Source organism: Meriones unguiculatus, chromosome 1, assembly GCF_030254825.1.
Source record: "Meriones unguiculatus strain TT.TT164.6M chromosome 1, Bangor_MerUng_6.1, whole genome shotgun sequence".
NCBI classification, from domain to species: Eukaryota; Metazoa; Chordata; class Mammalia; order Rodentia; family Muridae; genus Meriones; species Meriones unguiculatus.
Genome location: NC_083349.1, coordinates 146,928,162 through 146,999,360, shown reverse-complemented (window position 1 = coordinate 146,999,360; position 71,199 = coordinate 146,928,162). Strand labels below are relative to the sequence as shown.

The 71,199-nt window shown below is 37.7% G+C and overlaps 1 protein-coding gene, 1 long non-coding RNA gene and 1 pseudogene across 2 annotated transcripts in view; 1 reads left to right on the top strand and 2 right to left on the bottom strand.

Moving 5' to 3' along the window:
* LOC132648286 (uncharacterized) overlaps positions 1-2,391 on the bottom strand; it is a 6,620-nt gene extending 4,229 nt beyond the window's left edge. Inside the window, exons 1-2 of the long non-coding RNA XR_009586652.1 lie at positions 2,284-2,391; positions 911-1,017 (exon numbers count right to left, since the gene is read on the bottom strand). This is a non-coding gene — a long non-coding RNA (uncharacterized LOC132648286). The remainder of the gene's footprint in view (positions 1-910; positions 1,018-2,283) is intronic.
* An 8,865-nt stretch (positions 2,392-11,256) lies between these two features.
* Positions 11,257-23,653, bottom strand: Casp1 (caspase 1). Its single transcript, XM_021644592.2, has 10 exons — positions 23,515-23,653; positions 22,651-22,917; positions 22,303-22,365; positions 19,619-19,731; positions 18,789-18,962; positions 18,166-18,400; positions 17,566-17,706; positions 15,098-15,207; positions 14,543-14,645; positions 11,257-14,106 (listed from the first exon to the last, which is right to left on the bottom strand). Exons 1-9 carry the CDS (start codon positions 23,519-23,521, stop codon positions 14,547-14,549), a joined length of 1,209 nt encoding a protein of 402 aa, XP_021500267.1. The 5' UTR covers positions 23,522-23,653; the 3' UTR covers positions 11,257-14,106; positions 14,543-14,546.
* A 20,482-nt stretch (positions 23,654-44,135) lies between these two features.
* On the top strand, positions 44,136-45,044 carry LOC110552938 (small ribosomal subunit protein uS2-like; annotated as a pseudogene).
* Positions 45,045-71,199: the final 26,155 nt, after the last annotated feature.

Here is a 71,199-nt window from a genome sequence, read left to right as displayed (position 1 = left end):
TGAAAAGTACCTCTTCAACAGATGGAAATGAGTACAGTGACAGTCACTCACAGCCAGACATTATGCAGAGAATGAGGGGCCTTGGCATACTCAACCTTAACTGAGATGACTCCATCAAGTCCTTTCTGTCAGGGCGCAGGGGATGGTGTGGAAGTGGAGGATCCTAAGCGGGTGGAGAATGCCATGGAAACAAAGCCCTCTAAATCATCCTGATCAAAGCTCATTTGAACTAACAGCATGTACAGGGCCTGTGTGAGTCTGAACTCGGTTTGGTATGGCTTCCAGTTTAGTGTTTTTATGGGATTCCTAAGTGTGCTACTTTGTTTTATTTATTTCATCATCCCTTGGAATCCTGTTTCTTTTCTAATGAAAGATAGAAAAGTGGTGGTTCTGACTGGGAGGTGGGGAGGAACTGGGAAAAGTAGAGGGAGAGAAAGCCATAGTCAGAATATATTATTTAAGGAAAAAAAAAACTATTTTCAATTTAAAATAATAATTAACTTCCAAGTTCTCTATTCATAGAAAACCCAATTGCTGCAACAAAGCAAAATATTCTTGTTTTCTTACAAATACTACTATCCTTTATGATTTTGGATTTATAAACAGCTAACTTTTCTTCTGCTCCTATTAATAATCTTTTTCCTTTTCAAAATTAATTCATCCCATGAGAAAGCCCAGGATTTACCTAATAATTCATAACGTGCAAGTGTATAATCTGTATGTATCTGATCATTTTAGAATTCTGTGATATATTGACATCTTTTTTTCAAACTCTATTTTTTTTAACAGCTGAATGAAAAAAGCAGGTCCCATCTTATTTTTACATGTCTCATTATATTATTGACATGTGGGAAGTGAGTATAGTGAATCCTTTATAGAAAAAGAAATGAGCTGCAAAGAAAGCACTCACCTTCTGAAATATATCCAAGAGATGACAAGAACAGGAACATGTCTGGAAGCAGGTAATGAGTTTGGTGATGAAGTAAGAGCCCTGTGTGTCTTTGTGGGACAAGTGATCTGAGAAGACAGAAAGTGACATATTTTAGTTTATGCCATTTCTGTGCTTTAATGTATTTTTTGGTTTTACATTTTTAAAAGAAGAGCTTGACAATTAATTTACAGTGAAGAGAAGTATAGATAAACCTACTTTAACGCATTTTTCTTATTTTGCAGTAACTCATTTCTTACAGAAAGACAACATACGCTTGCCAAAGTTGAACTAAATGAAGTATATTGAAAGGGCAAGAGATTATGTTATGATGGCATTGGATTTATTGGGGCTTTTTATGCCAGAGAAACTCTATGACAACAAATGAGCTGTTAACTCTTAGGTTGTCCATAGACTATGTCAAGCTGGTTTTGTTGTTAGTTTATTCGTTTGCTTTCCTCCTTGCTTTTTTCCATATAATAAACAAAAATCAATATTTCAGTTACATAAGATGGACAAGTCATAGATTCTGCTGTGTTTACATGTATTACATGTACCTTACAAATAATAATACTGCACCATCCACTATACAATGTGCTCAGTAGGTAGATTATATGCAATATGTTTTTATCCAAAACATGCACAGTAAGAAAAGTGCACAAGAGGGTTATACTCTCGGAGGAGAGAGAACAGACGACACACTCTGTGCTGATGGCATCATACATATATTTTCAAATTTACTAAGTTTAGACCCTAAATCTGTGTAATTTAAGGTTATTAAATTTGCTTCCGCAAAATATTTTTAAAAGGAAACCTTGAAAATTTACAAATTGCAGTAAGTGGATGTAAGGCATCTTAAGGGAACCCATATAGAGAGAAGAACCTTAACATTGTGCCCCACCACCAGACCTGTAAACGCTAGAGCATGTCTTCTTCAAACGTCTGTAACAGGAGAGCCCATTCCCCCTGGACCCTGTCATAGAATTATTACATCTAGAATCTGACAAGATGTTTCCAACTTTCTTGAGGCTGAATAATTGAGAAAAAGCAGATAGTCCTTTGACCTATGACTTTTTCTGCTGTGAAGCCAAGGCTATCCTCTGTGCTGGGGTATCTCGGGGACTTTGTATATATTTCACTATACAATGCTTTAATTACAGCAAAAGGCAAGTCTTAAAGATTCCGTGTAGGAGCACATTTCCTCAAAACAAAAACAAAATTTATTTAAGATGTATTTCTGGACTCAAATTTTGTGTCAGCGTACTGTTATATAAAGATGCCTAGGGCCTGCAAAGCTACAGGGCAGAGAAAACACATACGTGAGGTAGTAGAGTAGAAGGCAATGAAATCCTTACCCACATGACTTTGTTGGACAGCGTCTGCCTCCACAATTCTAGGCAAATCTACGGCTCTTCATGACTGGGCTTTTGAAGACTCTCTGATCACACTTTCCCAGGGTTCCCTGTAGAGACAATGAGTTTTATAGTTCCTGGCACACTCAGTAAGACTTCCCCAAACTCCTTCCTCCGTGATTTTAAGAACTCATTCCCATTAGTTTCAAACATAGCCTATGTGAGCACACATACACACAGAGACACAGAGAGAACTGTTTTTCCTCTAGGATCATGGCAAATGGTCCAATTTATTATCAGATGATTGTGTCACAAAAATAATGGTGACAGTCATAAAACTGTAAGGATGTGTTTGCTCAAAACAGAGGACTTCAAGATCTGCATCATTTCAGAGTACCTGGCTATAGAAAAGTTATTTGTATTTTTAATATTTAGTTACTTATAGCCCCATGGTAATTCGAAGTCACTATCATTAAGGCCTATTTACAACCTACAAGTTGGATGTAATTTTATATGATAGTAATCCCAGCTCTCCTGAGACTGAGGCAGGAGATTGCTATGAGTTCTTGGCTAGCTGGAGACATACAACCATACTCAAAATAAATAAAATATCTAAAATATAAATGCATTAACCATATATTGTTTTTATTATTCATCATATGCAAATTGTGGTGTCAACATAGGGACCCATTAATAAATATGAGTATATAAGAATAATGTTATTAATATAGACAGGGTAGCATTATACAATAAAGGAAAAATCCAAATTTTATTATTTGAAAATAAAATGGGTTGAACTGGAGGTCATCATGTTAAGCAGATTAAGTTAGATTGGAAAAGACAATATTACATGATTGTAATTATATTCTTAATCTAGATTAAAAACTAAAAATACACAAAGGTAGAAGTCAAACTATTTTTAAAAATAGATGTAGACCAAGAAGAGGGGGCTGAACAAAGAGAGAATGGGTATGGTATAGAATGATGAAAACATATGTAAGAGTACAAAAATATCATAATGAGCCAGTTATTTTACATAATTTAGTGCTTGATGAAATAAAAAGATGTAATTAAGTATGGCCATACTCAATTTTTGAATTTTTGTATACTAGATTATTCAGTGATTACACCAGTAAATGTAGCATAGTACACCTTCATACATGCAGGTATCTGCCTTGGCCATTTCGCTCTCAATTCTGTTGACACTCTCCCCTTCTATATTCCTCAGTTCCCAGTCTCTTTTGGTCTCTTAAAAACAACCTTATGCTTTCAGATCATAATTTTGTACTTTTTACTCAGTTTTCACATATAAGAATCTTAGAAATAACATTTGACATTCTTGACTTACTCATTTTGATTAATGTGAGGGTTAACATTTACATTTTCCTCCAAATTTATCCAAACTCCTCAGGAATTTATTCTTTTTTATGATTTTTATAGTACCTAATTATGCATAAGCGCATTTTCTTTATTCAGTCATGTTTTGATGGTAACCTAGGGTGATTCTATTCCTTATCCACTATGTCCCTAATAAACATGGGTATGAGGTATTTTTTCAATGCTGATTTTGATATGAAGAGTAAATGTATAGTATCATATATATATGTGTGTATACATATATATATACAGATATATATGTATAAATATACATATGGTATAATATGTATTAATGTATATATGTGTATATAACATGAAGTATAATATTTTATGTATTATATAGATATAATTATAGTTATATCTTCTAAAGTTTGATGCAGTCACATTAGGTTGCTCAGGCAGCTGTTTAACTTCTGATATAGCTGATAGGCCTCCCAAGTAGCTAGGATTATATTTATGAATGATCATGAACATCAAATGAACATTTTGTGTATGTGTGTGTGTGTTTGTGTATGTGTAAGTGTGAGTGTGCACCTACCTCACAGTACATGCAGGTCACATTTGTGCAAAATTGCATGTGGATGCGTACATACATATATGTGGAGACGACCTTGACTATAATTTTTAAAATGTCATCCATTTTGATTATTGAGACAGTGACTCCCTCTCTCCTCAAACTGAACAAAATAGATTATGCTGATTGGCCACTGGGCTGCCAGGTCCACATCTCTGTGCCTCCCAGACTGGGATTGCAAACATGTTTTCTGTATAGGTTGGGCACAGTAGTATGTAGATATTTGTTATTCCCATTTGGTTTATAATGCACTCCAGCCCTGATTATTTTTATGGTTGTGATGGCCTAACCTTTAATGGCTGAGCTGTCTCTCCAGCCCCCTGCAGTTTTTTATGACCTTATTTCCATAAGGTCTGACTATTAGTGAGAGTAAGGTAATAAAGTCAACCACGATTATTATACTGAGAAATTTTCCCACTTTTAAATACAGCTTTCCAACAGATAATGTAAAAAACAATCTATAAGTATATTAACAATAAAACAACTTTGTTCTAATATTTGTGTATTTCTGTCAATTTACTCAGAGATTCTTAAAAAGTCCTTCATCACTTTTATTGGATAAAGCTTATAGGAATATCTCTCAACTAACCAGGCAAATTCTTGTAATGACACAATTGATGGAAATTCCCATTGGTGCCATGAATTTCTGGGACATTAACAGAGCCTGGGGTTGTTTCTCCCAGACACAAAGCCCACATGACATTTCTTTGCCAGCACCTTTGCAGCCTGCAGCCTGCAGCCTGCAGCCTGGGAACTCACAGTTCTACCAGGGAACTTATCACCTCTGCAGGCTTGAACAATGATGACCTTGGGATTGTCTCTTAGATTTGGACAGTGGCAACTGTTGAATATCTAATAGTTGGTATCATGTTGTAGCATATCGGGGGTTTTCACACTGTGCATTGCTCCACGGATGCCATGCAGTGTGCCATGAGACATAAGCACCAGGGATGCACTGTCTGATGTCTTGTGCACTGGGAGTTCAGCAAAGTCTTTCATCTCTGACTCCATGCCCTGGAACAGACCCACCTCTTCTTTAGGATGCGGGTTAAGGTAAATCTTACCTTCTAATTTCAGTAAAATCAACATTGGGAAAACACAAAACTTAGGTTTGCTTTTTTTTATTTTTTATTTAACTTTTATTAATTACACTTTATTCATTTTGTATCCCCCCATAAGCCCCCCCTCCTCCCCTCTCGGTCTCACCCTCCCCCCCCCCTTTCTGCATGCATGCCCCTCCCCAAGTCCACTGATAGGGGAGGTCCTCCTCTCCTTCTTTCTGATCTTAGTCTATCAGTTCTCATCAGAAGTGGCTGCGTTGTCATTGTCATTGTCAGGGTTCTAGTTTATCTCCATGAATAGTCCTTGGTTGGAGTATGAGTCTCTGGGAAGTTCCCTGTGTTCACATTCTCTTGTTCTGTTGCTCTCCTTGTGGAGTTCCTGTCCTCTCCAGCTCTTACTATTTCCCACTTCTTACATAAAATTCCATTCACTCTGCCCAACAGTTGCCCATCAGGCTCAGCATCTGCTTTGACAGTCTGCAGGGCAGAAGCTTTCAGAGGCCCTCTGTGGCAGGTTCCTAGGTTGTTTCCTGTTTTCTTCTTCTTCTGATGTCCATCCTCTTTGCCTTTCAGGGTGGGGATTGAACATTTTAGTTAAGGTCCTCTCTTTTGCTTAGTTTGTTTAGATGTACAGATTTTAGTGTGTTTATTCTATGTTATATGTTTATATGAGTGAGTATATACCGTGTGTGTCTTTTTGCTTCTGGGACAACTCACTCAGGATGATTCTTTCCAGGTCCCACCATTTACCTGCAAATTTCATGATTTCCTTATTTTTCATTGCTGAGTAATATTCCATTGTATAGATGTACCACAGTTTCTGTATCCATTCTTCAGTTGAGGGGCATCTGGGCTGTTTCCAGCTTCTGGCTATTGCAAATAAAGCTGCTACAAACATGGTTGAGCAAATGTCCTTTTTGTGCACTTGAGCCTCTTTTGGATATATGCCTAAGAGTGGTATGGCTGGATCTTGAGGAAGCGCTATTCCTAGTTGTCTGAGAAAGTGCCAGATTGATTTCCAGAGTAGTTGTACAAGTTTACATTCCCACCAGCAGTGGAGAAGGGCACAACCTCTCCAGCATGTGTTGTCACTTGAGTTTTTGATCTTGGCCATTCTGATGGGTGTAAGGTGAAATCTCAAGGTTGTTTTAATTTGCATTTCCTTAATGGCTAATGAGGTTGAGGATTTCTTTAAGTGCTTCTCTGCCTTTCGATATTCCTCTACAGAGAATTCTCTGCTTAGCTCTGTTCCCCATTTTTAAGTGGATTACTTGGCTTGCTGCTTTTCAGCTTCTTTAGTTCTTTATATATACTGGATATGAGTCCTCTGTCAGATAAAGGGTTGGTGAAGATTCTTTCCCAATCTGTAGGCAGTCGTTTTGTTTTGATGACGGTGTCCTTTGCTTTACAGAAGCTTTTCAGTTTCATGAGGTCCCATTTATTGATTGTTGCTCTTAGAGCCTGTGCTGTTGGTGTTCTGTTCAGGAAGTTTTCTCCTGTACCAATGAGTTCTAGGGTATTCCCCACTTTTTTTTTCAAGCCGATTTAATGTGTCTGGTTTTATGTTGAGGTCTCTGATCCACTTGGACTTCAGTTTTGTGCAGGGTGATAAGTATAGATCTATTTTCATTTTTCTACATGTAGACATCCAGTTGGACCAGCACCATTTGTTGAAGATGCTATCTTTTTTTTCCATTGTAGAGGTAAAGTTGGTTTTGCCTTCCTGTACCTGGGAACACCCTGTCAACTGCCTCAGTGATAATTCACACAGTCATGTCTCTTTTATTAGGTTTTCTTTTCCATGTCTGTGTTTTCCCTTATTTTATAGGTGTTGGCTTATTATTTTAGTGCCTTAATATTGTCCTTAAACACCCTGCCTTTGTGCTTAGAAAAAAAAAAAAACAAAACTGAACTTAGACCTTCATTGTCCTTATATTTTTCATCTCCTGTTTCTCTCAGACCATTTTCTTCTATCTTTATTCTGTACTCTACATGTAGCCTATGCAGATCTCTCTACTTGGAAGTCATTTTTCTTTTTTGCAGAGCCTCCCTGCTCTTAACACATGGGTTCTGGCTACTTTGTTATCTTCACTAAAGTTTTCAAAAGTGCCTCATCATGTATTGCACTCTACTCTCTAGATCTGTCCTTTCCTTTGCCACCTACCAGTTTGAGTTAACATGCATTTTTAGTCATGTAAATAAACTCTCTCTCTCTTTCTCTCTCTCTCTCTCTCTCTCTCTCTCTCTCTCTCTCTCACACACACACACACACACACACACACACCGACTTATATTGGCTCTTAGCAGCATAATGCTGTTATCACTGGGCAAGCTGTAGCTAGAAATCTCAGAAATCAAAATGCCCAGTGTTATAATTGTTGTGAATTTGGGCATTTCCAGAGAAATTGTAAGAGTAGAAGCTTCAGAGTTCAAAATAGTAGGCACATTGACAGAAATAATATGATATTCATAGAAAAGAACAAGCAGTTTCTTGTTGCAATTGAATGCAATAGCTTTCAGGGTTTTGTAGCCACCGTGGCAAGGGAAAGCATTGCTCTAGGGATTATAAGTCCAAAGGAGACATGCATTGGGAAATGAATGAAGGGGTCTGTCAGCTCAAGGACCCACAACAAACAATGACAGCCATCTTCTTTGGTCAGCCAGGAGCGACTAAGTGGGCAGGAAAATCAAAACTAAGTATTGATAATCTAATGGCTGCTGCTGAAGGTAGTTGAGCTTTGCATCTGGCCACAGATACACATATTAAACTATCACCAAATGTTGAATGTTACAACATAACCACTGGTGTTTATGGTCCTTTACCTTCAGGGAGAGTAGGAATAATCCTCAGAAGAAGTGGATTAACTTCTCAAGGATTTATTATGCATCCAGGTATCATAGATGTGGATTGAAAGGAAGAAATTAAAATCACATCATTTGTGAAAAAAGAGATGCAAATTAATACAGGGAATAGAATTACATCAATGGCAAGACCTCTCCAGTAAAAAGAACAGGAGCTTTTTGGAGTACTGGAAAATGTGTGTTCTGTTAAACAATAGCTAACAATCTGAGACTCAAATTAATGCTACAAATGATTGGTGTTGAAATAGAAGGTTTTGTGGATAAAAGAGCTGATATCAGTATACTTTCCCAAAAGTTTTGGAATTCAAGTTGCCCACTTCAGAAGATTTATACACAGTTTGTAGGAATTGGTAAATTATCACAAACAAAACAAAGTGGCCAATAGGTTAAATCTGTGGGACCAGAAGGGCAAACAAGGAAGTTGAGACCATATGTGGCTGACATACCCATTAATTTATGGGGAAGTGAACTTTTATACCAATAGAGTACTCAAAGTTATATTCTTGCAATCCCAGGGACAGAAAATTAGGAAATTGGGGATGATAGGTTAGATGCTTATGGAGAAGGTATTGATAAAGATGGTGAGAACAAGCACAAGCTGTGCCCATTGTACAAACACAGGACATCATAGGAATTGAGTTTCCAAATTTATAACAGAGGCCACTGCTGAATTACTAACAGTCTTGCCCCTGGAATGGATATCAAACATACCTGTGAGACAAGAGCAGTGGCCTATAGCAAAAGAAAAATTGTAGGCACTTGAACAACTGGTGGCTCAACATATAGGGGAATCTATCAGCCCATTGAATTCTCCTATGATTATTGTGAAAAAAAAATCAGGAAATTGGAGATTGATAACAGATTTAAGAGTAGTCCATAAAGTAATTCAACCAATGGGTCCTTTACAGGCTGGACTTCCTTTACCTTTTTTGTTACCCAGATCATGGCCTATAATAATAAATGACTTGAAAGACTGCTTTTCACAATATGCTTGATTGAGCAGGATAGGGAAAGGTTTGCATTCTTGGTACATAATCTAAACAACAAATATCCAATAAATAGATGCCATTGGAAGGAACTTCCACTGAGCCTATTACATAGTCCAACTTTATGTCAATATTTTATGCTTAACAATCACTATAAAGAATTCATAGGCAATTTCCTCAGTCTATCACATGTCATTACATGGATGATGTTTTGTTGGCTGATTCTATAGCACATACTTTAGAAAAAATGTTTAAGGAAAGACAAAGAATTCTGCTAAGTTGTGCGTGACAAATTGCTCCAGAAGAAATACAAAAAGGAGATTCACTTAGTTATTTGAGTAACAAAAGCAGTCAACAAAAAATTCAACCACAAATGGTACGTATCTGTATGGATCAATTACAAACACTTAATGATTAATTAATGGCAGATTTTTTAATTTTTATTTTTATTAATTACAATTTATTCACTTTGTATCCCCCCGTAGCTCCCTCCCTCCTCCCCTCCCAATCCTCTCCTCCTTCCCCCTTCTCCACCCATGCCCCTCCCCCAGTCCATTGATAGGGGAGGTCTTCCTCCCCTTCCTTCTGGTCCTAGTCTATCAGGTCTCCTCAGGAGTGGATGCATTGTCTTCCTCTGGGTCCTGGCAAGGCTGCTCCCCCCTCAGGGGGAAGTGATCAAAGAGCAGGCCAATCAGTTCATGTCAGAGACAGTTCCTGTTCCCATTACTATGGAACCCACTTGGACACTGAACTGTCATAGGCTACATCTGTGCAGGGGTTCTAGGTTATCTCCATGAATGGTCCTTGGTTAGAGTATCAATCTCAGAAAAAACCCCTGAACTGGAAAAGATCATCCTGAGTGAGGTATCCCAGAAGCAGAAGGACACACAGGGTATATACTCACTTGTAAGTGGATATTAGACATATAATGTAGGATAAACATACTAAAATCTGTACACCTAAAGAAACTAATCAAAAAGGAGGACTCTGGCTAAGATGCTCAGTCCCTGTTCAGAAAGGCAAAGAGGATGCACATCAGAAGAGGGGGAAAACAGGGAACAGGACATGAGCCTGCCACAGAGGGCCTCTGAAAGTTTCTACCCTGCAGGGTATCAAAGCAGATGCTGACTTATGGCCAACCTCTGGGCAGAATGCAGGGAATCTTATGAAAAAAGTGGGAAATAGTAAGACATGGAGAGGACAGGAGCTCCACAAGGAGAGCAACAGAACCAAAATATCTGGGCACAGGGGTCAGGGGAGATTTTTAACTGATTAAGATCTACAATTGGATTGAGTACCAATGAGTTAATAAATTGTTTCAAACATTACAAGGAAATTCAAACTTTAACAGTTCAAGATGTCTAACAGCTGAAGCAGAAAAAGTTAACTCTTGCAGAACAAAGACTGTAAGATTCATATGTGGATTGAATTAACCCTAAACTTGATTGTATTTTGGTCATTTTGCAATCAACTCAATCTCCACCTGGGCTCATGATGCAAAGAAAAGATAGTATTATGGAAAGTATTCCATTAGCATATAAATAAATTAAAAAATTGAAGACATGCAGGGAAAAGATTTCTGAATTGATTATAAAAGGTAGAATATGACTATACCAATTGTCAGAAATAGAATCAGCTGAAATTTTGGTACTTCTTACTAATCCTGAGATCAGGTCATTGTGGATCATCAGTGAAGTTTGACAAAGAGCCTGTGGTAATTACTGGGGAGAAATTAATAATGAATATCCTAAAAAGCAAACTATTTAGCATATTAAAAAATCTAAGTGGATTATTCTAAGTATTATAAAGAGAGCACCAATTCCAGTGGCACCAACTTTCTATACTGATGCAAATGAGGTGGGGATGGCAGGTTATAAATCAGAAAAAACAAGCAAGGTAATCAAAAATCCATATAACTCAGTTCAAAACACAAATATTATAACAACATTGTTTTATTGTTAAAATACTTGTGGATTGTTTTTACATTATCTGTTGGAAAATTGTATACAATCCTTATGGTATTATTAGATTTTCCTGAATCTCTTAATATAATTACTGATTCTTTATATTCAGAAAAAGTTGATTTCCATATAGAGACTGTTGAATTTGTTCCTGATAATTCAGAATTAATCTCTTTATTTATGTAATTATAACAGGCCATCAGAAGTAGAAAATATTCATTATATATCATTCATATTTGGTCTCATACAGGTTTGCCAGTTTCATTGGCACAAGGAAATAAGGAAATTGACCAGTTACTAACAGGGAAAAGCCTCCACATTTTATGAGAAATATGTTAATAGGAAAGGTTTAACAACAAAAAAAATCTATCACTTGATTACAAGCCAAAGAAATTAAAAAAAAAATCCTACATGTTCTCTATTCAACCAAATTCTGTTACCTGCTGGTAGTAGCCTTTGGTATACCAAACAAAATGAAATCTGACAGATGGACATTGTTCATTTTGCAGAATTTGCAAAACAAAGGAATATACACCATACCATTGACACATACTCAAGATTTCAATGGGCAACTGTTTCAAGTTCTGAAAAGGCTGATTGTGTAATTATACACTTCCTAAAAATAATGGCAATATGAGGATACCTTCACAAATTAAGACTGATAATGCTACCATATGTATGTAATATAATATAACATGAAACAATTCTCTGCATATTACAATATAAATCATATTATGAGTATTCCACACAATCCTGTAGGACAAGTAGTTGTACAAAGAGCCAATCATACCTTAAAAAAGATGCTTATTAAACAGAAAGGGAGAGAAAAAAAACCTAGGGTTTTTTAGAGTTAATACTCCGTTAACTCTAAATTTTCTTAATGTTGGTGAAAAATGAACAAAAGCAGCTTAGATACATTGGGTTATAGAAAAATAATTGAAAAACTAGGACAATTAATACCATAAGGATGTGGTAACATTAGAACGGATTATAATTCCTGATACACAATAGTTTCCAGTTGTACAGTAACTGGTTACCTGGTTTCTACATCACTGCTCTGTCCCTCTCTTCTTTCTCCCCTCTCCCCTATTTTTTTTTTTTTTTTAATTTTTGCCTGCCTCACAGCTATGGATATACTACATTCTAGAACTCAGTTCCCAATCCTTATTTAGGAAGTACACCCATACTCACCAGCCATGAGAGACACCCTCAGTTCTTTCCCACAGTGCAGAGAGCACCATACAGGAAAAGGGAAGTTGTTTGGCATTTCCTTAGTATAGGGAGGCGGGGACTTCCAATAAGGTTATGAAAAGGCTGCTCAAAAAGTCTCAACCCTTTGGGGAAGTCCCCTGTAACCCATAAAACTGCCTTCCTTTTCCTGAAATCTAGTCTTTTCTTAGAAAAAAAAATTAAACTTTCTAAACAACCAAACCAAACCACAACAGCAGCAAAAATAGAAATAAAATATGATTCTGCAGGCTTCATGTTCTAAAGGGTTTTCACTTTGCATTATCTCCATTCTTCAAGGCTATGGTAACAGCCAGTGCTGATTGCTCATTCTTTCTCCTCTCGCTTCTCAATATCTCTACCTATGCTTTCTAAAGCATCGATCATCTGTCAGTGAAATTTAACAGCCTCGTTTCTAGTGGAGAATTAACCAGTTGCCTTGTTTCCTATTTAAATGTGTTCAACACAGTGGTATATCCTTTCTATTTGCTGTAGTCTTTTATTAGACAGCTCAGACCAACTCTTTTGTCCTCCCTGAACGCATTTCATTAACTGTGCAAGACAAAATGGCTTTTCTGTTGAAAGTGTTGCTGAGTTGACTGGTCAGCACTACTGCTTGGTATTCTTTGAACAAGGAGTGTTCCTCGAGGCCATTTCAGGCCGCAGGAGAATGAATGCATATCAGAATACTATCAGAATATCACAATATCAGAAAAGCAGTATATCAGGGAAATATACTGCTAGAGACAGGGGAAAAAGACAAGGGCTGTGGTGCGTTCAACTTTGAGGCTTTAGGAAATGTCAGACTAAACAGAACGGATTAGAAACTTGAAAGCGGAAGTGTCCGTCTTTCAGCTCTTCCTGAGCTTAAACACTGCTGAGCGAACGGTTAAAGTGATGTCACTACTAACCATCTGTTCAGTATTATTTGTGTGTGATAATTGTTTCCTGCTTGTTTGGGGCATTGACTGTTTTATATTCTCAATCGGAATGTAGAATTTTAAGGTATTTGAACTAAGTCAATATTTTCTTTGACTCCATGAAACATAATAGCACATAGAAATCTCTGGGTTCTGGTCAAAGCTTCCATATTCATAAGTAAGTACTCCATTTTGAGATGACATTTATTATTTTGGCTATGACTGTCCCCGTTATATTTTCTACATCTCTTCTGCTGAGCTCTAAATTCTCAGAATTCAGGCACCTGTGGTGATTGCATCAATTTTATATGTCTATAGAAAAAGACAAGCAAATGCTATCATAAAAAAAATAATGGTTTCCAGCCAGTTCAGCATTTAAGAGTCAATTCTAAGAACTCTCCTGACACTCTGGCTACTGAGAGACAGATGTGTTTCCACAAAGACATCTATTAGGTTTCAGTGGACAATCCTCTCCTATGGTTACAGTGATGATTCTAGAAAAACTTAATGGGTCTCAAAGACAGAAGATATATCAGTATTTGAAAGGGAATTTTAAAGAAGAGAGTAATTATAAGGATAGAGGATTACCATAGAGAATGTGAGGTTATAGGAATTAGAATGTACTTTATACATGTGTAAAATTCTGAATGGATAAATTCAATAACAAAAGAACTTTCTATTGTGTTCTGAACATCAAATTAAATAAAGGGAAACTTCATGTCAACAACAGAAACAAATAAGAGGATAACCTTTCCCTTTTTTTTTTTTTTTTAGACATATTGAATCATTTAGAGACATATTAGCTTCTAATTGAGATGATTCCCAAAACAGGTACAGAAGGATGGGTCTCCTGGATTCCTACAAGAAAAGGAAATTACACAAACATAAGCATTTTGGTGAGACATGTGCAGATTACAAGTATCATGCTGTACTGCTGGCATATACCCTCAAAACAAAGAAGAACCCAAGGCATGGTTAAGTGTTGCCCTTCTGACAAGAAATGTAGACATATTGAACATCGGCCCCTCAAAATTTTGGCGCATAACAGCCAACCCTGAGAAAGGACCATCAAAATCTGAGAATGTTAAGAAGGAATAAAGTGCTTTGTGGAGAGCCGAATATACAGCATGCCTTCAGTGTTTCCATGTTTTCCCCATTTATTACATCAGACCTAAAAACTTGAACCAGGATCAGTTTTTTTTGTTTTGTTTTTTTCTCTTTAGTGGTATTCAACCTACCTCCCCTACTCTACTGTACACACACACACACACACACACAATGTGTACAAACATACTTATTTAATGTCCTGGGAAGAGGTAGAAACGTTTTGTCAAGGTCACTCTTTCACTGGTGGGCATCTGGACCATCGAATCCGGCTGCTCAAATGAGAATCGAACCTAGAAGAGGAAGGAAGGCTTATAGTCATAATTCCAGAGAGAAGAATCTTGACTTGAGGTAAAAAACAAAACAAGACAAAAACTGCATTGGCTCCCATGATAATAGACAAACAATAATTCGTAGCATTTGTAAGAACCTAAACTATGAGAATATTTCTCAGACTATTAAATTCTCTTGCTGGAGTTGATAAATATGGTGGACACAGTGTTATTAGATTCTACTCCTTATTCTACCAAGGGAAGGATATGGGTAAATATAAACGATTATCTCTGAAGGCTTAGGATCATAAAACATAAAACACTGGTACCAGGTAGGGATTGTTAAGTAACCAACAAATAAATAAATAGCCCTTTGAAAAGCACAACAAACATGTCCAGAGCTTTCCCATTAGAAGCAGCTTGAATAGCCAAAGACCAGGGAAGTAGAACTGATAACGCTTCTAGAGTCCTACCTTTCTGAATATGTCCTCCAAGTCACAAGACCAGGCATACTCTTTCATAAGTTTGATGAGTTTCTCAATGAAAACAGAGCCTCGGACAGGATGTCTCCAAGAGACATTATCTGTGAATAAAGTATAAGCCAAATCTTATGATAGGCTTTACCCTGAATACAGGCCACCCGAGCCTTTCCACACTAGCAGGACACATTATATAGTTTATACTGTATTCCACACACTGCCATTTTTCAGTGGGTATATACAAAATTCACTAAGTTCATTTCCCCTCTTACTCAAGATGTTTGCTGTATATAACGCAGAGTTTCAGATGGCACAGTCCCTGATTTCAAGGAAGTGAAAATCTAGCAGAGAGGCAGGCTGACTGGAAGAGGGGAAGTGATTAGGTTTAGGAGAATAAAAGTATAAGCGTGTGTATCCAGGATGCAATGTGATGCCTCTGATATAAGTCCATCGTACAGTTTTTCTTTTTCTATTTTAATTTTTTCACAATTTATTCATTATATATCATGATTGAAGTCACCTCCCTCAACTGCTTCCAGTCCCATATTCCCTCTCTTTCCCCTCCTATCCCCTTCCCCTGCCTGGTCCACTTAGAGGGGGAATTCTCCTCCTCTGCCATCTGTCGGTAGCTTATCAAGTCGAATCAGTACTGCTTGGATCCTCTTCCTGTGAGCCTAGGGAGTTCTGCAGAGAGTGATGCAACAGCCAAGAACCATGTACATTTTTTTTTCAAACAGAGTTTCTCTGTGTAGCCTTGGCTGTCCTTGAATCATTTTGCAGAACAGGCTGGCCTTGAACTCACAGTTATCTGCCTTCCTCTGCCTCCCTGAGTGCTGAGATTACAGGCATGCACAACCATGCCTGGCTTCCACTGTACATTTTTAAATGCATTATTCATAACTATACATTGAGAGTAATTATTTCTACTGACAGATATTCGAAGAATAGACAATCTAACAATAAAACACAAATATCTAAGATAGGTAAAGGAAATGAAGAGGAATAGACACAGGTATCTTTGAAAGTACTTTGCACAGTGAAGAGAGGAAAAGGCCAGATTCTTTTCAGAAAAGTCCTACTATGCTGTTGGGATTTACACAGGCTAACTACAGCTGGGATTGGTAGGAGAATAGTAGAGTCTGAACCATTTACAAAAAAATAGTGTAAAAGGAAAAAGAAAGAGAGACAGAATCCAACAGGGTGGATGGCAAGAATTCAAAGGCCTTCATAAGCCACTATAACCAGAGAGGACTGAGTGGTGTATGACAAGAGGAAATGATTTAAAAGAGCAGTTAAATCTAATAATGAAGCCAGCTGCATTCTTAAGCTGGAAACCTGTGCATATTTTGCTATGGTGTTTTAAAATTAAATACATTTATTCTTTGACAATTTCTTCCACATGTAGAACACATCTGATTATGTTTATGACCTGCCCTCTTTAACTCCTTCCCACCCACTCATCAAACAATTCCTCCCCATATATGATTCCTTCCTTTTGCAGGTCTTTTTGTATTTTTAGTGATTCACTGAGTGTAGTCAGGGATGTCTGAGTGATCATGAGTATGAAACTGTGCAATGGGATCTCATAGGCTTACTAATTAGTATACATCTGCAGATGATTATCCACCTGCCAGAATTTGTCTGTAATCAATAGTTCAGCAAAACCCTAAGGGCCCAGAATGTCTCAATAGCCATATGATGTTATCATTGAAAAAAAATGTGAGATATACACCAAGACATGGTGCACCAAGTATAGAAGTAGGCTCTAACTGGAGGATGTAACCATAGCCAATAATACAAATCTGTAAGCTATTTGATCAGAGGCAAGGCCTTAAGGATGTATTTGAGTAAAAGAATGTAGGCCTCACTGAGAAAAGGTTGAAGATTTAATAAATGGGGTTCCCTGCTAAATGATTGGGATCCTGAAATAAAGAATATGAGATATACATGAAAATGCTGTGATAAAATTCATTATTTTGTATGTTAACTTATTTAACAACAAATTCAACAAATTGAACCTTTCTAAAAAAAAAAAAAGAATGTAGGCCTCCAGACATGCAGAACATGAAAGACTCAAATGACTTTAAATTAAGCCTTAACATAGGAAGTAACTTAGTTTACTGATTAAAAACTTAATAATAAGAGTTACTTACTGTGAAATTTTTAGGAATTGTTCAGTATTTCACACATGTCATCTTATTCAACCCTTGTCACAATGACCATATTTTTGTGCATGTTGGTGAGAAATTTGAAGAAATCTCAGTAAGATGGAACAAATTAGATTAAATATAAGATGTAATAAATGGAAATGTCAGAATGTAATCTGAATATTGCTGGTTAGCATGCATAGAACTGAATATGAAATTTTAAATTGGTTTTAAAAGTATTATGTAAGGCCATAGATGGAGTCCATCTTTCTAACAGTAACTGCAACAAAGGTGATCTGTATAAAGACCTGTTACCTGGTGTTGAAGAGCAGAAAGCAATAAAATCCTTCTCTATATGGGCCTTCTTAATGCCGTCATCTTCAAAATTTGCATCCGTTGAGAGCTCCTTTTCAGATTTACCTGCTGAATCTTTTACGAACACCACTCCTTTTCTCTCTGGAAAAAAAATATTTTATATTGCTAGCAATTTCCAAGGGAATTATGGCATCCTTAAAACTCTTCTTAAACCCTATTTATAAACTTATTACTCTGTCTTTTATTCATATTTATGTATGTATGTGTGTGTGTCTATGATTGTGAATATATACATATGCGTATAATGTTTTTTATAAGCATGTTTTAAGATTTATTTTCTCCTTTAATCCATTAATGGACTCAATAACATCCAGAGATCAAAATGTATGTGTTGATTGTTGATAGTTATATTCTTTACTAGAAAATGAAACAAATATCTACCAACTTGAACTAGAACCCACATAATACCTAAGTAACTGAGTAATAAAATAGATGTTTAATATGTGGGGATCAATCTCCAAACACTGAAAAGTACCATCTATGTTGAAATGATAAAATCAGAATGTGATGTCCTGTTATTTTAAAACCATCAGCACTCACCTCCCCGGCAGGCCTGAATGATGATAACCTTAGGCTTGTCTTTCAAGCTTGGGCAGTTCAAAGTGTTCATCATTTCAAAGATTGTGCCAACTTTGAAAACATCTGCAGCTTCATCAGAGTGTGTTTTCCCACATACTCCCTCCAGTATTCCATGAGACATGAAAACAAGGAAAGCACTGTCAGAAGTCTTGTGTTCGGGCTGGGCAGCAAACTCTTTCACCTCTTCCTTCATCTCCTGTAAGATGCCAGACCAGTGGTATTACACTGTGCGATTTCACTAGGGACAGTAAACGGAGCCATTGAATAAATCCATGAAAATGAGTGCCATGGGAAAAGAAAATCTTTAACTTTCAATTTTATATAAAACAAGGATATAAAAATTATAGAAAGTTATTCTGAGATTACTGAGATGATGGAAACGTTTTCCAATTAGATTTGACATGAGATTTTGGCTAAAGCATTGTAGCACTTGACAAGCATGTACAGGCAGTGGCTACTCACCAAGGGACATCATCATTACAAACTAGCAAGACTTTTAAGTTTTCTGCTTCTGTCACATTGTCTAGCATTATCTAGTGGTATGAAAGACATGGACACTGCTTCTATATTTTGAGAAATCTTACCGCAGCTGTGAGGTTTTCTTTCACTCTCACAGTATATCCCAGATTCTGCAGCAGCAACTTCATTTCTCTGAGGTCAACATCGGCTCCATCCCGTCTAGGAAGATGTTCAAACACTGTGTTGCAGATAATGAGGGCAAGACGTGTACGAGTGGATTTATCCATTATTGTATAAATCTGTATGAAAAGCAGATTTAATAAACAGCCTTGTTTAATTCAATATCTATCTTATGTGTGCATGATAGTTCCTAATTCCCTTCTCTTAATCCTTTCAATAAACCAACTTTGTAAAAACTATATTAAGAATGGGGGAAAATTAAGTCTCAGTTTATGAGTGCTAGTGGATACTTAGAGCCTAGGAACTCTTTGAGCATCTAACCTTAATTTTGAAAGCGAAAATTGCAAAAATAAAGTGGGGTTGTAGCTAGGAACCCTAAGTTGTAAAATTGGTTCTCCAGGTTTCTTATTGACTGTAGACACAATATTGGATCTTTACCCGATTCAGTTCTCTAGTCTCTGAAATAGGTCATTTTTGAAGGTAACAGCTTTATTATACATGAAATATATAAAATAGTATTCAACTCACAGTAAGCATCTAGTGTTAGCCACTGATTTTGCTGTTGCTATTATTGTTTATTAATGAATTGGGTCATATTTGTAACTCTCCAAATAAGGCTGAAATTCTGAAAGGAAGGGATTTTTTATGTAAGGCAAAGTGGCTCAGTGATTGTTCGGGACATTACAATGAGCTTGTCTCTGAGTAAAACCACCACCCTCCAGGATGGCACCAGCATTCTCCAGCCCTGCTCCACCCTGTATTCTGAACACAGCACCTCTGAAGGATTTTCATTCCAAATCTTTTGGGCTGTTTCTAAGGGACAAATCTTGAGGCTCCCACTTGGTCCTGGGCATGCGCCATCTTCTTTGTTCTGCGTCTGCTTTGTTTCTGTAAGAGATGAAAAATGCCATGAGTGTATTCAACCCTGGTGGTCTCACTTCAAGTTTCTTAGAGCCTTGACCAAGTGTAAAGACATGTGAGGTCAACCCTGGGTTCATTGTGACACTGTAGAACAAGATACAGATCACTATTAATGGAACATATTTTAAGTCAGAGATCACTAGTGGTGTGGAAACCTAAGGAATCTACCTTAGGATTAGTATTTTGACAAATATTTTAGATAAAAACAAAGCAAGGAGTTTAAAATGTTTTGCATATTTTAGAATGAATTACATTACTTGAATGAAATTTCATGTGGCAAGGTGGTGTTGGAAAACAGTCCTTATTTAATTCCAGTGAAAAAATTAAAAATATGTTTACCTATTTTTTAAGCTTATGCTTTATAGTTTACATCAAGAACTTTTTAGAAATAATCCTCTGTCCTTTCCTTTAAGATTACTTTCTACTGTATGTGCACACTAACTAAAAAAGGAACAATATTAAATAAATGAACTAGAATGAAAGTGAGGTAGAATAATAAATGATCAAATTAATGTACAAATTTTATGCAGTCATATCATTCATTATTGATTGTACATATCTAGGAAGAAGTGTTTTTACAATGATTAGTTTATGTGAGTAGTTCATGGGGTTCTTATTGGATCCCAGGTTCAGTATAATCAAACAATGTGATGTACTTCTAAATAATTTGATATAAACTTGGTGTATTTCAAAATAGAAGTAATTTATTCAGGCACCTAGAGAATAGAAATTTAGCAACTAAGATGGGGAGATTTTTTTAAACTAATTTTAAAAGCATTTAGATGAATTGTTGTACATTTAGCAAGCTGGATGAAGTGACAAAAATGTGTTAGTTGTAGAAAAAATGCAAACTACTTAGAATGATATATTGGAAAACTATGAAGATATCATTAATTGGTCAAAGATGTCTTGCTTCTGTATTAATAAGACTAAAACAACAACAATTTAAACAAATATTTATTTACATTAGAGATTATTAAAGTAATGAAATAAAGTATTCAATTATATAGGAATGTCATTTCACATGAAATATCAAAGAAATGTAGATTAATCACCATTAGCAGATCCAGTAAAATAATTGAGTTTATTTTTTTTTTCTTTTCTTCTTTAAACAGTTGCCTTCCTGACATGGGGAGAAAGGATTATCTTCTACATTAAATTATTTCAGAACTGTAGTGGAAAACCTCTCTTGTACATTGCAACTCTGGATATTTCTTAAGAAACAAATGAACTTATTCAAAATTAACATTATCAACATAGGCTCTGCTGTGCGCTGACTGCCTCAGTTTCCATAAGGTAGAGGTACTATTTCAGTGCAGACCACTGAAAGATCTTTTTTTTTTTTTCTTTTCCATTTGGGACATAATATTTCCTGTGAGAGCTCTAATACATTGTGAAATGAAGGTTGATTTTACAATCTTAGAATATTTACTCACTGTCCATAAGATGCCCCGCTCTGTGCCACAAATTTGTCTTTTTACCACCATTCCAGGATATATTGTCTGAGTGGGCAGCTGTAGCCAGTAGAAGACACATATGTGTTTGATGTGTGACACCTCTAAGCCGAGCTTACAAAGTCTTCCACAAATAATCTTCTCAGATTCTATCCGGTGTCTCTCACAGGATGGCTGTAAGCACAGTTCTGTTAGTGCTGTCAGCCTTAGGTGTGAGAGGCAGTGTGGAAGATCTCTGGCCCAAACGAGATCCACTTCCTTACGAATGACTACTTTCTAACTGTCATGAAGAAGACACAACCTTCTATCATATAAAAATCTCTATGAATATTGACTTTCTTACTGTGTTCCATGTTATCTTAATAAGGGTTTGCTTTACCAATATTATGCCTAAAATGTTGGTAACATTTTTTTTATGCAAGTTCAGTTCAGTCATCAGTATAATTTGTGATGCTGATTATTCTTGACCATTCTATAGAACAATGTCTGGAGTACAATTAGGATATTATAAATATTTTTATAATGATAAGGAAAATTATAACTGGCAGAGCTAACTGTAGGAATTGGCAACTACTGTGGCCTAGGAGTAACAGGACTGTGATAGGAGAGTGTAACAAGGTGAGAGTGGAATTCATTAACACGTAGCCACAGACTGAAAGTAGGTGGGAGAGAAAAAGAAGTGCTAAGGATGCATTTTAAGTTTTATATGACACTGTTAACTAAGACAGAGAAGAGAAATATGATGAGGAATATTGGCAAGTTTGTCTTTGGGGGTGTTTGATATACATGTCCAATGAGATGGGAATATGTGTCCTAGGCACTTCAATGGTAAGGTTTGCCAACCTAATTAGGGAGTTAGGACTTGGGCACAGACTTAGAAAGTTTTACTTCAAATACGTGTGGTGAGACCATGATTACTGCTTTTGCTCAAGCATGGTATGTGGAGAATAAGAAGAGGAAAACCACAAAATCAACACTTGGGAGTTACTCACAGCCCCTTCAACTTGGGTTCACCCCATGAAATAATGGTAAAAAAAAATATATGAGGGTCCAATGGATATTCTTCCTTTGCAAGCATGTGTACCTGAGGAGAAAAGACTTCTTCCCTTGAAATCTTCTTTAGTAGCAACATTTTCAGCTGGTGGACCTGAAGAGAGGCAAAGGAAATTAATTAATCTATGGCAAGGTCATCCTTAGTTATACAGTGAGTTTGAAGCTGCTGTGAGCTATAGGAGAGAAGGCAGAAGGAAAAGGAATAAAAGAGCTAGGGAACTCACAATTAAGCCACTGACAAAAAAAAAAAAAAAAAAAAAATGGGACTCCAGAGTTGGAAGTGCAAGAGTTGTCTTCAAACCACATAAAAATATATTAATCAGACATTGGTTATAAAAATACATAGACTCTCATCTTAGTCTAAGATACAGGCTCTTACCTGATTCAAGCTCCATCTTTTTTGCCACAAAGCAGGCTTCTTTACAAATGTAAGTGATCAAGATTTGGCTTGCCTCAGGCCCTTTTTGAGTGACGGAGTCACACAGGTGTCTTGCCTTGTCCTTAACAGTGGCATTTTCAGCTTTTATTCTCTCCATCTCTTCCTCATTCAGCACTCTCTTCTCTAAAAGTTCATCCAGCAAACCATTTATTATCCCTCCATCCACTGAATTGATAAATTTTGTCCTCTTTGACCTCAGGGTGGCATCTGTTTAAGGCACCAAGATTTCTCACGTTAAGAAAGCAGTTGCACGCTCCTTTCGTGTTCTAAAGAGGGCAGAGCCTCTCTCAGACTGACTCAGTAAAATGTCCCTCTTAGATATATCACTCCTCCTTTCCTTTTTTTTATCTCTGCTCCACATTTTCCCTTCACCATTACAGAGAAACACATAGCCCCGGTGAGGCAGGGGCACTGACTTACCACCTTTCTGTTAGAACTCACGAGAATCAAACACCTTCGTCCCAGTTTCAAGTGTTCTCAAATCAGATTAATAAAATAAAGACATAACAACAAGCCATTTCCTTTTGCAGCCACCATCTCTGTCACTCATTCAGGTCCCTCTGTCAGACTAGGGCCACTTAATAGTTATGATTGCAAAAATGACCGTGACAGCAGGATACAAGTAAAGCACCATTTCCTTTCTGGTCACGGTCTTTGTTTTCTTCAAGAATCTTCTGCAGATTTTCCCACAGTCTTCCCTTTCTCCAGATTCAGATTACCTAAATGTCTGCAGGAGCTAATGAAAGCTTCTCTAAAACCCAGCCCCATTCCAAATTAGCCCTTTTAACAACAGAAAAGACTTACCAGCCATGGCGTTTCTCTCCTACCATGCAGACCTACTGAAACTGAAAGCACATAACTAGTTCCTTTCCACCAGGGTGTGTGTGCAGATTGAGAAATACCCAGTATTCATGTGTGCGCACGCTTCTCTCCCTAATTAGACTTACTCTTCTGGTGCTCAGGTTTGCCAAGGAGTCAACTGTGGAAATGATCTTTCCCCAACACTTGGAATAGCTCAGGGTAGGAGGGGAGTGCTTCTTAGAAGTGAGTCAGAACAAAGCAATGAATCAGGGCAAGGAGGTTAGAAGGGGAAGGTGTGTGTGTGGGATCCACAGGACATAGGAACAGGGGGTCAAGGAAAGCTGCCACAAATTTTTCTGTGGCAAAGCTGGGTATGAGACTAGGGGAGTAAATCTTGGAGAAGAGAGGAAGAAGAGAAGATCTGCAGTGAGGCCTGTGGTTTAGGAAGGATGTCTGCTGGAGTTAGGGGCTAGAATAAAGTGATGAGTGGAAAGGAAGTTAGAAGGGCCTGATCTGTGGGGTCCACAGGAAATGCAGGTTAGGAGGTAGGACAAAAAAAGAAAAGGCTGCAGTTGGTGTTCTGTTAGAGTTAGAGGTGGGACTGGGGGATTGGATTTGGAAGAGCAGAAGCAAAGGTGTGTATCTGTTGTCACACTACTTGTTTCTTTGGTAGGAGAAGCCTTTGGGTTAGCAAGAGTGTCTTCTAGGTTTAGGACAGAGGACAAAGGAGAGTGAGCAGGGTCTGTAAGATACCTCAAGCTGAGCTGCTGGTGTCGTCATAAAAACCACAGCTCTCACCTTAAAGGTAATAAGATACAGTTTGTTTTGGAGTTGTTTTGAGTATCTAGTACCTGGGTATACAGATTTAGGTTGCCCTAAATTTCAAGTTCCAACCTGGAAGCAGTTTCAGGCAGTTTTTCTAGTTCTATAGAACAAAAAATGTTTTCAGTCAAAGGAAGCTTAAAATGCATTGATGGGTGCAACAGATGCACTGGAATGGGGAAAGCTTTGCTATATTTTTAAAATGTTATCTGATGACAATCTTAGCTTTCTGGTAAACTCTCACATTCTCCTGTGTTAATAGCATCTGAGAGGTTTTTATTTGTTATCCACGGCATTGCTTCAGATACAGATGGGAGCAAGGAATGGCTCTCCAAGGAATGGTTCTGGAAGGCTAACAGTAGCCCCAAATAGTTAGCCTCTGAACCCACAAAATCCCAATCTTTCTAGAGTACAGCAATTACAATTGGTCCACCATTCTCTGCAGACACAAAAACTTCTTCCTGAAGTTTGTTGATCACTTCCAGACAAAGCCTCTTTTCTGGGATTCTTCTTCGTATTAGCTGACTTACTTCTTGGCTTCTTGCATTTTGTTTCCTGTAATGGACATATTCAAGAATTATAAAAATTATTTCTTTTGAAATCTTAAAAATAGAAAGAAATGATATTCAACCACTGTTTATGATTTGCCTATGATGAGCCCTATCTACAACCACACGACTGAACTGTCAAGTGAGACAGATGTGCTTCTCACTCACATTAGAAGCTGGTGGGGAAGAGGGAGATGTAGAAAGCACAACTCCACTGCAATATACAAGCTGGGCATCAGAATCAGGCGGTGATGGGAAGACTGGTATGTTTGGGTATACCTGAGGAAAGAAGTTAGGGTGTTGTCCTGGCTACTTTTACATGAACTTGACATAAGCTAGAATCGGTACAGAGGATAGAGCCTCAATTGAGAAAATGTATGCATAAGATCAGGCTGTGTAAATATTTCTTAATTAGTGATTAATGTGGGAGAGCTCAGCCCATGGTGGGTGAGGCGGTAATGGGTTGGCAGCACTGGGTTCTATAAGAAAGTAGGCTGAGCAAGCCATGAAAAGTAAGCCATTCCTCCATGGTCTCTTCATGAGCTCCTGCATCCAGCTTCCTGCCCTATTGGAGCTCTTGTCCTCACTTTCCTCAGTGTTAGACTGTTACCTGGAAATAAAAGCTAAAATAAATCTCTTTTCTCCCCAAGTTGTTTGGTCATGATTTTCATCACAGCAATAGAAACCTTAAGACAGGCAACAAGAGGGAAATAGACAGTCAGCATTAATTACATACCTTTATATGAAATAATGAATAGATAATACTGCCCTTTGTAGAATGGATAAAGCATAAGAGGAAGAGCTTTGGAGGAACATGGCAATTTTAGCTTTGGGCATACTCAGTTTAAAGTGATTTAAGATACTCAAGAGGCACCTAAGAGAATGTTTACAAAGCTACAAAAGTGGTCTACATTTGAAAATTTGCTGCAGGTTACAGATTAGAAGACTCAGCATAGGATTACAAGGAACAGTTCAGATAATGTTTCCGTCTTTTCACTTGTTGTTGTTGTTGCTATTGTTTGAGACAGAATCTCATTATGGAGCCCTGGATGGCCTGGAACTTACATACAGACCAAGCTGGTACCTAACTAACAGCTCTGCCTGTCTCTGCCTTCTGAGTGTTGGGATTAAAGTTGTGTGCTACCATAGCTGGCTCAGAGAATATTTCTGAGTATGTCTTAAAATGGAGCATCTTTATGAGTCAATAAATAATATCAAAAGATACAGCCTTCAAAGACTGTACTTGCTTAAAAAAACGCAATGTGCTGGAAAGGAAGGCATCTTTGCCTAGGAGTCTTCTGTATATAACCAACTTCTAAAATGGTAGGTGACACGGTGATGATGCCAATTAAAACAGCCACTGATCCATTTTTCAGATTTGCCCAGAGAATTCTTTCACACATACAACACTTGCCAGGAAAAAGTCATTTCCTAGATAGCTAGGCGTGACTGTCTGGAAGTAGTGACATTTAACAGCTGATGTCATGACATGAAATTCGTCTTTTAAAATAGGTATGCTGGGGGGCAAGAGGTGGTGGCAAAGAGCACGCGTTGCCCTTGCTGGGTTCAGTTCCCAGCGCCCACCTGGGAGCTCGCAAATGTCTACAACTTTATTTTCAGGTGGTTCAAAGCCATCTGCTGGCCTCTGCAGGTACAAACAGACACATATGCACATTCATGTGTGCAGGAAAAATATTCATATACAGAAAAATAAATTAAGCTTAAAATGGATACGTGTTCAATAGTTCAAAAACCAAATAGCAACTGGATAAATATTTCCAGCATTGAGTCAGTTAATTTGAAAGTCACTAGTCTGAGGGAGAAAATAGGAAATGAAATTGGAAAGAAGAAAAAGTAAGACAAAGATACAAACCAAAAAGTCTCTCCACCTTGAGGTAGCCTCCCGCACGTTTACTGTGGAAGCAGGGAATCAAGTAACCTTGGTTTCCCACAATCATAGGGGACAAGGTCTGCACCACACCCTCCATAAATGCTGAGATAACTCTGCTTTCAGTGCTCAGATTAAATACATTAGCCTTTTCCTCTGTTTTTAAGATTGCTGAATAAAAATGTCTCTCTTATTCCCAGACCACAGCCAATTATTAAAATCAATACAATTTTAAAAATTAGAAAGTAAAGATTTTGTATGAAGACCAGGTATTCTGGACAGTAATTCATATGCTACTAGTGTGGGGGAAGTTGGCTAGGATGCTGAATTTTTACACATAATAAAGGCTCTCTCACTAGCATGAAAAGAGTGAACAATAGGAAGAACCCAAGGTTTCAGTGTCTGTGAATGTGGCTTTGGAGAAGGGGCACCTGACCGCAGTGTGAGCTGTGGGGATAGGGTGAAGGCGAGCATTCTGGTGAGATTAGACAGATTTTGATGCAAGCAGTGCACTGGAGGCTTAAAATAGGGATGGATGTGTGAATAATCTCGTTAACCTGACGGGATTTGAAACCCCATAGGAGAGTTTTGTGTGTCTTTGAAAGTGTTTGCAAAACATTTTAGTTGAGAAAGGAAGATAGGCCCTTTCAGGGTGAAGGGGCAGACCTAACGTGCAGGGATCCCAAGAGAAGTATAAAGGGGTGACAATAGCTTGAGTGCCAGAATGCAAAGGATTCTGCTTTCTGACTGTGAATGCTCCCAGTTCCAGCCTCCCTTCATGGAGACTGTACCCTTCTTAACTCTGAGTGACAGTAGGCTTTTTGTTTCTTAAGTCATTCTTTTAAGTACTTGTCAGAGCATTGATAAAAGGAAATGTAGTAGGTACACTGGCAACAGAAAAACACCATTTTGGGGCATGTTTAAAAGTTGTTAAATGAAGCTATTCCATTTGAAAAAATAAAGTTCTGTAGCATGGTTCTAGGTACAAGTGGAAGCTCTGAAACATTTATTTTATTTTTTTAAGTTTTTAAAATTTTTATTTTTTTTAATTTTTTTATTAATTACCCTGTATTCACTTTGTATCCCCCTTGTGGTTCCCTCTCTCCTCCAGTCCCAATCCCTCCCTTCGTCTACCCTCTGCATGCATGCCCCTCCCCAAGTCCACTGATAGAGGAGGTCTTTTTCTTCCTTCTGATCCTAGTCAATTAGGTTTCATCAGGAGTGGCTGCATTGTCTTCTTCTGTGGCCTGATAATGCTGCTTCCCCTTCAGGGGGAGGTAATTAAAGAACAAGCCAATCAGTTCATGTCAGTGACAGTCCTTGTTCCTATTACAATGGAACCCACTTGGATACTGAACTGCCATGGGCTACATCTGTGCAGGGGTCTTAGGTTATCTCCATGCATAAGTCCTTGGTTGGAGTATCAGTCTCAGGAAAGACCCCTGTGCTCAGAATTTTTGGTTCTGTTGCTCTCCTTGTGGAGTTCCTGTCCTCTTCAGATCTTACTGTTTCCCACTTCTTTCCTAAGGTTCCCTGCCCTCTGCCCAAAGGTTGCCCATAAGTCTCAGCATCTGCACTGATTGATAGTCTGCAGGGCAGAGCCTTTCAGAGGTCCTCTCTGTCAGGCTCCTGACTTGTTCCCTCTTTTCTCCTTCTTCTGATGTCCATCCTCTTTGCCTTTCTGGATAGGAATTGAACATTTTAGCAAGAGTCCTCTCTCTTGGTTAGTTTCTTTAGGTGTACAGATTTTAGTAGGTTTATCCTATATTATATGTCTATATGAGTGAGTATATACCGTGTGCATCTTTCTGCTTCTAGGATAGCTCACTCAGGATGTTCTTTTCCAGATCCCACCACCATTTACCTGCAAATTTCATGATTTCCTTGTTTTTTTTTATTACTGAGTAATATTCCATTGTGTAGATATACCACAATTTCTATATTCATTCCTCCACTGAGGGGCATCTGGACTGCTTCCAGTTTCTGGTTATTACAAAAAAGGCTGCTATAAACATGGTTGAGCAAATGTCCTTATTGTGTATTTGAGCCTTTTTTGGGTATATGCCTAGGAGTGGTATAGCTAGATCTTGAGGAAGTGCTATTCCTAGTTGTCTGAGGAAGCGCCAGATTGCTTTCCAGAGTGGTTGTACAAGTTTACATTCTCACCAGCAGTGAAGGAGGGTTCTCCACAAGAGGTTGAACATCAACAAGCCAAGTAATCCAATTAAAAAATGGAGTATAGAGCTAAACAGAGAATTCTCAATAGAGGAATATCGAATGGCAGAGAAACATTTAAAGAAATGTTCAATGTCCTTAATCATAAGGGAAATGCAAATAAAAATGACACTGAGATTTCACCTTACACCCATCAGAAGATCAAAAACTCAAGTGACAACACATGCTGGAGAGGTTGTGGAGAAAGCTGAAACATTTATTAAAATAGTTTAATTAATAGTTTAATAGTTTGATTAAAAATAGTTGCAAATCCAGAAACATAGGCAATCGTTTTGAACAGTTCTCTCTTAAAGTCCTAGATTTGATGTTCAGTCCACTTGCACTTTGACTAAAGTTTCTGAGCTTCAGAGATAGAATCAGATTGGGTGGAAGAGGTCAGCTGCTCCCACTTTGTCCCTGTCCTTCAAGGCACTATCACAGCCATCAGCACTGAAGAGTGGCTGCTGCCCCGTGCACATGGGTGGATTCTCGAGCCCTTCATTTGCTTTAAAAGCTTTTTGGAACATGAGGCCAGTCCAAAGCCTTTCTAATCCTCATTGAGATTATTCGTAGCAAATAGGCTTTAGCTGTGTTGGTTGGATTAATTGTAAGTCTTGTAGTATTCATGATGTTAAAATAAAGTTTTCTGTCATTTCTGAAACTGGGGTTATAATGCAGATTTCCTAGATTTTCATTTACTCAGTCCCATGATTCTGTGTCTCTATGGATACTAGTAGCAATACATATATATTAACTATATTTTGAAGAAAAATTCACTACTTTTGATTGTTTTGCTATTGAACACTGGTTAGGCCTATATGAGGTCTTTTAGTTCTTTGAGGGACTACATGTGGAAAATGGTATTAACTCCATTTAACATATGAACAAATTAGGGTAGGGAAACTTCAAATGGCCACACACCCTATGATTGTTCTGCTTTGACTCTAGGCAGTAATTTTGATAGCAGATTGTCTTCAACCTTTGTCCTCCTAAAGGATTCGTGTCAGTAATAAAACTTGCAACATCCTGTTTGATATTTCTCAGACAAGTACAAATTCACAGTCAATGACAGGAACCACTTCTGTGGAAAAAATACTGGAAATATTCATATTGTATTTAGTTTCAAACTACAGTAATTTCACACTGTCACTTATACTGGGAATGCCCAATATAATAGTAAACACATTGGATTATATTTTAGCTTCATAAAGAGCTCAGCAGAAGTGTACTAACGGAGAACTCCAGTAATGTGCTTGTGTTCACTCCTGGCACCCATCCCTGTACTACATGGTATACTCTATGCCATAAAATGTTAGAAATTGACAGGAGTTAATGAATAAGAACCTCTCCTGAGCCTTTCAGAAGACAATACTTCAGGATACAGCACTCTATAGGCAAATAGAAGTAAGCCTAAGCAAAATGGTGCCCATTTTTCTCCTGGGAAGGATTCAGAGCCTCAGCAAGTCACCAAGTTGCACCAGTTCCGCCTGTCTTTATTATTCCCCGGAGTAAGCCACATCACCCACATCTTCCCAGTTGGAGTTAAAGGGCAGTATAAACACATTTGTAAGCACATGTTTTGAAGAAGGTTTTCTGTGAACAAGGTCTTCTTGAGTCTACTTTATTGCATTCCAAGTAAGGAAGGTTTGCTACCTTTACATAAATATTTAAGAAGTATTTTAGGCCCAGAACTGAAATATTATATCTGAGTGTCTTTGAGCACGTATTTGTGTGTGTGAGTGTGTGTGTGTGTGTGTGTGTGTGTACCTTACAAGAAAGCAATATTATTGAAAATTCAGAATGACGACTTTATTAATGAAGGTTTTTATGGCTGCAGCTCACACTGCCTAACAGTATCAAAGTGGATAGCTGGTATGTCTTAAGGATTGTAAGGGAACCCTGAACAAGAAGCAAAAAGACACTGGAAGACTAACAATCATTTGTCAGTCCCACACAACCTTTACTAATACTGACTCATCTTGGTTGGAGTGACAATGTGAAACATAAGAAATGATAAATGAAAGAATCAGAAGTTTTTAGAAACAGAGAACCAATGATGACATTAATCAGCGAGAGAATTTTTCTGTCTCAGAAAAACTCATAGTTCTGAAGCGGGTCTGGGGAGTGACTGTAGTCCATCAGAGATCGCATCTTCACTCTGTTGAAGAAGCAAAAGATTATAGGTCAGGATCAGTTAACACAGTCTGGAAGTGTGTTCTTAGAAGGGCAAATTCACAGCAGCTAGACCTCAGAAGGTGGCTATCGATTGACTGTATGTAAAGATATCACATACACACAAAGAGAAAGAGAGAGAGCCCACACCATTTGACAGAAAATAAAAATATGATTGTTTAAGTCACATTTAATTTTATCTACAACAAGGATTCCTACTATGCCTTTAGAGGATGTAAGGCCACAAAGGTTAAGGAAACAGCAGATGTAAGTCCTTTATGAACCTTATTGCTCACCTTTCCACCCCTCCATCTGACTCAATTCCTTTTATGAACACTTAAGAATACTTACTGATCATAAAATTTTCACTGAATAAATGGAATATGCAGATAAAATTAAGGAGGAGTGTTCCCCTTTCTCCAAATCCTCACCAGCATGAACTGCCACTTTTCTTATTGATATTAGCCATTCTAACAGGTGTAAAATAGTATCCTCAAGTAGTTTTGATTTGTATTTCCCTGATATGTAAGGATGTTGAGCATTTCCTTGAGTGTTTTTCAGACATTTGGCAGCCCTCTTGAGAATTTTCTTTTTAGATTTGTACTGTATTTTAATTAGATTATTTAGTTTGTTAATATCTAGTTTCTTAAGTTCTTCCTATATTTTGAATATTAGCCTTGTGTTTGATGTTGAGTTGATGACAATCTTTTCCCATTTACTAGGTTGTCATTTTGACCTACTGATGGTATCCTTTGCTTTACAGAAGCTTTTCAGTTTTATGAGGTCCCATTTGTTAATTTTGGTTCCTAATATCTATGCTATCAGTGTTCTTTTCAGGCAGCTGTCTCTCTGCCAATGTGTTAAAAGGTATTCCTCAGTTTCTTTTCTATTGGGTTCCATGGTAAAGATTGTATCAGAAGATAGAATCATCTCCTATGCTCATGGATTGGTAAGATTAACATAGTAAAAATCTCCATAAAATTTCCAATACAATTCCTGTAGACCTTGAAATTACAATATTCAACTTATATGAAAAAAAAAAAACCTCCAGGATAGTAAAGATAATCCTCTACAGGAAAAGAATTTCTGGAGGGATGGTTATCACCACCCCTGATTTCAAACAATACTACAAAGCAACCATAATAAAAACACCATGGACTTGCCATACTGTTTACCTAGATGTAAATGAACACACCCATGTACACCTGATTTTTAATAAAGAAGCCAAAAAAACACAACAGATAAAAGAAAGCATCTTCATCAAATGGTGCTGGTCTACCTGGATGTCAGCATGTGGAAGTCTGTAAATAGATCCAAATCTATCACCCTGCATAAAACTCAAGTTCTTCTGAATAAAAGGCCTCAACAGCAGCATTTTCAAATTTTATTTTCTCTATTTCCTCCTGGATCAGCAATTTCTTCTCCCAAAGTTTGTCCAGAAAACCATCAGTCATCATTAAGCTCACAGAAAGGATCAACTGCTTCCTCTTTGCCCTTAGAATGTTATCTGTTTAGAGCACAAAGATCTTTCAGCTCAGAAAAACAGCCTTTCACATCATGAAAAGGGCATGACATCTTTCAGACCGAATCAGCAAAATTTCCCCTTTTATACCCTTTACTTTTTTCTTTTTAAAAATTGTGTGTCTGCTTCACATTTCCCTGAAACATTACCCATATATGCACAAAGAGTAAGGGATGAAGGCTTAATTAGAACACATGAAGAGAAAAACATCTTTTTCTGTCCCATCTGTATGCAGATTAAAAAAATAAAAATAAATAAAAATAAAAATAAAAACTCTTCTTCTTTGAAGGCAACAGTCTCTGTCACTCATACTGTTACCTCTAATGACATTTAAGAATTAAATTATAAAATGCATCATGATGCCAGTAAAGAACGTTTCACTTATGGCCCTGTCTTTGCTTTCTTATGACTTCAAGAGTCTTCTCTGAACATTTCCTTCCTGCTGACTCCATTTTCCTAGTTTCTGCTCACCTTAAGGTCTACAGAATATAACAATAGCTCCCAGAATACTCAACCCTTTTCCAAACCAAATCAGTTCTAATCATTAAAACAGTTTCTTTAACAATAGGATAAACACACCAGCCATGGCTTTTCTCTCCTATCATCCAGTGCAACTGGAACCGCAAACAGGCTGTAGACTTCCTTGAACTGAGGTGTGAATGCAGACTGAAAACTAAGCATTGCTCTTAGTTATATATGCATTCATGCCACATTTAAACTCATTCTTCTCGTGTGATTTAACAAAGCTGTCAATAACAACTCTTCCTTAGCACTTCAAATATGAAAGTATTTGAGTAATTCCTGCTCAGGGTAGGAAAGGATTGGGTCTGATGGAAGAAGAAAGGAATGACAAGGAGATTCTTTTGTGTGACAATCAGAGGCAATGAATTAGTGTCCTGTTAAATTTTACTGTTAACAAAATGTAGAGCCACCTAGGAAAATCTTAGTGAAGAATATTCTAGATTAAATTAGATGGGTCAAGTCTGTAGGGGGATGTTCTTGATTTTTAATCAGTAAAGGAAGACCTAATTTAGTGTGGGTAGATAACTCCTGAGGCAGAGGTACCTGAATGGCCTAAGAGAGGAGAAAGCTAGTCATGGAGAACAAGCTATCATGTATGCATCCACTGCTCTCTGCTTTTTATTGTGATTATGAGGTGGTCATCTGTCTCAAGTTCCTGATGCTGTGACTCCCTTATCCTGGACAGTAACCTAGAACTGTGAGATGAATTGAGTCCTTTCTTTTCAATGTTACTTTTGTCACTGACACAGAAATGAAACTAAGACAATTCATAAAAAAATGAGGATAAATAATAATATGTGTTGAAGTTTAACACTCTAATAAAAGGACAAACCAGATGCCTGGAATACACTCCTCCACTGAGAGGGTCCTAAACAGAAGAATCAGCTTCTACTGTATTGGAGAGTCTAAGGCAGAGTGCCTGAGTGTGGCATTGACAAGTCCAAGATGTCACAGCACAATTTTCCACAAGAACCCTACAAAGAATGGAACCAAGTACATAGCATCGACTGACTTACCTCTATAGTTGAGCCAACTAGGGAAGAGTAAGTGGCAACCTCCATGTTCTTCTCAGTAGTACCATAGAAAGCAGAGGGATTTGTTGTTGGAGAATCTCGCAGCTTTCACAGGCTCTAAAATCACTTACAGAAATTTCTCAATGATCTGTACCATTATGCAAATGCTCACTGATGTACCTTGTGAAACACTCATGCTGTTACACAAGCTCCTGATTGTCAACACTGTCTTGGGACACCACCCCCCAAGGTCTCGTGAAGGGTCCCTGTGTTTTATTCCAACAACCTTGACAACCTTGTTCTGTTAAATATCAGTACGGACCTGCCCAAACTTGCCCAGTTATATAGTAAACTGCATAGAATCCTAATCTGTTCTTTTGCAGCCAACATTGCAGAGTGCCTACCTTGTACCTTGTTGTTAACACAGGAAGCAGGAGGGCAACACTTCAAAGCACCTGGCCCAGCAAGATTCTTGAGATGTAGCCAGACAGTGCTTCACACCCTTGCTATAACAAAAAAAAAAAAAAAAAAAAAAAAATTCAGGTGACATCACTCACCTACACTAATGAGTCATCAAAGCTACCCATCCAAATAGTTCTGCTTGCTTAGATTTTAGGAAGCACCTGGATTGTGTAGAGAGCAGCTTGAACTCTGCAGCCCCATGAGGATATTATCCCTATCCTTGGAAACTGCTGTGCTCCTCTTGAGTGCATTAATGCTAGCTGGGGTTTGTAAAGATCTCATTAAATGAACAGATGACCAACCCCTGCTATCAGACCTGACACAGAGAAAGTGCTAAGCTAAGATTATGTATGAAAAGGGATAGCATCTATTGAACACTGGGCACCCAGTAATTGTATTTATTATATTTATGTGATCCTTCAAGCATGTATAAGGTAGCAAAATATGAGATAATTATCTTAATAGGAGAAAGGCTATGTGTTTTCCCAGGATGTAACAATGGGTGCTTGTATACAATTCTAACTTTGGGGGAAGAGTCAATACCAGAGAAATTGGATTTATCATCATGGAGAAGAAAGAATATAACATGAGTCTCAAACACAATGAAGACTGTGGGGTGAATTACACTCAAGTGTGGAAGAAATAATCATTCAAGTTGCACACCTTTGGTTTCTTACTATTAGTGTCTAATCACACATGAAGACATTCACGCCTAGGTTTCTTCTTCTGAGATGTCTGTAGGAATCATCAAAGTGTTAAGATTTGCTTTGCTGGGCACATGTGGAGCCAGAAATACAGTAGAAGAGTACGTTTCTGTGCTTTGGCTATGAGTCTCAGCATCTGTATCAATACCCTGCTGTGTAGATTCTTTTAGAGGTAGTCTGTGGTAGGCTCCTCTCCTGTTTTTCTTTATTGTTGTTTGTTTGTGTGACCTCTGGGTTTTTGGGTGCCAATGTTGCCTCTGAGGTCCCTAGAACCCCATTCAGTAAAACAGAGGTCTTCTGCAAAAGTTGTCAACAGGAAAATGGAGCACAGGGGAAATGGTACAGTTTATGACTGTTGAGCATACATGAAGGAAGAGAGTTGGCTGGCATAGGGCATAGTGTGGGGTCTTACCTTACCTGGCCACTCTCTTTAAGCACCAATGACTTTGAAGGCTTCATCTGGAGAAACATTTAGTTTGTTTTTCTTCATTTCTTATCTTTAAATATGTATTGCATTTAAACAATAATTAACTCATTGTTGGAGGCACTGAGAGACATATGAGCTTTTTCTTCTTTTTTTCTTTCTTTCTTTCTTTCTTTCTTTCTTTCTTTCTTTCTTTCTTTCTTTCTTTCTTTCCTTCTTTAGTGTGTATACTGTTTTGTTTTTATTTTGCATACTTTTGTCAATGAGCTTTGAGAAAATCATATGAATTTTTAGACTGTTCTACTCCTTAAAGATCAATTTGAATAGGCGATTAAATCTTTTGCACGTATGTGTAAGAATGATCCATTTCTGCAATTTTAGCTCAGTATTTTAAAAATGACTCAGCAGAATACTTATTTAATATATTTTTAAGGAGAAAAAAACCCATGCATTGTTTCAGTTAACTGTCACTCTAAACATGGAAGTAATCACTTCGCAATGGACTTTTTTTCTATGTTTATGGGAGGAAAAGTAACTACCACTGCTAAAGATGAAGGTCTTAGAGCAGCCTATGTAAATATCTGTTGCTGTATTTTGTTCAGCACATCTGCAACTGTTACATAAGTCTACAAGATTAAGCATACTGAAGTAATGCTTAGGAGCCACTCCTAAAAATGGCAATTTTCTCTCTAAAGAGACCAGAAGATTTTGTTTTCAACCGAATCCTATTTCTTTTGATCTTGTTCTAATCTAAAAGCTTCTTTAATAAGGTTTCTGCATTTTCTCCTGTTCCATTGAATTCTCAAGGTATGTAGTTTTGCAGCAAGATGTATACTTACACCAGCTTCCGCACAAATGTAGTGATATGTCTACACTTGCATATTTACTTATTTGCTTATACGCTCTTTTATGTATAATGCTAGCATCTCACAAATGGATCCAAATTGTATAGGTCTGGGATGTTTTGCCTTTATAATTATTAGAATTTTAACTGCTTAAAAGTAAGCTTAACTGCCAAAAGAAAAATAGCAAGGTCCACAAAAACACACACTTAAATACCACATCAAGAGGCTGTCAAGACGGCTGGTGGTCCCTCCCCCTGAGGGTGGAGGAGCCTTACCAGGCCACAGTAGAGGACAATGCAGCCACTTTTGATGAGAACTGATAGACTAAGATCAGAAAGGAGAGGAGAGCCTCCCCTATCAGTGGACTTGGGGAGTGGCATGCATGCAGAAAGGGGAGGGAGGGTGAGATCGGCAGGGGAGGAGGGAGGGGCTTGTGGAGGGATACAAAATGAATAAAGTGTAATTAATAAAAAATAAAAAAAAAATAGGACCTTTAAAAAAAAAGATGGCTGGTGGTCAAGAACAAATCCAAAGTACATAATCACCCATAACTCTAACTTCAGAGGGTGTAACATCTTCTGGCCCATGACAGCAACTGCATTCATGTACACAAACCTATGTACACACCCAAATATACACATTATTTAAAAATATTTATTCGCATCAAACAAATGTGCACAAGCAAAGCCTAAAGACATGATGAAGTAATGAATTAAAAGGCAGTCATGTTTGTTGAATTTATTAAATAGTTTCATAAGTACATCATTCTTTATACCTAGTCTGAGTAGTTTAAGTTACTGTTGTGAATCAGATCAATTGATGTTCTTACTTCAGTATTGCGGGAATTTAATATTAACAGAAGCCAAACATACTATAATATACAATCAAAGTAATAAGAAAGTCCCTAGTTTTATCATTTTTTTACATAGAAGATTCAAATGGGGCCATCTCCATGATGTCAGTATTTCACAAAAGCCATGTGATTATATGGTAGCATGATCCCTTGAGTAGGACCTGCTTTGGTGAGGATCTATATTCCACCATCTCTGGCCATTTCTGTGTTAGGACAATACCCAGTTCTATTCTTCAGCTATGGACCCTGAACTTGGAGGTGTTTGTCATCTAGTCCCGCAATCACTGAAGAGTTTAAGTTAGCCTGGGTCACTTCAGTTTGAAATGAGGAGCCATCTTGACCAGGAGCTGAATTTAGGAATCAGGAAATATCACAGAATGTGCACTTGACAGAAAACAAAGTTAACTCTCCTAGCAAAAGCCTCCAGGAAATATCACGGAATAAATACCTGATACAAAATAGAGACAATCTCCCTGGTAATAATCAATGAGAATTGGTTGGGAAAATTCTCCCCAATGTTCCAGATGTAGTTTAGAAGAATGGCAATTGTGATTATGTAAAAGGTCACCTCACCCCTATGGCTTTTACCCAATCCTGTAATGCCAAGGCATGAACTCTCTGCTTGCTGTCATGGAAACCCCCTGCTTTTTCCTTTAAAAACCCTGCTCACCAGGGCTTGGGGTACCATTTCTCTACTGCTGTGTCAGTGAGACTTGGGTTCGATGATCGCTCTTGTAATAAAGCTCTATTGCTCTTACATTGAGTCGTCTGCTGGTGGTGTCTGAGGGACCCGTGATCCTGGCATAACACCATCTTCTTGGACTCAGAATCACCCTCCCTTCTGGAATTAGCAGCAATTTCTTTTGTGGGATGTAATTGGTGTGCTGACTGTGCTTTCTTTCATTTTGCTCTGTTGGGACCAACTGTATAAAGTTTGACCAGACTAAGAGATTGAACAACTGGGCTCTGTTACTTGCCCCACTTCTATTTTTCCAGTGTGAAAGACTTTGGTGCTCTATTAAATAACGTTAGTACTTTGAAAGTATATCCATCCGCATCCATATGTTTTTCTATCCATTTGTCTATCTATCTATCTATCTATCTATCTATCTATCTATCTATCTATCATCTATCTACCTATTTATCTATAAATATGTGTGTTTATCTATCATATATTTTTCTATCACCTATCTAGTTTTGTATGCATCTATCCATCATCTATATTTGTAAATCTCTAAATCTGTTTATCCTCTATTATAACTGTTTCTCTATTATATATATCCATCATCTAACTAGCTATAAATTTATATCTATCTCTCTATCATCATCTATCACCCTTTTATTTCTATTTATCTAATCTCTTTCTCTCTATCTATCATCTATCTATCTATCTATCTACCTACCTATCTATTGTCTGATAGGTTAGAGTAATCCATCTGACAAATTCAGATCCTGATTAAATTTTAGACAATCTATTTTCTCTGTCTATCCATGGTGAAGTTGCTGACTAACTAGGCTGAAGAAATCAGTAGTAAATCAGCAGCTAAGATACATGCCTGAGCTTTTTCACCTAATTTCTCTTCTCGTACTTGGTGGGAGCAAGCACAGTAGGTCAGAAGCATCGGTCAATTCTGCTGTTAGACTAATACAATTAATTTGGGAATTATTCTTGAGCTCCAAGTTTTTTTTGTACAACAGTTTGTGTTTTGGGCATTGACATCCAAATTTTCATTCAAAATAAAGCTGTAGAAGGTGGGTATTTTCTTCCTGTTTTGCTGCTGAGGTAACTTTCAGTGCTATCGACTGAGGAATAGATGAGTGAGGACAAAAAGTAAAACATGGGCATTAAATTATAGAGGTGTGTGAGTTAGAACAGAACATAATTTAAAAAGGCAGTACATGGGGCAGGTGAGGTGCAGAAGACCTGCATGGCCCTTTTTGCCTGCTGACCCTTTCTATCTGGTCAGCTTTCTCAGGACAATCTCCTTCAGCTGTCCTCTTAAGTAGGCAAAAGGAGAGTGGATACTTGTTATACCACTGTCTTTTTCTGTTCAAGCTTACACTACTTGTAAGAAAGACTTTAAAATGATAACCTAGATGCTTCTTCTTGAAAGAGTCATGCTAACCTGAAGAGAAAGATGAATTTTGCTGGAGAGCTGGAAGCAGAGTCATTGTTCAGGGACACCTGGTTTGGGCTATGTGTTCTCTTCCAGAAGTGAACTACATTCAAGAACCAGGAAGGGCCTGCTTCTGTGTGTTTTCATCGGAACTTATCTCCTTTGGCAATCTTTCAGAATGAATGATGCCTTGGCAGCATTCATGTATTTCATTTTCCTGTCTATCAATATTATTTTGTAGGAGTTGTAAGAAGAATCATGACTCATGCTAGACATTTTGTATAAAAAAAAATACCTCATTCATTTGAAGAATATAATAGTTTCTATTATTAATTTTATTCTGATATTAGTTACATTGAATGGAATTCTAGGATGAAGGTAATGTAGCTTAGGTTTTTTGATACACCTTGTGTCAGGAAAAACAAAGCCCAGAATTGTAGCAGTCTGTTGCTAAACCAGACTGATTTTTTGAGAAAGATATTTTATCAAACATATGCACATCTATCCTCTATCTTGTTTTTGTTGACATCCTAATCTGCAGAGGAAAATGACCTACTTGTAAACTGTATAAGTATTTCTGAAAATTACTTTATTAAGTATTCGCCACATTCAGTGATGAATATATTCATTCAGTGAGACTGTATTGGGAAGGAGCCCACACTCTCTGAGCATCCCATCATGGACTGGGCATATTCCACTGGTGTACTGGGGAACGTAATATATAAGACTGTGGGAAATTTCAGTTAGTCAGTTTCCATCCTTTTAAAAAAATATAGTTACTTTGGTGAGATGATACAGGGAGTAAAGAAAACTACAGCCAATATGACCTGAGCTTGATCCTTAGGACCCAGCAAAACACACACACACACACACACACACACACAGGCATGCACCTGGGCACAGAAAAAGAGAAAACTTAAAAAAGTGAAGCTGAGCATTGTTTAGCAGTCTCTATGACATGTTAAATAAATGACCATGAGAATTACATTAACAAGGTCGGTCCTTCCATACCTGATCATCCCATGCTCTTCCAGTAGGACACTGGCTGACTCCATTTGAAAGCTCTCATTCCATCACTGTCCAAGGGATGTAGTCCCACCAGATGAAGAAGCAAAGCTATTCTTGTGTATTTCTACAGTCGATGACAGTGTTTCTTCCTGTCAATGATTCTTTGTTATATCCCTCCTTGTTTCCACTTTTCTGCAACTCAACAAGAGTGGTGATTTCCACAGCAGTATGTTATCTCTCTCTCAAGGATTTCCTCAAATGCCAGGTTTTTTTAGAATTGAAGTCTAATCATTCAGCCACAGATCTTTAAACATTAAAAGAGAAAATAAGTTTCTATTTTCTCTTATCAGGGTGTTATGTGTTCTTACTCTTTTACTGTAGGCCTCATGTGGCAGAGAAAATTAACCAAATTCATGCCCACTTCCTAATTGCATTCAGGATTTGCTTCTCTCTTCCCAGGCCCAAACCATATCTGCACATTTGCCTTAAGTAAGTTTTTTAGAATCATTTTCCCCAATACAGATGCCCTGGGCAGAAGGAGGTTGTGCTAAAGGATCCAGTGAGAGTATAGGCAAGGCTAACACTACAAGGACATCAAGAGCCAAGAGCCCATGACTTTCAGCTTATAAGTTAATACGGCACTTGAAAGAAAACTGGATTCAAAATTTTCTAAAGAGATGACACAAGTTTTAATATGTATGCACACAAAAAGGCAGGTCTGAGAAAAGATAATTTCCCAGTATATTGTAATAAATCCATGAGTTATGCTTATCTCAGGAGGGCAGAATTAGAGAGAAAAAAAAAAACTTAAGTGACAAATCTGAAAGCCGTTTCATTTGTGGCATGAATGACATTTAGAATTAAAGAGAAGGATAAGTGTGAGAAATCAGATTTTAGATTTGAAACTTAGTTTTTTCTAGCTGTGCTAAAATCTTATTCAAAGATAAAGACTTGACTATTCATGGAGATAACCTAGAACCCTGACAATGCAGCCACTTCTGATGAGAACTGATAGACTAAGATCAGAAAGAAGGAGAGGAGGACCTCCCCTATCAGTGGACTTGGGGAGGGGCATGCATGCAGAAAGGGGGGGGGAGGGTGGGACCGGGAGGGGAGGAGGGAGGGGCTTATGGGGGGATACAAAATGAATAAAGTGTAATTAATAAAAGTTAAAAAAAAGATAAAGACTTGTTGTACAGCTTTCAGTGGCTCAGCTTCCTTTGAGACACACAAAATGTTTTAACTAATAAGAAGAGAAGAAGTTATGGGGTGGATGTAGGTGCATCATTTATCTGAAACAAAATTATCAATCTTTTCTTGCATAAAATTGTTAATGTGATTGATTGTGAACTGGGTTAATGCAGCTCTTCCGACCTCTATATGAGAACTCTTTATTCATTTCAGCAAAACATAAGTTGAAATGCTAAGTTTTTCTCAAGAAAATGAATGAGACATAATACACCTTTGGCTGTATTGGGGCGAATGTGAGGTACATAGTGATTTGAACAGGATGTACCTTTAAAAACCAATTGAGAGTGCAGCTCTCAAGGCTCTTTGGCTTGCTGATTCAGTAGCACATCTGGAAAAATGATTCTGTTCCTTTTGCTTCTTGAAGATAGATGTAGAGGTCAGGAAATTAAATTCTTGGTGACAAACACCTCATCATGCTTTTTTTCTACTTGGATGTAGTGACTTGACTCTTAATGTTTTTCTCTCACTGAATTCCTTGATACAAGCAAGGTATTTTAAACTTTTACTGTGGGTTTAACCACACTGAAAATAAATCAGGTAATATAGAGGGGTTCAAGATAGGAAACAAGAATTTTAGGGGAAGGAAACAAGTGTTATTATATTATTATGACATACAGGTTTTTCTATGAATTATGATCATTATAGTAAATCTCTAATATGTGTTTCAAGTAGAGAAAAGATACATTTGAGTTGTTCTTTAATTTTTATTTTTTTATTACTAGTTACATTTTATTACTAGTTATTAACTCTGTATCCCAGCTGTATCCCCCTCCCTCATTCCCTCCCTATCCCTCCCTCCTTCCCTCATCTCCTCCCTGCCCCTTTCCAAGTCCACTGATTGGGGAGGACCTCCTCCCCTTTCATCTGACCCTGTTTTATCAGGTTTCTTCAGGACTGGCTGCAAAGTCCACCTCTGTGGCCTAGCAGAACTGCTCCTCCCTTGGGGGGTGGGGAGTCAAAGAGTCTGCCATTGAGTTCCTGTCAGAAATAGTCCCTGTTCCCTTTACTATGGGAAACCAATTAGTTACTGAGCTACCACGGGCTACATCTGAGCAGAGGTTCTAGGTTATATTGAGTTTTAACAACACAAGTCATCATAGCAGATTTAGAAATAATGGAAAACTTATTTTAAGTATTTTTAGATTTTTTTTATTTTATGTTTTTGACATTTTAGCACTAACTGCATTTAGGCTTTAATTCTAAAGTTAGAAGTTTTTAAAGCTTGGGTATAGAATAATTTCTGTGAAAATCATATAGAAACTGCTCTATGGTTGAAAAAGTGAAAGCAATTAGAAAAAGAGTACACAAAAGGAATAATTAGACGTGCTGTGAATAGATTGCTACAGAATTAAAACAAATATAAATAGGATAGAATCTTTCCAGTGGCTCTTTATGGTCTAGAGAGGTCTTTATCTGAGTTTTCTTATGTTAAATCAGTGACAAAGATTTGGATACTGTCATCTAAAGATTTCAGTCATTTGGGGGTTGTGTAAAAAATAGGGCATTCATTAAAAGTCATTTTAGTTGCTGTAAGACATGTTGATTTAATTTGAATGGAAATTAGTGACCTAGATTTTTCTTTTCTTGTTTATGTACCTTTTGACCTATAATTGTAATTTTATGACGATATAAATGTGAATTTATAATTTTAGTAACGGAAAAAATGATAAATGAAACACAAAATAGGTTTCAGCTAATTTAATAAACATACTTTTGAACCAACAAAAAAGAAAGGAAACAAGAAAATTAATATTCCTATAATCAACACCACATGGGCTATAAAAGACTCTATTGTATGCATTTCTATTGTACCTCCAAAAGAAAGGCACAGCATTCGTTTCCATGATGTAGAAATAACAGCAAAATAATATTTCCCACTCAGGTAGTTTGTAGATTTATAATGTGATCTTGAGCAAAAGGCAAGACTGCAGTAGATTAGAGAGACAATGTGCAGTCTACAGAACCGGGAAATAACTGAATTAATATCAAGCATCCTGCTACTCAAACAAATCAATAGACACTGAAAAATTTAATCTGAGGAAGAAGGAAAAGTTGTACCAGAAACCTAGAGCTGATTAGGGCAGAGGGTAATCAATAAAAAAAAAAGAGGAATGTTGTAGCTTTGACACTGTTAAGCGGAGAGGAGAAATTTAAAGCAGCATTCAAATATCTCTCCACTGTGTGTCTACACCCTCTCTTCTCTTAGTCCTATTGTTGTTATATAAGAATTTATATATGGCCTTTCTTCGCTGCCCAGGGATGGGTCCATATGGTGTCGTTTTTGATTCCTGTTGTAACTTAAAGGGAAATTTACACAATGTCCTGCAGATGAAGGAGGAGGATGTCCTCAAATTCCTTCCTCGAGGAACCCACTTAGGTGGCACCAACCTTGACTTTCACAGGGAGCAATAACATCTACAAAAGGAAGAGTGATGGAATCTACATCATAAATCTGAAGAGGACCTGGGAGAAGCTGTTGCTTGCAGCTCGGGCTATTGTTGCCATTGAGAACCCTGCTGATGTCAGTATCATCTCCTCCAGAAACACTGGTCAGTGAGCTCTGCTGAAGTTTGCCATTGCCACTGGAGCCACTCCAATTGCTGGCCGCTTCAAACTTGACACCTCCACTAACCAGATCTAAGCAGCCTTAAGGGAATACGGCTTCTAGTGGTGACTGGTCCCAGGGCTGACCATTAGCACCTCACAGAGGCCTCTTATGTCAACCTGCCCACCATCCCTCTGTGCAACACAGATTCTCCTCTGCGTTGTGTGGACATTGCCATCCATGCAACAACAAGGGAGCTCACTCAGTGGGTTTGATGTGGTGGATGCTGGCCCGGAGAGTACTCTGCATGCATGGCGCTATCCCGTGAGCACCCATGGAAGGTTATGCCTGATCTTTACTTCTGCAGAGACCCAGAGGAGATTGAGATTGCTGCTGAGAAGGCCATGACCAAGGAGGAATTCCAGGGCGAATGGACTGCGCCAGCTCCTGAGTTGACTGCTGCTCAGCAAGAAGTGGCAGACTGGTCTGAGGATGTGCAGGTGCCCTCTGTGTCCATCCCGTACTTCCCTACTGAAGACTGGCGTGCCCAGCCAACCAATGAAGACTGGCCAGCAGCTCCCACAACTCAGGCCACCAAGTAGGGTGGAGCTACCACTGAGTAGCCCTGGGCTCCTCTGAAGACACTAGAGCAAAGGAAAAAAAAAAAAAGTGGAGGGAAAATAAAGTTCCTAAAAGCTGAAAATAAAAAGAATTTATATATGATAGAAAAGGCAAAATGGCTTATTATTTTCTTAAGGCATACCACAAAATACCTCTCTAAGCATGTCATATAGTGCATTGTAATTTCCAATATATGTAGTTGAAATTAAATCATGAAGAAAAGTATCAAAAAACCTTCTAAAGCAAAGTTGATACTGCTTCTGTGTTTTAAAACTATAAACAGGTTTGAAACAGACTCCTTGCTCTTCTTTTAAGGACCAAGTTTAACTAAATAGAACATTTTCAAAATAATAATTAATATTTAGACAATATCTTGGAAGAGGGAATGGAAAGACTCTAAAAGCCAATAGGCCAATATGTCTTCTGCAATATAGCATCTTTTATATATAACAGGGAAGCTGCACCCACAAAATCTAAATAATATCTACACAATGACAAAACAAATCAATATGCCCAAGCATATGAAGGAGATCTCACAATCCCTCACCCTTGGATTAATAGCATGGCAAATCAATGGCTTATGAGAGAATGGTAATCACCCTTCTCCATTAAAAAGCACTCTGTTAGGTTATTTAATCCCAAGCATTCAGCTCTAAACTCATTGTCTTCATTAGGGTTTCTATTGTGGTGACACAACATCATAACCAGAAGCAAGATGGGGAGGAAAGCGTTGATTCAGCTCATACACCCACTTGCTGTTCATCACTAAAGTAAGTCAAGACAGGAACTCAAACAGCACAGAAAAAAGGAGGCAGGAGCTGATACATGGAGAGCTGTTGTTTAATGGCTTGCTTACCATGTCTTCTTCAGCTTGCTTTCTCCTAGAACTTAGGACCACCAGCCCAGGGATGGCACCGCCGTCAATTGGGTGGACCCTCCCCATCAATAACTAATTAAGAAAATGTCTTATAACCAGATTATATGGAGCCGCTTTCTCAATGAAGGTTCCTTCCTTTCAGATATCTCTAGTTTCTGTGTCAAGATTGACACACACATACATATAAGAGCAACACTAAGTTGACTTGGCAGAAGATATTTGTGGGGGGGGGGTTGGTGGAAAGTGTGTAAGAGTGAGTGTGTGCATATTTGTGTGTCTATGTATGTATGTGAATAGTAATTAAAGAAAAGGTGTGAGTTTAGATGGAGTGAGACATAGGAGAAGTTGGAGGGGAGAGAAGGTAGGATGAAATTATATAAATATAGTACTTGTGTGTAAAGTCCTGAAAATAATAAAATTGTAAAACATTATTAAAGCTAAAATGAAAAGAGAAAAATCAGGCAGTCCTGGCTGGGGAAGTATCACTCTGTTCCTTTAAAAAGCCAGCTCAGTACAGGAGCGGGAGTCAAGGAGTGTGGAAAGAGAGTCAATGAAAAGCTTAAAAACATATATTTTATTATATACTTTTAAATCACTAATTTATTCCTAAATACTTCTATTTTTCTCTCATAACTCTCAAAATGTTTCGCAGAACAGGTCTCCCTCTCATCACCAACTATAATAAAAGGTAATATAATAAAAGACATCATCCTAGGGTGTTCTTCATAATTTTATCATTTCAGGAGCACTGGGCTCACATTCAGGTCCAAATTAAGCTGCACCTCATCTTCCATCAGCCTTTTACTATCATTTTCAAATATATAAAATAATTTATGTAAGTGCTGTGGGGAATATATCTAAGCACGTAATTGAATGCCCTTCACATACATCTGGACCAAGTAGATATAAAAATCATTTTATTCTTTTCTTCCTCTGTAGTTGAATAAAAACTTTGATAATAAGAAGACTTTAGCCTCAAGTCTTGATCTACCAAAGCGTGGTAAAGAGAATATCTATGGCCAATAGGAACACTTTTTCTTTTCTGATTTCTATTTACTGAGCTTGAAGCTGCTAAAATTCTAATCCTTAAATAAGGAAATAGTCACCTTGTATCTTCCTTTTTTTTTTTTAAGAGACCTGCAATCCTCCTTTGTCTGTAATCAGAAAAGTCCAAATTAATACTTTGCTTTTAGACGGCCTATAGATTTATTATAATCAGCATATTCAGTATAGTCTAAAGCAAGTGGGAAGAGAGATGAGGAAGACCTTTGAGGACAGACGTGGGATACACAGAGGTTCTGCTCCTTCTCCTGTTTCCCAACTTATCTGTCCATCTTGTCCTGTGGAGCAAAGAAAATACACAGCACAGGTCATAGAATGTTTTTTTGTTTGTTTGTTTTGTTTTGTTTTTGTTTGTTTGTTTGTTTTTTGGATTTCAGTGCTGAGCAGAAGCTCACTACTGGTACCTGACTGGCAGGCATGCAATCTTGATTATGTGATGCAGTTTGGAAATGAAGCCCTTTGAAAAGCTCATACTTACCTGTGAAAGGCTTGATTCTCAATGCATTGAGCCAAGGAAAGGCTTTGGAGGAGAGAGCTCTGACCAAATCAGTGAATTAATCCATTGATAAATTCATAATCTGGTGGTATTGATTCCATGCTACAGAAGTAGATAACTGGCTGCATCCCTCAGAGAGAATACTTTGTCTGAAACTCCACTAATCATTGTCCTTTTCTGTTTCTTCATTGTCATGAAATAAAAATATATTCCCTGCCTTATCTTTGTCATGTTCTCACTGGCCTCAGGAATAAAATCATAGAGTCAACTGAGCCTTGAGCTAAGCATATCAAATCATTAAACAAAACAAACATGCCTTCCAACATTCTTTTGTAGGATCAGGGATATATGTGTAGAAAAATATACAGCATGGTCATGTAGAAAATTCCATCCATTTTAATGCTGAGAGAAAGTTTGCCACATATTATTATTATTCATGTATGATTATTTAATACATGTCTGTTGTTAGTCTTAAACAACACAAAGAAACAGTTAACACATAGTTTTCTAAGAAGGAGAAAGTCTTCCATACTAGCCTTTCCACATGATTAAAATTCACTCATCCTTTGTGCTTCTTGCAATTCTTTTTTCAAGTTAAAGTATTTTAAATTCTATGCGTATGTACCCTATTTTCACCATTTCTACCATACTCTTGCCCTAGTCCAACTCCTCTTAGGTACTCTTCTCAAATTCATGCCCTCTTTTTTAAGATTGTTATGTGTGTATGCATACATATATATGAGTATAACTTGCTGAATCCATGTAGTGTTGTGTATCTGTGTATTTATTTAGGGGTGTCATTAGGTACTGAATAGCCTAACTGCCTCATCCTTTAAATGATGGATTCTTTCTCTCTCCACAGTCATTAATTGCCTGTAGTTCTTCATTGAGGAATGGGGCCTTGGGAGAATTTTTTCCCATCCATGTTGGCATGTTAACTGGTCTTGTCATTGGTCAGGTCTTGTTGAGGCAGCTATATTCTTGAGATTTCATTGGTACAGCTTTCTTATAGAGAGAGATCACACTATCTCATAGCATGTGTTCCAAACCACACTTTTGGTTTTCAGTCTTTACCTCTTACCTCTCTGGTCTTTTCTGACAAACAACTGCAGATCACAAAGGTGGATGAAGTCAGTAGCTTTTCCTTGTGAGAACAAGAGTCTTAGCTGTGAAGAGTCTTTAGCATCACTTCGTGCTTTTACCATCCTCACTCCATTTAAATGGAGGAAAACACACAAAAACAAATAAGCAGCATTTTTGTTAGGGATTGCTCACATTCATTTCAGGCAAATGAGTCACCTTAGGAGATTGATCAAATGACCATCTATTCTCATTGTGATGATTCATCCTAAATCAGACATAAGGTTTCAGACCACAGGGAAAATGAAATAAACTAAGCTTGGTTCAGAGAAGATATCTCCGCAAATCTGAATGATTTAAAACATTCTTCACAGCAATTTGAATACACTTAGGGGAAAATGTGGAAAAATAATTTTCTCTTCTCCATAAAAATAAAGTTCTGTTCAAAGATTTAAAGATAAATGGTATATTTAAACTCAATTTTCAGTTTTTCAGATGATTTTTTGACCTGGAAATTGCAACGATTATCAGAAATACACATATTACATATGGAAATGAGTTTTCATTCTTTGTTCTTAGTGATATGAAAGGTGCTATAAAAGAGAAAAAAACATAGGTCAGGGCTCAACAGTTGTAATGAGCCTCATGGTGAATTTAATTTCTTTTAATTTTTCTTTTCCTGTTTTATATTAATTACAGTTTATTCACTTTGTATCCCAGCTGTAGTCCCTTCCCTCATTCCCTCCCAATTCCACCATCCCTCCCTCATCTCCTCCCATTGATAGGGGAGGACCTCCTCCCCTTCTATCTGACCCTAGCCTATAAGATCTCATCAGGACTGGCTGCATTGTCTTCTGTGGGCTGGTAAGGCTGTTCCCCCATCAAGGGGAGATGATCAAAGAGCCAGACACTGAGTTCATGTCAGATACAGTCTCTGTTCCCATTACTAGGGAACTCACTTGGGCACTGAGTTGCCATAGGCTACATCTGTGCAGGGGTTCTAGGTTCTCCCCATGAATGGTCCTTGGTTGGAGTATCAGTTTCAGAAAAGACCCTATGTCAAGATTTTTTGGTTTTGTTGCTCTTCTTGTGGGGCTCCAGTCTCTACCAGGTCTTTCTATCTCCCCCTTATTTCATAAGATTCCCTGCACTCTGCCCAAATATTGGTGATGAGCCTCAGCATTTGCTTTGATACACTGCTGGGCAGAGTCTTTCAGAGGCCCTCTATGGTAGGCTCCAGTCCTATTTCCTGTTTTTTCCCTCTTCTAATTTCCATCCTGTTTGCCTTTCTAAGTGAGGACTGATCATTTTACCCTTCTTGCTTAGTTTATTTAGGTGTACAGATTTTAGTATGTTTATCCTGTGTCATATGTCTAATATCCACTTATAAGTGAGTATATGAATCAGAAGGAGAAATATTTTAATTATTATTTATCTTCTCCATTTTTATCATATAAGGATAGAGAAAGAATCATACATGAGGTCGGAAGAGGTGAGGCTTCCTCTCAGAGGAATAATAATAATGTGATGCCAGACAACATGTTATTTATTTAAATCCCTTCTTTCCTGTTACATCATCACTTGCAGGTTTATATAAGAATAGGAGATTAAACATTTTCAGAAGTGATCAGGCTGCTACGCCTTCATCCTTTCGTAAGTATGGATGATAATTCATCCTGAGATTTCATTTATTTTTATTTGAAAATTGCTTCCATCGTTCCAGGATGTTTAATTATTTTTATTTCTCTTCTGCAAATGGATATTGAGTACATTCAGTTTAATTCAGTTCTATATTTTTATTACTAAAATTTAAGGAAGGTTTTTTATAAGTGTGTATATTGGTGTACTTGTCCTTGCATGGATGGAGGTCCAGGGCTGATGTATTTCCTCTGTTGCTCTCCACTGTACTATTTTATTTTTTTAGCTAAACGTTTTAAAGTGCACCAGGAGATCATGATTTGAGCTGTGGTGGCTGGTCAAGGAGCCTGATACTTTCTCCTCTCTCCATGTCACCATCACAGGGTTTATAGCTAGGGTGTGTGTTCTGTGCTGAGCTTGCACACAGATGCTGAGGATCTGAAGTATGTTCCTCATGCATGACTAGTAAGCACGTCACTCACAGAGCTGGCTCCCTAAGTCTGGATAATAACAGGTATTTATCAGGTATGGATTCATCAAATGCTTTCTAAGTTTCTGTGCTGTTTTTTTTTTTTTCATCTTGACATTGATTTTTTTTTAGATTTAGTGAAATGATTTTATCAAACATTTTCTATAATAATAATAATTTCAGTATTGCACAGAAAATGTGCTCTCCACATTCAAGGTTTCTAGAACTTTCTTAAGTGTGTGTTACAGTTTGCATAGTTCTACATGTTAGCATAATCAGGAAGAGTGGTACAAGAGCTTATCTGGAAGAAAGAAAATTAAAAATAGTGGACAGTACTTAAATTACATCTGGTTACTGTGACCCTCTACTATTTTAACAGTTGAGTGTACTGTTCATGATTTTTCAGTTTTCTAAATGTCTTGAGCTTGAATTTTTACGGAAAGGTTTGTAGAATGTGTTGCCACATAGCAGGAACACTCCTTTGTGAGTTATATTCTTCACAATGTTTTGATGAGGAAATATGAAATGTTAACATAGATTTCTTTTTAAATTTTGCCTCATTTAAAAACCACACAGGAAAAAAAAGATGTGTATGCCAGAACTCATATTTTGTTATCACTGAAACTGGCAGAACACAACCAAGTCACATTGGCAATAACAGGCTAACACAGATGCATGTTCTGTGGAGAGCATCAGCCTGTTCACACTTTTGCGTGACCCAAAAGCCGTGGTCCTTTTCTCATGTGTGAGTGAGAAAATTCTTTGAAGTGACCTTTGCCCAGTCCACTTATATTCAAAGAACATAGTTAGAGATTTTTTTCATCTTTCTCCATTCAATTATGCTGAGCCTTGTTTCATAAAGGATTTAGTTAGCCAAATTTTGGTGCTAAATTAATGGTAGGCACTTGAATCTCAGGTTGGTCTTCTTCAATAGCTGGAGCTTTGGAATGGTATCTGGGCCTGTTCCTGTGCCTCTCACACATCAGGAGGTGCAAGGTGGGAGCTGAGTGCCCTGGTACTGGGAAGGTATTCATGGGAGGCTGAGAGGGTGAGCCAGAGGAAACCCACCAATTCCAACATACATTGACATTCTAGTTAACTCATCTTTTCTAGTAAATTACAGAATATTCTCTTATACTTATAGAAAATTTCTTGCCAAATATTTTTGACATAAGACATCATATGCAGTTCTTTGTGTACACATAGGCTTTCAAAAGCACACACACACATACACACACACTTACATGTACACACAGCATCCTTATTGAGTGGTTTGAGCCACACACAAGGCAAATTTTCTATCAAATTGAAAATATTTTATGGCAGTTTATATTTTGTAGGTTTTAAGATGCATCTAGGGGTCTTTTCTGAGACTGATACTCCAACCAAGGACCATTGATGGAGATAATCTAGAACCCTGCTCAGATGTAGCCCATGGCAGTTCAGTGTCCAAGTGGGTTCCATAGTAATGGGAACAGGGACTGTCTCTGACATGAACTGATTGGCCTGCTCTTTGACCACTTTCCCCTGAGGGCAGATCAGCCTTACCAGGCCACAGAGGAAGACAATGCAGCCACCCCTGATGAGACCTGATAGACTAGGATCAGATGGAAAGAGGAAGACCTCCTCTTTCAGTGGACTTGGGGAGGAGCATGGGTAGAGAAGGGGAGAGAGGGTGGGATTGGAAGGGAAGGAGGGAGGGAGCTACAGGAGGATACAAAGTAAATAAAGTGTAATTAATAAAAATTAAAATTAAAATATAAATAAATAAATAAATGAAAAATATTAATGTGGACTATTGGTATCAAATCTTTCTCTGGAAATATAAAATGTCTAAATGAAAGTGGGTATCTGCCACATTCATGGGTTCCATGCATAAATAAAATAAAGCTGCCATTTTTCCCATGAGAGTCACATTAATTAAAAAAAAATCTTAATAAAAAAAGTTTAGCCGAAAAAAAAGATGCATCTAAAGTCCCGTGCATGCGTTGACCGATTTTTATAACTGCTACACTTGAGTTCAAATTATGTTTTATTTTTGTTTCCAGATTTTTGGTATTTCATTTTTACTTTTCTTCTTGTTTCAATCAGGTTTATAATTGCCTGTTGAAGCATTTTTATGATGAGTGCTCTGAAATCCTTGCCCAGTAATTCTGACATCTGTGTCATCTCAATGCTGAAATCTGTTGATTGTTTTTTGTCATTCAAAGGGAATTTCTATTTCTGGTCCATGGGGCTAGGCTTAATTTTCTATTGAAATATAAACATAGTTGAGCTAGGACACTAGGACACTGTTGACCTTGATATGTTCGTGAGTTTCAGCAGGTTTTTTTGTTTGTTTGTTTGTTTTGTTTTTGTTTTTCTGGTGCCACCGAGTGTAAAAGTAACAGAGCCGTGTTTTTGCCAGTGGAAACGGAAGTGAACCTACCCCTGTGGGTCTGTCATGGCAAAGGTTGCAAGGATATGACATTATTGCTGATTTGTAAGAGTATGTTGAGTTCTCACTGGGTTTTACTGATTCCCAAGTAACTGTCACTGTCTCAATGGCTCATAATAATGCTACACTAAAAGAGTGGACTCTAACATTTATAGGTGGCCAAATCCATTTTCTAAAATGTCATGCCATTCAGAGTAGTAGATTTTCCTCATCACAAGCAAGTCAAGCAGGATAAAATTTCCCACATTGTCTCTAATGACACCATTTAAAAAAAAATGTACTTAGTTGGTTTGAAAGACATGGCATTTGTTTTGCCTTTCTCAGTACTACCCCAGTGCTGGCATGGGGAAGCTCTGTCCATCACAGTGTGGCATAGATGTGCTTTTGGACCCTTGCTGGAATGATAGTGTTGCTTTCTACAGAGTCTGAGAGGGAGAAACAGTCTATTTCTCAAACTTCGCTGCATTGTTTGGGTACATCTTTTCTGCTCTTGGATAGAAAACTTTCCTTGGGAGATTTTGCACATGGGCTTCCCAGTGTTTTCAGACATCCAGCCCCTTCTATACTTAGCTTAATATGCACAGACTGAATAAAAGCAATGTCATTCATTATTTATTGATGATTACAGTCATTGAGAAAAGTAAAGTTGATGCCCTGAATAACTTTAATGCTAAAAGAAAGATCTTGCCAAAGCTTATTATGTAAGCTGGCATTCCATTATAAGACTAAAAATTCTTTATCTCTTCTCCATCATTATCAGAACAGCTCTGCACTGGAAGAAAGAAGACAGACACCCGGTTGGTTTAACATTTGTTAAAGGGATTCCTTTCTAGGAAGATAAAATGTCGCAACTGCTATTTTAATGAACCATTGTCTGTGTAGATTGAATGAGTAACCCAACCTGCCAAACTGAACCATCTGGACCAATTCACATTGTTATATTAAGTAACCGTTTGAGAACTATTTATAAAAACTTGATATGTGACTAATTTTTTTCTCCCTCAGTCTTTATTGGGTAATATTTTCTTGGCAGTGACCCATTTACATTAAAGAGCAATTTACTTTAAATCCTAAACTGACATATAGAGTACTAAACTTTATTTTTCCCCCTAAGACCTGATAACACACAGTCATTTGCCAATGTCATGAAAAATATGGTTTTCAGGTCCATGAACAGCTTGGGCTGAAATCTTGTGCTCACTATATAATATGAAACGATTTCATAAGAAATCCCTAAGCCAGGCCACCTTCAGAAAGGAGCCACAGTCCAGTAGTAATTAGAACACATTATTTTATTTGAAGTATCATTGACTATCTTCTAATTCTTCTATAAAGTTAAATATTCAAGGTACCGTGTAGAGCTCCCCAGTAATTATTGTGCTTTGTAAGGTTGGAGAAATGTTAAGTGAAATTAAAAGGAAAGGTCATAGGTTAATGATGGACACTCAAGTCATAGAGCATTGAAGAGAACATGCTGGTGTCACTATGACCCTGAGATGAATGAAAATTATTTCATTCTTTGCTATTATAACTGCTAATTCTTGTTTTTAGATAAGAAGAATAAAGCAGGTGGATGGTCAAATACTTATAAACTGGTTGAGGTTTGAAATGAGCCTCATAGTTCTATAAATAAAATTTTGGTTCAACATAGAGTCATGAAATTAAATGAAGAGGGTGGGTATATTTTCCAGTAGCCTGAGCTTTATATTGATAGAAGCTGGGGAATATAGTTTTATGAAAGCTATCTTCTTATTGTATCATTTGTCAAGCATATGTTAGCTCTTATTAGTACATGTTTTGTAATTTTATATTTGTCTATTAATTATAACTTAAGGAATGTAACATGTAAATTTAGCTCTGTGAATAGAATATTATTTTACAATATATTCTTATTATCTGTGTGAAATTTTCTCTTTACTGATCTAGGTATTTATAGCACTCTTTAAAACTCTTGGCCATATGCGCTCAGTAGACTCCTGTCATACGTTCAATGCACATCCCATCTGTCTTTCTAAATGAGGATTGATCATCTTACCCCATGTCCGCTCAATTGATTATCTTTTTTAGGTGTATAGATTTCATTGACTCTAACTAGCAGTGTTTTCAAAGCAAAGACTCATGACCAAACCTTTGGCAGAGTACATGGAATCATAAGAAAGAAGGGGAGTTAGTCTGATGGGGAAAGGATAGGAGCTCCACAAGGACCAAATATATCTGGGCACAGGGTCTTTTCTGAGACTGACATTCAACCAAGGACCATGTATGGATATAACCTAGAACCTCCACTCAGATGTAGCCTGTGGTAGCTCAGTAACCAATTGGTTTCCCAAAGTGAAGGGAACAGGGACTATTTCTAACGGGAACTCAATGACTGGCTCTTTGGTCTCCCCACCCCTGAAGGGAGTAGCAGTTCTGTTAGGCTACAGAGGAGGGCTTTGCAGCCAGTCCTGAAGATACCTGATAAAACAGGATCAGATGAATGGGGAGGAGGTCCCCCCTATCAGTGGACTTGGAAAGGGGCACGGTGGAGATGAGGGAGGGAGGGAGGGACGGGGAGGGAATGAGGGATCGGGACATGGCTGGGATACAGAGTTAATAAAATGTAACTGATAAAAAAAAAAAAAAAAACTCTTGGCCATAATTTATTTTCCCATGTTGCATAGACATAAAAATGCACGTGGCATTTACATTTAATTTTTTATTTGATATGGCTCTACCATTTCACCCATTTGTTGCTTACTTGTATGTTTCAGGATCTTTCTACTCCAATAAGACCACACCAGTAAAGCTCTATGAAAAATCTAGAACTATCAGATACACATCCCGTATCATGTGTATATTGAGAAAAGAAATAAAAAAACCCTTTGGGTGTTTTTTTTTTTTTCATGTATTCCAAGATTAGTACAGGGAGTTACATAATGAATGCTCTGGAAATGATGAACACTTGAACTCAAAACATGAATGGCATACTATATGAATAAATTTAATTATGTATTTCTGAAAACAGTTTATGTATTCTCAAAAATCTATTCTCCCCATGCTTATGTAGGAGTAGAAATAAAATGTATCTCCCTAAGGTATTAATTAATATATCAAGTTCAAGTGCCCCAGAGGCAGCTGATTACTTTTTTTAAGAGTCTTTTGTCTTTGTTCACTTTGCCCTACAAATAGTAAATTACTCATTGCACACATTTATCATATGCTAGCCCTCTTCCCAGAATAGCCTAGTTAGAGGAAGTGGGCAGAAAAGGTAGGTCAAAATCATACTAAGAACACTAGTAAAATGATACACACTTTACTGCAAGTTTTTATATATCTAACGGTAAAGGCGTATCACCTGTGTCTGGGTTTTTTGTTACTTCGTAAACACGTTTTAGAATTTTGCTTGGTTTGAAGTTAAATGTACATAGCTGCATCCTTATATTCTTTGTAGAAGGAAATTTATGCCCTAACAGTGCACACATGTGTCCCTCTGTCAAATTTGTAAAAGTTTTAGCATTAATTTGTCATAATTGACTTTGTATAAGTTTATAGAAAAAAAAACATTATTAAGGACTAAACAAAATATCTCATTGTTATTTATTTCTATTTGCACTACACATTTAATATTAATTAATATGTATCTGCAACTATGTCAAGAATTTTGCCTTAAGGATTTTTTAAAATAGGATCTTGATTAATGAATATTAAAGGAACTGAGAGACTGTGAGTATCTACGTCTTATTTTAGAAGTATACAAATTATACCATTAACAAATTCAGATGGACTTACAAAATTTACATAGCCAGAGAGAAGACATGAACCCAGTTAGGTCTGAACATAAAGGCTAAGAACTGAAAAACACGTAGAGACTTGTATTTTTTTCAAATGAGTGACTGAATTAAAGCTAAGATCTCACCTATAAACCTTAGCAGATATTTTGTTAAGATAATTTATGGCTTCTTATAAAAACAGGGCTATAGTAATATTAATGGGACTTTGTTCATCTTGATCTTGAGCCAAGCCATGGTGAAGGTAAGATTTAAATGATTCAGTTTCTGTTTTGGAACTGAGATCCAGAAATAGCTCCAGGTTTTATAAAGAATTGTAGGAGTTCAGTGGCTAGAATGCAGAAGCAGTATTGAGATTCCAATGAGCTATTTGGAAATGAAAAATTATAAAATATATATTTTAAAATAAGAATGCTTCTAAAAATAAAAATAATATCATTTATTACTCAATGATCTATCAGTTAACCTCACACAGCCACAGAAGATTTTTATGTTAAAAAGTAAAGAAGATGACCATTTCTAGCAAATGAAATGGTCACTAGAAAAGAATACATTACTTATGCAACCCTTACACAAGAGCAACTGAGGCTGATCAACAAGAAACTCCTATCAGGATCATTGCTTGACAAGGAGTTTACAGGCATTACATTCTTTAGAAGACTTGCCTCTAAATGTGAAACAAATATCTCCTCAGAGGAGAAACAAAAGGGCAAATTGTGTTGTAAGGAAGCTCTGAAACTACTTCTCAGATTAAGTTTACATTTCGGTAAAACTTCACTCCATTCCATGAAAACATAACAAGTGTTTTTAATATCAGAACATTTATAGCTTTAGGGTTTAGAAATTGGGGCTAATTGTCTTAGTAGAGAAATTAAATGGAACAGTCTTTGTTAATTCATTCTCTGTGTAACCCCAGCTATCCTGGAAACTCGTTTTGCATACCAGGCCAGCTTTACACTCAGAAATGTGTCTTTCTCTGCCTCCGGAGTGCTAGGATTAAAAGCATGTGTCATCACCTTCTGGCATTTGTTAATATATTATTAGGTTCTTTTCCACAATGTTAGTGAACTGAAAACAAAAACTCAAAGATAAAAAGAAAAGTAAAGTAAAAGCAAACGATAAACTCTGAACAACTTTCCCTCTGTGACCTGAGCTATTCCATGTCTCCACAGACCAGCAGGTTTACATGTATATCACCTGAGCTGTAATGTAAACACAGCTGCGCTGAGGCAATGCCCTTGACGTTCATAACACTAAGAATAGAGGTTATACTTGCATATATCTTTCACTTTTGTGTCATAATTATATTTGGTTTTGCATTGACTTACCCATTTCTGAGAGATTCTCATGTTGTATAGGCTGGCCTTGAACTTGTTATGTTGCCTAAATTAGGAATGAACTCTTCCGTGTTCACCCCCTTCTCTCTTGTGTGGGATTACAGACATGCCCCACCATGCCTGACTGTATACAAACGCCAATTCATTTCTTGATCAGACACCACAATCTCTCTACTGTAGAAATCAGAGATACTTTACAAACTTATGTTACCAAACACATCTCCAGACTACAATATAGTAGATTGCCTAAGTGGAGGAGATTCAATATGCTAGAGTGTCCAAAATAAAACATAGACGCTCACCAAAGGTTTCTAGACGTATCTCAAGTTCCTGTGTGAACTTGCCAGTGGTGGCTGAAGCATTGTGATTAAAATCAATCTCGCCTCATTAGGTTCGCCATGAATTCAGTTACTCTTAATTATCTCCTCTGTGTCCATACATACTATGATATGATATAATATAATAGTGTTAATGTAATTATATTCTTCTATTTATATTAATATACTCATATTATATTGTTATAATTAACATACTATAATAATATTATTATATTACTAATTTATTTTTCCCTTCTTAAAAAGCTGATTTCTGTATAATCTGGATTTGAAACAAACAAAAACACAAATAAAAACAAACAAAAATCGAAATTAAACACTTTACTTTTTCCTCTTTTATTCTGACGATAACTTCGAAATGTATGAAAGAAAAATCAGTAAAACATGAGAAAAAATGCATTAAGAAAAGAGATATGAGGATTGAGCATCTTACCCAAGGTCCTCCTTCTTGTTTAGCTTCTGTAGGTGTACATATTTTAGTATGTTTATCCTATATTATATAGCTAATCTCTACTTATGAGTGAGTATATACCATGTATGTCTTGCTGCTTCTGGGATATCTCACTCAGGATGATCTTTTCTAGATTCCCACCATTTGCCTGCAAATTACATGATTTTCTTGTTTTTAACTGCTGAGTAGTATTCCATTGAGTAAATGTATCACATTTTCTGTATCCATTCCTCAGTTGAGGGACATGTGGGTTGTTTCGAGATTCTGTATATTATGAATAAAGCTGCTACAGACATGGTTGAGCAAATGTCCTTGTTGTATACTTGAACATCTTTTGGATATATGCCTAGGAGTTGTATAGCTGGATCTTGAGGAAGCACTATTCTAATTTTTGGAGAAAGTGCCAGATTGATTTCCAGAGTGGTTTTACAAGTTTACATTCCCACTAGCAGTGGAGGAGGGTTCCCCTTTCTCCATAGCCTTTCCAGCATGTGCTGTCACTTGAGTTTCGGATCTCAGCCATTCTGATGGGTATAAGGTGAAATCTTAGGGTCGTTTTGATTTGCATTTCCCTGATGACTAAGGACAGTGCACATTTCTTTGAGTGTTTCTCTTCTGTTAGATAGTCCTTCATTGAGAATTTTCTGTTTATCTCTGTACCCCATTTTTTAAACTGGATTATTTGGTTTGTTGCTGTTTATCCTCATTCAGAAAGGCAAACAGAATAGACATCAGAAGGGGGAGAAAACAGAACAGGACAGGAGCCTTCCACAGAGGGCTTCTGAAAGACTCTACCTAGCAGGGTATCAAAGCAGATGCTGAGACTCATAGTCAAACTTTGGGCAGAGTACAGGGAATCTTATGAAAGAAGGGTGAGATAGAAAAACCTGGAGGGGACAGTACCTCCACAAGGAGAGCAACAGAACCAAAACATCTGGGTCCAGGGGTCTTTTCTGAGACTGAAACTCCAATCAAGGACCATGCATGGAGGAAATCAAGAACCCCTGCACAGATGTAGCCTATAGTAGCTCACTGTCCAAGTGGGTTCCCTACTAAGGGGAACAAGGGCTGTCTCTGACATGAACTCAGTTGCTGGCTCTTTGATCACCTCCCCCTGAAGAGGAGAGGAACAGCCTTACCAGACCACAGAGGAAGACAAGGCAGCCAGTCCTGATGAGACCTGATAAACTAGGGTTATATGGAAGGGGAGGAGGACCCCTCTATCAGTGGACTTGGGGAGGGGCATGAGAGGAGAAGAGGGAGAGAGAGTAGGATTGGGAGGGGAGGAGGGGGGGCTACAGCTGAGATACAAAGTGTATAAATTGTAATAAATAAATAAATAATTTTGAAAAATTGCTTCCTGCTGATTTGAGATGTTTTCTTTTTGGTAGGCCAAGAAAACTGAGATATTATAGTCTTAAGAAAGGCAGTTGTAATTTTTTGTTGTCTGAATGCTGAGAAAGTTCAGAGCTTAACTGAAGTCCTGGCTGGAACTGTCTGTGATGCTGGATGTTCTAACTGTCCATTTTGATATTCTCCTATATGCAGATTTTGGAGGAAACAGTTATTGAGACTATTTGTGAGGTAGAATCACCTGGGCTACTCGTCTTGTCTTTTTTTGTGTGTGGTCCTCTTGCTCTTCAAATTACAGATTTTAATATTGATAAATGTATGGGCTGTTCACTAAACACAGTTCAGTTAAAGAAGATTCTCTGTAAAATAAATTTTTATCTATGTCATTTTAAAAATGACATGGTAAAAAAAAAAGTCCTGAGGAGTTTGTAGCAAAGATTTATTGTTCATGCATAGCTGAAGTCCTGGATGGAAACATTTTCATGTCTCAGTCAGTCTCAGAGTTATTCCCATGCGGAGGGTTCAGCCAATTAAGTTGCCTGACCCTTTTGGTCTTCTTGATTTCTTTCCTTCTGTCAACAGCCAAGATCTTCAGGATGTCTCCCCCTGTCAAATATGATTTCCAACAGTTTCCTTGGGATGTATAGCTTTTTGTTTCATGTTGAGACAAGAGCATATCCTCCTACCCAATGCAACATATTTCTGGTCTTCCATTTTGGAATTAGGGCCTTTATATACTGATCCAATTCAGCAGTTCTTTCTAAAATCCAGAGTATTTTAGCAGATGCACTACTTGTCTTATTTTAAAATTTTAAATCAATAAATCCGTATTTAATCTATTTGTGGGAGATATTATGCTCTCCCTTTTTAGGCTCACCTTTTAAAATTATTATCAGGTATTTTCATAATTCTTTGACCTATAGGATTAGAAGTTACATCTGTGGCAGGTTCTCTGTCATAATGTCTAAAAACTTGTTGCATTCAAATGGATATATATGCATAAGCATCATTAGCCCCAATTCAGAAAAGCACCACTAAGGCAGTCAGTATCTCTAACAAATATGTAACCTTAGAATCATGCTTTCCAGACTACTAAGTCAAAAGTCCACTGGTATTCTGAATATAAATCTATGACATGGTACATATTCTTTAGCTCTCCAAACTGTCAAATGGAGCACATAAACCACTGTACTATCTTATTCCAAGGCAACACCAAACAGGATCTGTATTTCTATGTTAGGATATAGATATTCATTCAGTAATTAAACATTGACAATACATATACAATATCTGTTCTGACCATGATGACCTACTGTAGCCTTTTTAGCCAGCATTTCAATGTGCAGCCATTTTACAATTTCTTTAAAACTTTGTGGACTTTTCTCATCTGGAAATTTTTCATATTCTTTTGGTGTTAAATTCCAGATTGAATTTCTTTGAAGCCTCCTTATTTTGATTCAGGGATTTCTCCAACCTGGGTTCTATTGTTTCTAATTTAGCACCTCTTCTTTCTCCAACTCTGTCTTATTCTGGTCTTTCCCAAAGAGGATATACAAAACTGAAAACATTACTGAAAAAAAAATTGTATACTAAGAGAAATAAATTCAAATGGAATCCAGAAGCATCATGTCACTGTTTTTCATCTCTATCAACATAGAAAATAATTGTCTTTATTCTCCAAACCCCTCCGTAAGGATTTTACTTTCTTAAACCAGCTTCCCTTCTAGACCTTACCTGTTCATATGCTTGAGGCTTCTAAGTCTGTCTTTGGCTCCTGCTTCCAAGAAGATGCTTTTTCTCTCTCCCTCACTGGATGATCATTTGTCTTCCCAACTCTGGAAAGTTATTGGGTCCACAAGTGTTTGCTCCTCTGGCATGCAAGAGTCAGCCAAGCAAGAGCCCATTCTCAAAGGGATTTAGCTGAGCTCCAGTGGCACAATCCATTAGTGCAGGGTACTTATATGTCAAAGGGATTTAGATTTCTGCCTTGGCTAGTAATGTCTGACTTGGAGAAGCTTGCTTGTGTTAAAGAGCCACATTCCTTTTTTCTTAGCAAGGACTAAAAGAACTGCTTCTCTAGGGTTTGTATTGGTTTTTGTTTTTCTGTAGCCAGCTGGAGGCCTTGCTGCTATGCTGGAGATCTAATCAGGAAGTTGTGAATTCATGCCTTAGAAACTGCAGTTGTTCTCTTAATGAACAGAACGAAGAAACTGCTCTGTAATTTCCATATTTAAGTCTGGCCCCACGTTGAAACTGAAATGTTAATGTGATTTTTGCAAAACTGTTTTTGTTTTTCTTAGTTTCTCTCTTAACCAGACTCAAAGACAAATAATTGAATCTCTTCTAGATGTGTTTAATAATAACCTTCACAAAACAATAACTGAGCAGTTATTGCTCTATTCTCAAACTTTTAATGTAATGTGGTTTTCTTCCAATATGCATCCCAGAGATACATGAACTTTGTAGCTTTCTTTGCTGAGCTCTTTCCTGGTCCTGGTCTTTCCTGGACATCTGCCTTTTAATTCCTCCTTCTCTGACAGAAAGCCCTGCTCAGTGGTTGGCTGTAAACTGCTTTATTGGCATATTGGGGGACAATTGAGGATCAGAGTTTATTCAACATTGAGACAGGAGATTTTTCAGGACAAGGCTTAAAACCAGATATGAGGGCTACAGAAATCAGCAATTGAATTATATAGTAGCCTTATGCCTACACATAAGGTTCAGTAGACACTAAAGTCAGTTTATACATTTCTACCACCCAATGTATAAGAACAGCATCAATGTTATAAAATGTGATGATTAATAATGGTTGAAATTTTCTGATTAATTAACTCTTTTGAGGAAAATATTAGTATCTAATAAATCTGGCATGAGCCTGACAAAATATGTATTGATTATATTTTTGAGGATATAAGCTTGAAGTTATTTCTTATACCTTTAATACTCTGTAGAGCTTCATCCATATTTAGCTTGCTAGATGTAGAAGGAATGATGAATATTTAAGAAGAACTGAGAAGCCAGGAGGTGGTTTTTTCCACTAGTAGACAACATTGGTGTTGAATTGTGAGTTGGTAGTGTAAGAAAATGTGTCATGGTGGTTCATTATTCAGTTTTTTTTTTAATTTGGCAAATGGGTTTCATTAGTCCTAAATTTTACCTTATTATTAGCCTAATAAGCCAAATATCATTGCTTATAATAAGTTGATTTTGCTGCCATTTTATTTAAAAATACATAATTACATTAGTGAATATTTCAGACATATTCTCAAAGCTAATGGCAGATATAAGAAAAGCAAATGGTCGGTTACACACCCCTACATCATGAAATTATGTTAAAGTCATATTGAAGAAAGTGGAATTGAGTTAATGTGTGCAGATTACTGTTATGTTTCTTTGACTCTAATAACTATCTTAGTTCTTCAGCAGAAAGAAAAATTTGCTTTGGATACTGATAACTCATTTTCTGGTTCTGCTGGGAAATAGTAAGAGCTGGAGAGGACAGGGTCTCCACAAGGAGAGCAACAGAACAAGAAAATTTGAACACAGGGAACTTCCCAGAGACTCATACTCCAACCAAGGACTATTCATAGAGATAACCCAGAACCCCTGCACAGATGTAGCCCAGGGCAGTTCAGAGTCCAAGTGGGTTACATAGTAATGTGAAGAGGGACTGCCACTGACATGAACTGACTGGCCTGCTCTTTAGTCACCTCCTCCTGAGGGGGAGCAGCCTTACCAGGCCATAGTAGAGGACAATGCAGCCACTTTTGATGTGAACTGATGGACTAAGATCAGAAAGGAGAGGAGAACCTCTCCTATCAGTGGAATTGGGGAGTGGCATGCATGCAGAGGGAGGAGAAAGGGAGGGATTGGGAGGGGAGGAGGGAGGGGCTTATGGGGGGATGCAGAATGAATAAAGTGTAATTGATGAAAAATTAAAAAAAAGGGAAAAAATAATTTAGGAACCTTAAATGACTTTCAAAAGTGGAGGAAAACATGGAGTTAGTCAATTTACAAGGAGCACGTCTCGCCCCTGGGGGCAATGGTCTCCTGAACCTACTCAGACCTTGGATACCACCACTGCTAGTTCTAGAACTGATGCAGGATGTTCCAACGAGGGGGTTAAGGCTTCTCATAATATTTCCTATAAGCCCACACCTGTTTGTTTATATCCCCCATTTCTATTCATTATTAGCCAGATAGAGCCAAGTAATTGTGGTAATGATACTTGCTTTTTTGCCCAATGCTGGAATGCTAGTAAATTTACTAGCTGGTTACTCGCATGCCTCACTGGGTGCTTGTGCCCCTTGATGCCCTCACGCTATGACTCTCTTCAGACAGAAAAGGGATCTTGGAACTACAGCCGCCATTGTTACTGCCATTTCATTGGCGGCTGTTGGAGCTACCACCGCGGCATTAGCCAGGAGTCATACTGTGCAGACTGCTCAGACCCTGAATAACCTTTTAGCCAATGTAGCTCATGCCTTAGATGTACATAAAGGAATTAATGCTCAACTAAAAGGAGGCTTGATGGTGTTCAATCAGAGGATTGACCTCAGGAGCAAATTGATACCCTATGGCAAATTGCTCAACTTGGCTGTCAATGAAAGTATGCTGGACTTTGAGTCACTAGCATACAACATGAGAATTTTTCCTGTGCTGCAAATCTGTCTAAACAATTGTCTAGCTATATTTTAGGTAATTGGACTGGAGAATTCGATACTACGATGGAGCAGCTGAGAGTGGCCATTGTCACAGTAAATTCTACCAGAGTGGACACAGGACTAGCCACAGGATTATCATCATGGATTGCTGCAGCCATGAATCATTTGAAGGAATGGGCGGGCATGGGAGCGTTAGCAGGCCTTCTGGTGTTGGTCTCCTTGTTTTGCCTGTGGTATATATGCAAGATTAGAGTCTCACAAAAGCGTAATGCAGCCATGACCATTCAGGCCTTTACGGCCATTGAAGCAGGACATTCTCCCCAAGCATGGTTGGCTACCATAAAAAGCTAAAATGTTACGCTCAGGATGCAAGGCTAAGCACTGCACTCAGGGTCAGCCGCTTTGGATCCAGAGAAGAGCATGTCTGATTGCATACGGGTTGATGCCCCGGGTCCCGCCTCTGAGAAAAAGGTATCTGACGGGTCTGATACTTTTTGGGTGGATGACACCTAAATGAACATCAGTACAAAGTCCCAATTTATTTCTAATATCAGAGATCAGACCTCTACTCTTGCCTGATGCGTCTAAAACAAAAAGGGGGAACTGTAGAGAGCTGCGGAATGCCGCGCCTTAAAGATGGAGCTGGTTTCTGCCTTCCACCTTCCTGATGGTGAGTGCTCTCTGTCACGAACGACTCCACATTTGGCTAAGGCTGAGGATCTGGCTTGCTTCCATGTATGTGGACCTATCTGCATTGCCCACGTGGCATGCTGGGGTTGGCTACCCAGAGGCTATTTAAGCTGTGGGCTGGCTTTCCCCTGGGTCAGATGATTGTTCAAGGCTCCTGAATAAACTGCATTGAAAAAAAAAAAAAAAAAGAAGAAGATGCCATCTGGAAATGTCCCAGCTAAGGAAAAGAAGTCACTTCCTGAACTTAGGGGTTTCTGCACTGCTGGCTGACACTCGTACCTAGAGTCCTCTTGCAATTCTTAAAACCCTAAGAGCAATGTTATATGGCATTTTAAAAGTTGTATTAAATCTGGACTTTCAGCATTCAGTGAATTGATTAACAAAGGTTGAATGATGGTATATCTCTTTACTATAGTAATCACTGAAAATATCTAGTCTTGTTGTAAGACTTTAAGTCATAATATTGTTACTGCTTGTCAAAAGCATGGTCATATAACAACTCTGTGATGTTTAAGGAGAGTTAGCATTGTTCTCATGATTTGGGGTACAACAAACATTCTATGGCACATAGAACAAGGAATAATTCTGATATTTAAAACTTATTTGGGAAATGAAGTTTCTGAGGCTATAGTTGTGATAACTAGAAATTGTCACAATACATTTTAGAAAAGAAGGTAGTTCTTGGGAAGAGTCTTCCCCTTAGTTGCTTTAGGAACATTTGTTAGTAATAAGGGGTGAGTTTTAGAAGATGTCAATTCTTATTTTTTTATTTGTTCATGACTTCAGCGGCATGTGTAAGTAACTACAGGCATGGTAGAAGTAGCCAAAGAATTGTACACAGGAACACAGCCTCAAGTAGTGGCAGCAAATGAGGAGTAGCTTCCTAGCAAAGAAGGTGGCTGATTCAGAGGGAATCTTTTCTCAGTGAAGACGGTGATAATACTGTAGAGAAGAAAACAGAGGATGTAAAAGATCTCCCAAAACTTCATTGGTAACACAGCAAGAGAATATCAACAAATGGGGTGTTAACTTGAAAGAAGTCGTACTTCAGCAAAAATGCCTTCAAACATTTCATGCTATGGAGAAGTTTTTGTGTGTGAAATGAAGACTTAACCAATTCAACCTTGATTGTCTTATTTTAAGAAGTCACAAGCGTCTCAGTCTTCAGCAGCTACAGCTGTACTCAAACAGGAGGAACCCACATCAAGGCAATATCCTTTTCTTTGGCTCCCACTTCCTTTTCACTTTGAGGCTGTTTTGAAGGGCTTCGAGAGTCCTGACATTTTCTCTCACCATTTGTGACACATAGGCAGTGTCACAAATGATCTTCTCGGTAAGACAACTGAGCACCAGATTTGAACACCAGATTTGTCTCAAATGATATAATAATGAAATATGTAAGCATTTGGTGATTAATAAATTTTCTTTCTTTTATTTGTGTATCACTTATTTAGTTGAATGCAGTTAGTAGAATTTGATTTATTTGGGATTGAAATCATTTCTGTATTTAATAACTGAACAAACTATTAAATGAGTGATTTCTTGAGCTCTCATAAAAAAGAAAGATCACTATAAGACATTGTGGGTTTGTTGCAATGTAGAAAATAGAATTTTATTGCTACAAATCAATTTTAAAGTTGATTTATAGACTTTGTATTCATTCTGCTTTTGCCAGTTATTTTGTGAATTTCTCTTTTAATTTTTTAATTTCTTATTCCGTTTCTTAAAAACATACAGTTTCCTGTTTTTGGGCCTTTGGAGACAGTATCGCTGAAGTTTTTCACATATTTCTATTTCCACAAGATGAGTGTACTAAAATATATAAAAACCAAAACTTTCAAGGGGATCAACATTTTCTTAAGAAAAAATAATTAATGTTTCTCCTTGGCCCTTTCTAGAATATGAATAAAAGAGTAGTATATTTTAGCACAATTTATGTCAAAAGGACTTAAAATTCCCTAAAAATAATATCACATAAAATTTTACAGACTCATTTTCCAAACACAATCTATATATTATCTACAAAATAAAATAAAGCAGAGTCCCTTTAAAGCTAAACAGACGGCTCAGCAATTAGAGCCCTGGCTGCTCTTGCACAGGACCCAGTTTCGGTTCCCAGAACCACAGGTTGTCTCACAACCTTCTGTACCTCCAGTTCCAGGAGAAGTCCTTATACATAAAATGAAGATACATAAACTTTAAACAAACAAACATACAAACAAAGAGCCACAGTTCCTTAAAAGAGCAGTAATGCTTGTGAATGAATAATTGTAACAACAAACCTGGAGATGGGGAGCCATTCCTGCAAATGAGACTCAGAAAACACATCAGTAAGAGACAATACCAAGCTTGTATTGGTTCTCTGGGTTTTTTGGTTTTGTTTTGTTTTGTTTTTGTTGCCCTTCAAAATCCAGTTCTTACATAGACATAACCAGGAAATCTGTAAGATGCTGTAATAATTTCAGATCTTTCTTGGAGGAGGTAGAACTCTAACATGTTCCCCAAGTGAAGTATAAATCTTTCTGTGGCAGCAGTGAGTGAATTAAATATCTTATTGAAAAGGAAGAAGTTTTATTACTAAGCTACTGCAGTAGAAACAGATTTATGGTGGTTACACCTGGCACCAGGCAGTAAGGAATATTTGTGCTGTTGTTATCCAAATACAAGATATGACATACATTTTTAAATGTGTGTTCAGACTATGATTATCAATGTTGATATTTGTTGACTTAATTTTCACAAGTTATTTTATTTTCTTGCTCTTTAGTAATAAATAAAGTGAGACCAGAGTTTATGGGAATGAATTTGTAAGAAAATTAGGAACTGTTTCGTGTGTGTATATACATGGTGGATGCATTTTGCATTTTGTCTCATACCTGACAGGAAACATTCATACTTCAGTTCGTCTTTTTTCTCCTTCATAATCATGCAGACATTAATTCTATTTAGAAATGGTTGCTTTTGAATATTTTTTCCTTTATTCTGGAACTGAGAATTTAATTCACTTCTTCCTTTCTTCCTTCCTTTCTTTCTTTTCTTTTTTTCTTCATTCTTTCTTTCTTCCTTTCTTTTTCTTTTGTGTGTACACTCATATGTGTCATGGCTCATATGTGGAGGACAGGGTAAAACTGACAGGAGTCAGTTTTTCTCCTTCAGGCAAGTTTCTTTACATGATGAGTCATATCTTTAGCCCAGAAAAGTTATTGAATAAGAATATTATTCTTTATTACTCAGCAGGATCATGAACAATGTTCAATAGACATTACCGGGAAATAAACACAATAATGCCATAAGTTTTAATTGTTATTATTATACTTCCATGAGAAGTTGTTTCACATTTTTAAACTTGTGTATTGCACCTAAGAAATCCTGAATTCTCTATTTTGACACTTGATATGTTGAAAAGCCTTATAAATGAAACATCTGAACAGGAAATTCTTGTTAAACTGAAATTACTTTCTCTACACTATCATCAGTATCAATGAACCAGCATGATATATCTTATCTACTGTGGAAAGCTACTTTAGAAAGCATGAAATGATCATCTGAGCCAGTGTTCACTTCTTTTTATTTTATAAATGATGAGAGACTGGGGATTCCAGGACTTTATAATGCCCAGAGGCATGAAGAAGACTCGTTTCTCAGTAGAACTTAAAAGAGAGGGTTTCCTCTCTCCATGCACTCTTCAGTTATATGTCTTTTTCATTGAGTTCGGCTTTGAAAGACATTTAAGGGTTATGTGTTTTCAGTTAGCCACATTTTTTTATACTCACTTAAGCAATGAGTACTCAGGAAAAACGTTTATTGGGTAGTAAGGTCATAAGGACACCCATTCTTTAGATTCTGAGTGAATGGAAAGTGTCCTTTACTCTAGAAAGATAAGGTCCCTGCATGGTATACATTAGGCATTGGTGTGAGCTCTTCACACCTGCGGGTGTGTGATAGTGCAGACATGACCTTCTGAACCCTTCTGAATATGACAATCATCTGAGGGCAGGGCCCTGTCTGACTCAGCCTTCTGTGACATACATGCTGCTTCTCAGAACGTCTGAGAATACATGGATCCTGCTAAGTTAAACAGAACCTAAGTTTGATACTAAGTACTCAGTGCTGGCATAGTTACAAAGCATGGCAGGGTGTTTTCTAGGGAATGAGCCTGAAGGACAGTCTTGCATTCTATAGCTGAGGGGACCCACTTCCCCAGTCAAGGTTTAACCCAAAATAATAGGACACAGAAAAGTTGAAACAAAAGCTCCTCTGGCTGTTATGGAAATGAAGAAGACTTTATCTAGGCTTTCTGTCTTTCAGTATTATTGTATTCTGGCCATGGTGCTGTCAGGCCATCTCCATGAGTTTTCTGCTCTCCATGCTTGTCTTTCAAGCACTAGCAATTCCTGTGTCTCCAAGCATTTTGACTGCTGTAGTTTTGTGCAAACTTCAGCTTCAGTGGATAATTAAACACTTCTCTGATTTGCCTCTATCACCTGAGGGTTACAGAAGGGGAAGTTCTATTTCCTTTTCTCCGGACAGCTTTAGACATTGTCTACATGTCCATAACGCAGAATTTTAAGTAAAGTCATCACAGTAAAACTCCTCTCTATGATGAAAAGCACAGCCTAAGTCATATTCAATGATGTCAATGTGTTTTCCATGTGGAGACAGTTGAAGAATTGTTTCAGCAACTTTTTAAAATTAATTAATTAACTAATAATCACTTTGCATCCCAATCCTAGCCCCCTCCTTCTTCTCCAGGGCACAGCCTCCCTCCCGCTTCCCCTATTCCTCAGAAAAGGGGAGCACACCCCTACTCACACATCCCAGCTCATCAAGTCAAATCAGGACTGAGCACATCCTCTTTCCCGTGGCCTGTCAAGGCAGCCCCTCTAGGAGGGAGGAATAAAAAAGCAGGGAACTGAGTCCGTGTCAGAGACAGTGCCTGCTTTCCTTACTAGGGAATCCACATGAAGCGTGAACTGCCCATCTGCTATATCAGTGTAGGGGTCCGTGGTTCAGTCTACGCATGGTCTTTGGTTGGTGCTTCAGTCTTCACAAACCCATCTGGGCCCTGGTTAGTTGGGCTCTGCTGGTGTTCTTGTAGATCTCCTGTCACCTCCAGGTCATTCTTCCCATGCCCAATTTTTTCCACCGGGTTCTCTATACTTTGCCTAATGTTTGGCTGTGAGTCTCAGCTGACGTTTCCATCTGCTGCTGCGTGGAGCCTCTGAGAGGACAGCTGTGCTAGCTCCTCTCTGTGAGGAGTAAGTGTCGGGGATTGATTACATCCCACGGGGTGGGTCTCAGGTTAACCCAGGCATCGGACATTCCCTCAATCTCTGCTCCATCTTTATCTCTACTCATCTTACAGCAGGGTATTTTGGGTTGAAGATTTTGTGGGTAGGTTGGTATTCTCCTCTCCTCACCGGAAGTCCTGTTTTGTGAGAGGGTGGCCTCCTCAGTCCCTATAATCCCTGCTACTATGAGTCTCAGCTGCAATCACT

Coding starts and splice junctions, on each gene's coding strand:
- Casp1 (XM_021644592.2), bottom strand. Junction 22,366..22,650: donor AAAGATGGAGCTTGAATCAG/GTAAGAGCCTGT, acceptor GCCTCTCTTCAG/GTCCACCAGCTGAAAATGTT. Junction 15,208..17,565: donor TTTCTGCTCTTCAACACCAG/GTAACAGGTCTT, acceptor CTTTATTCACAG/ATAATGTCTCTTGGAGACAT.